Source organism: Pseudopipra pipra, chromosome 17 (assembly GCF_036250125.1).
Source record: "Pseudopipra pipra isolate bDixPip1 chromosome 17, bDixPip1.hap1, whole genome shotgun sequence".
Taxonomy (NCBI): Eukaryota; Metazoa; Chordata; class Aves; order Passeriformes; family Pipridae; genus Pseudopipra; species Pseudopipra pipra.
In genome coordinates this window covers 1,630,450-1,686,476 of record NC_087565.1, presented here as the reverse complement: position 1 = coordinate 1,686,476, position 56,027 = coordinate 1,630,450, and the positions used below count along the sequence as shown (strand labels likewise).

Here is a 56,027-nt window from a genome sequence, read left to right as displayed (position 1 = left end):
AAGCTATTTAGCCTCACCCTGGACAACACACAACCTCCTGGCAGAGGGAAATCCCCCTCTACCCAGCTGGGGCAGTGCCTGGTAAGGGCTCACCTGTATTTCTTTTTTCTCCCTCCCCTTTTGGTGGGAGTATGTCCAGCACCACAGCCTCCATTTGCAGCCAGGGGGAGCAGGGTGAAGGCTAAAACACATCCAGGCAGACCCAGTAGCCGCATCCCGGGGGCTGGAAGCAGCCAGCACCCACTGGGCATCTCCTCCAACCCCTGCTGTCCTTTGCAGGGCCGGGGCAATGCCAGCTGTGGTGCAGGACAGGGAGAGCCCGGCTCCTCTGCCGTGTCCCAGTGCAGCAGCCGTGCCGTGCTCGCCGCGAGCAAGCAGGTCCTGCGGGCCCCAGTGCCACGGAGCGGTGGCTCAGGGGCTGGGGTGGGCACCGGGGGTCAGACCACGGCGGTCGGGGCTGCCTCTGTCCAGGGAGGTCTCGCTCAGGGCCTCCGAGTCCTCTCGGTCGCGGCTGGAGATGCTCTCCACCTCCTCGTGGTCCTTCTTCCCGCTGTTCCTCACGGCCGCCTCCAGCGCCTTCTGCTTGCGGTAGAAGTGAGAGAACTTGTTGAAGATGATGGTGATGGGCAGTGCCACGACCAGGATGCCCCCCAGGATGCAGCCCGAGGCAGCCAGCTTCCCCGCCACCGTGACGGGCACCACGTCGCCGTAGCCCACGGTGGTCATGCTGACCGTGCCCCACCACCAGCACGCTGGGATGGTGTCGAAGCCAACGTCTTCCTCCTTCTCGGCAGTGTAGGCCACTCCAGAGAAGACAGAGACCCCCACGGCCAGGTAGAGCAGCAGGATCCCCACCTCCCGGTAGCTGTGCTGGAAGGCAAAGCAGAGCAGTGGTCGGTGGGAGCCACCACACCCATCACCAGCCAGGACACTGGGATGCCACAGTGCAAATACAGCCCTGCACACCTCTGCGTGGATCTCAGCGCCCCTGCCCACCTCTGCCATGGGATGTCCTGCTGTAGGAATGGGCTGGGACACGCTGGGAGGTGTGTGGGTGACCCACACCTGGAGCGGGTGGTGCAGCTGGGAATCACTCCTGGCACCCACAGCCAGCTCTCTGCACTCCACCAGCCTGCAAGTGCCAGGAGGGAAGGCTGTGCTCTCCAGCCAGGGATACCCAGCACAGGCTGCTCCCCTGCCTCCAGCACTCACTCCAACAATATTTATCACATTTCCTTTTATCTTGGCAGGTCCCCAGAAACCACCTAATAGGCAGCCACTAAGAGAAGCAATTTGTACCTTCCCGAGACGCTGGCAGTGCTCTCAGGGAAGATGTGGCCTCTGCTGAGGCTCAGCTCAGCTCTCCCTGGGGACCCCACAGCCAGAGCCCCAGGGTCCTGGTCCCTGCTATATCCCACCACCACTGGCAGTCTCAGCATCCATGGAACCCTTTGCTACACACGTGCGTGTATTACTGCAGAAACTGTTTTTTCTGAGATAATTACATTCCTTTCAGATTTTATTGCTCTTCTGTGGGAGACTCCAAGTAAACCTCAGAGCTGACATGGATCCAAGCGGCCCTGGTCATCTGGTCAGTGCAGGGATCCATCCAGTGTCAGCGTGGGCTGGTCTTAGCACCCATCCAACAGGGTGTTCCAGTCCCCAGCTTGATGAGCCCCAGCCTGAGGGGTCTGGAAGCCCTGGTGGGAACAGAGCCAAGCTCTCAGCTGGGTGTGCAGGACCTGGGGGGACAGACTGACAGCAGAGGTGTGCAGTGCTCCTTGAAGAAGCCATCATTCCTCTGGTTTCAAACTAAAACCTTTGTGCCACAGTCTTTCTTTAGATATTCTTAATATCTGAACAAAATATAAACCTGTGCCAGAAGCCCAGGGGGAAAAGGCAGTGGGCAGTTGCAGGATGAGGTAGCAAGTCATGCCGGGAAGGGAACTTCCAGGGGACAGACTGCCAGCACCATCCTCCCAGCATGGTTTGTCCAAGCACTTTTTGACTGTCACAAGTGAATTTCTTGGATGTTTCTGCCCACTGATCTGCCAGCTTGCTCTTCATCGTTTCGGGAAAAGAAAGCAGAGCTTTGATCGTGGGGATTTTTTCCCAGTCTCCTAACAGGCAGAGAATGCTTTATTGGAGACCACATAATGACTAAGGGAAACAATGTGAGCAAAGCGAACAGCACAGATGTGGGAAAAGGCTTCTGTGGTCAAGACAAGACCTAAGGGAGGCGGGTTCATGTCAGGGACTGAGGAGACTTTGTTTAGACTGCTGGCAAAAGCTGCTCAGTTAAAGCCAGTAATACCGTGGGGAAATAACCACCACCTCCTCCTCTTCCTCCTCTTCCCTCACCTGATACGGGGCAAATGCCCTAGAGCAGCTCCAAGGGAGCCTCTCGAGGACGAACAGCTCAGAGGCACTGAGTTTCAAGGATGTATCACTTGGCCATGAAAGACCTGCTCCTGGCTGCAGCTTAACAGCAGGTCTGCACGTCCCAGCTGGGCGGCAGCAGCACCAAATAACCTCATACATTTTTTAAAAGTATTGGTTCTGGCCCTAGGATGTGTTGGAGGGGAAAGGCAAAGGGGAAATCAGGCAGCTCAATAGCTCCTGCTGCTTCAATTTACAAGCAGGGTCAGGGCTTGCAGCAGAAAGGAGGCTCCAGGAATCTCCCAGCTGGCACTGGCTGCCGCCTATTTGCAGCCATTCATTTGCAAAACTTATGGTTTGCTCACTGATTGAGGGGGAAGGCAGCTGCAGCTGGGGTTCGGGTGGGATGCAAGTTCAGCAAGTAGCCAGCCCTGGCGAGGCGATGCTCAGTTATACAAGGCTCCAGCAAAAAGCTCCCCCAGTGGGAGTCTCTCCAGGGTCCTGCTGAATGCACGTCTTTCCTCCAGTACAGCACAAGACAATTGGAATGGAAGACCCCAGCCTGAGCCTGGGCAGAGATACCAGTGTGGAGACTGAGCAGAGATGGCCCATGGTAGCAGCAGCAGGGTGATGCATCTGCTGTCCAGGGTCATGCAGCTCCAGCTCTTCCAACCTGCTTGTGTATTTAGGCCCCTGAGGGGACAGACAGCAACTCCTGTAGATCCCTGCCGGTGCTGTAATTACCCAGGGCCCAACATCTATTGACGGCCAGTGGGAGACTCCAAACCCACGCCCACGGAGCTGCAATAGTTTTAATGGACGTCCTGCACTGCAGAGAGGGAGAACAGAGACACGTAGGAAGCCTCTCTTCAAATTAAAAAGACCCTGGATCAGGCCTCAAGCAATCTGAGGATGGTTCAGGGCTCATGATGCACAAATGGCAGAATTCCCTCTGCTAGCACTTTCGTGGCAGGGGAAGAATCGCTCGGCTTGCCAGAGCCATCGCTCCCACTTCCTGGCTGTTAACAGCCTTTACCGCTCCGCTCCCGATTCCTGCTCTTGCAATAGGAAGTAAATTATGATTAACAAGACGTTGTAATTTATGTGCCCAGTAAATCACAACGCCAAGCTGCTGCGTCAGATCTGTGTCTCCGCTCATCCCCATTTACAGCTGGCTCCGGAGTCCCCGGGAAGCGGCGCTTTCCAGCGCGTCACTGGGTGAATCAGCCGCCGGAGCCGGGACCCTGCCGACTCCCCGGATCTCATCTGCTGCTTAATAATATGCAGATGAGCCCCTGAGTCCCTGCTGTGCTGCAGCATGTTGGTCACGCTCGGATGGAGCACAGACATGTGCAGGTTTGTGCAGATTTCAGCGGTGCTTTGACACAGGTCTGTCACTTGTCAGCGCTCTTGCAAGGTGAGTGTTTGGGAGTTTGTACCCCACAGGTAGGACTTCAGGCACCTTCATTTCAAAGAACTCTCCCTGAACCCTGTTTTGAGGGTTTTGAGGATGCCAGGAATATTTTGATGATCTGTGGGCTCTGCAGGATTAGTGCTGGGCTGATCCTGCTTCACAGCAGAAGCTGGCAGAAGACCTTTCCTGCTGCCCATCCTCAACACCAGTCACACTCGAGGTTTGCTTTTCTCCATGACTCAGCCACAGGAATGGGACCAACCCCGGCAGCCGAGTCCTGCTGATGCCAGGACACTCCTCTGCCACTGCTGCAGCAGTGAAAGCAGGGTGTCCCCAGCCACTCATCCCTATGATGGCCCTGCAGAGGCAGCAGCACCAGGAGCTGCAGCTCTGTCCCATGCCAGGCAGTGGGAGGAGAGTGTCCCTTTGGTTGAATTTCAGGCTCTGTTTGGAGCAGAACCACATGGAGGCTGGTCTGTGCCACCCTGCTAAGCTGCAGCACCAGGATGGTGATGATCTCATGACAGATTTCAAGCTGCCTTTGGTCTTTCTAAAGAGGCTGGGATGCTGTGGAGGGGGTCTGGAGAAACACAGCCTTGGGGCATGTTATGGAGGATGTGCACCCTCTCACCAAACCTGCAGGGCTGCCACCTCCCAGCATGCCTGAGTCCTGGTCCTTCACTGTCTCACCATCTCCTCATCCAGCCCTTCCTTCCAAGGACAGTGTGGTCCTGGGACCAGCTTTCCCCAGCCCTACAGGCAGAGTTTTCCATCACACTGAGGGGCAGCTGCTGGTAGCTCAGGCTCTGCTGAGGGCTCTGTGCTGAGGGCACAGACTCTGCCTGGGGCTGGTTGTCCAGGGCCCTACAGCTCACCCCTTGCTTTCCTATTGCTGCTTTGTGCCACACATGGTTACACGAGCCAGTCCCAACCTCAATCTGGGAGCATCCAAGTGTCAGCTTACCTGGACCAGGATCTCTATGTCTCCCTAGATGGGCAGACACCAAAGGTCAGCTGGCAGCCTGGTCTTAGGAGGTTCCCCCTTCTCCCAGTCTAGGGATAGGAGCAGCTCTGACCCACAACAACTGGTGCTGGCAGATCCAGCAGCTGCTGCCTGGCCTGGTGCCTGCTCAGCAGGTCGTTTACAGCCCAACTAGGCACAGACTCGCTTCTTGTGGGACATCCCCATCCACCCACACGTGGCTGAGTCCATTCCAGCGCTGTGCAATGAGGCCTTCACGCCACGGTGGGATGGCTGAGTCCCTGGAAGCACATTTCTGCATGGAGCAAAACAGGGTGGATGGGTGTTCGTGCTGAGCATGTGTGAGGAGAGGACACGTGCAGTGCTCCTCACACTTGTTTGCTTTACCAGACACACCAACAGCCCAGCCCACCCCCCCAAGGAAGCTTGCCAGGCACCACCCAGGGGTCTCCTTACCCAGAGACTAAAGGAGTAGATAAGGAGATAGAGAGCCAGTTTACCTTCAAGGTGGCCCCCAGTGACCTCAGTCCAGTGGAGTGCCGAGCCAGCTTCAGCACTCGGAATATCCTCATGAGACGGAACACCTGCACGACCTTGCCCAGATTGCCCAGCTCTGAGTCACTGCCCATGGTCACATCCACCAGGAGGGTGAAGTAGAAGGGCAGCACCGAGACAATGTCAATCAGGTTCAGCGGGTGCTTGAAGAACTTCCTGGGGTTGGGGGAGAGCAGGAGGCGGGAAGACACTTCGAAGGTGAACCAGGAGATGCAGAAATACTCCAGCTTGTGCAGAATGGGCTCATCGAGCACATTGCCATTCTCGTCCACCTCCTGGTACTCGGGCATGCTGTGGATGCACATGGTGGCTATGGAAACCAGCACCACGCTGATGGACACGAAGCTGAAGAGTTTGCTGGGGATGGAGTAGCCGGGGTTCTCCATGGTGAGCCAGAGCCGCTTGCGCGCGTTGCCGCAGCGCAGGGTGCTGTACCGCAGCAGGTCGTGGTTGATGTCAGAGATCTCATCGGGGGACGTGTCCACGCTGCTGACCTCGCTCTCCTCATCCCAGTTGTGGTGCCGGCTCTCCAGCTTGCGCTCGTGGTAGCGGTAGCTGCAGCAGGAGTCCAGGAAGAACTCGTTGATGCCCCAGTACTCGATCTCCTGGCAGAAGGAGAAGACGCACAGCTCCTCCATGACGTGCAGCTTCCCCGTCTGGTAGAAGTGGAGGACGTAGAGGAAGAAGCCGGGGTTTCTGTCAAAGTAGAACTCCCTGGCGCTCACGTCGTAGTCATCGCAGAGCTGCAGGATGGACTCCTCCGAGTCGCAGGACAGCAGGCGCCCCAGGCGCGTGTTGGGGAACTTGGAGAGGGCGCTGGAGCTGAGCCGCCTTCTCAGACCCCCCACGTTGATGTTGATAACGTCCTCCTCAAAACTGGGACCCCAGTAATTTAAGGTCTTGTTGACCATGATCAGCAGAGCAGGAGCTGGTTCCACCTGTGGAGGAGACAGCGGGGCTGGAGGGGACGCAGGGCTCCCCCCGGTCTGGGTGCTCCTGGGTGAGGCGGGGCCAGAAGCACCCTGGGGAGTGAGGAGGGATGTCTGAATTTTGAAAAGTGAGGACCGAGGGGAAGAGAGGGGAGGGGAGAGAAACAGCTTTAAACAGTTGTTCTTCTGTGGTATGGAAGCTAAAAAAAAAAAAAAAAAAAAAAAGCCTGTGATTTTTCCAGGTGAAACTTTTCCTTGCTTTGTTTACCTCTGAAAGTTTCTCCCTTTGCAGGTCGTTGATGCCTAAAGAAGGCAGTTTACTGCACCTCCGGCACCTCCTCCATGGGGCTCTCCTTGTTCAAACAGGTAATTAGTCACTGAAGAGAGGATTTATCCCCCAAAGAGCATCCCTGAGGAAAAATTAGATCTCATCAAATCACCGCTGCTGTGATTCTGCCAAAGTGCTTTGTAGCCCCACTACCTACGCTGCTAATTAGACCCGGTCAAAAAGTCCTCAGATGGTGCAATTCTCCCAGCAGCACAGGCAGTTTTGCCAAAATCAAAGTATTGTCAGAGAAGGTGTCAGTTTTAGGGAGAATTTCAGAGGAAGAAGTGTCAAAACAATTTAACCACCTGTTTTGTTTCCTTCTGTGTGCTCTGTCATGTAAAATACTAATATTATTTTTATAATGTTGAAACATAACAAAAGCATTATTCAGAATCATCGATGACTGAATCTGTATGTCAGCGGGGAAATAAAAACCCAAAGTTTTGATTTCTGCTGTGTTTTAGGAATTTATAAGTTTCAGGGAGCTGGGCTTTTCCGTGCAGCAGAAATTCCATTTTCTAATGAGAAGCAGTTAAAGCATCTGAGAAAGAGAAGCATTCCCACACCTTCAGATGCATTCACCTGTCTTGACTAGGAGCAAAAAAAGGCAAATAAAAGGTTTGTGATCTTTCTGCATCACCTTGAAATCAGATTTTTTCACCTTTCTTATTCATCAGAACACCTGGGGATGCACAGAGCAGCCCTGTATTCGTGGGGTCCCCCTGCTCCTGGCATGGGGTGGTGGGTGTTGAGGGACACTGCTTTGCTCTCTTGATTGAGGAATTACATTTTTCCTGCCTTGTATCACCCACAGAATTTTTCAAACTTTTAGAGACAGGTAACGGAGTAGTGGTTAAACCCCAGAGGTTTGTTTTTAAGCAGAGCGGGGCTGGGGGTGCAGCAAATGCCAGATTTGTGTGAAATAGCCTGGCAGAGGTATCTGCTACCTCCACTGCACCTCCCAGCCAGGGCTCCTTAAAGACACAGCTTTGCACCACAACGCCAGTGCTTCCATTACACCACGTCTGGAGGAGGCAACCGGCTCGTGATAAACCTGAGAGCTTAATGGACTCATTGTCTTGAAAGGGGAGGGAAGAAGGAGAAGGATCAACTCTTTCAATGCTTAAGAAAAAAGCAAGGGAGAAAAAGGGATGTAAACACTCTTTTTCAGGGATAAACTGGAATTTCAGTGACAGATTAGCTTTTCCAAAGAAGACATCACACAGCCCATCTGTGGGGTGTGGATGACTAATCCAGCTTCCTTCCAGAAGGATGCTCATGCATTCAGGCTACAAACACACACAGACAGGGCCCTGGGGGTGCCTCTGTGGGATCCAGCTTGTCCCCAAACCAGCCTCAGACTCTCCCCACTCTCCCTATAGAGCAGCCACTCTGTGAGGTCAGGCCAAATGCCACCAAAATCAAAGGCAAGGTGTTTTTGAGGCGCAGGGCAGCCCAGGACAGCAGGACAAGCCCAGAGCGATGCTCCAGCTCAGCAGGACCATCCCCAGTGCACAGCTGTGGCTCTGGGTGAGCCCTGCCAAACCCTGGGGGCCAGGAGGGAGCTGGCTCCCACCTCTCTCCCAGCTCAAAGAAAAAGGTGGGTGTCAGGACCCTGCAAGCCTTTGTACTCCAGGGAAATCCCTCCATCGCTCCTGTGCCAGAAGCAGAGTGAGGAGAAGGGTCACGAACCACCACAGACGCTCCTTTCTGATGTTCACTTCTGAATAGAACAAATTATTTCTGCCCACATACAGCTTTCATCTAGGAACCTAAAGCAGCAATTAATAGTTTTATAACTCTGTTGCCTACCTGTTTCACGACCAGCTAAGCTCAGCTTTAGAACAAAACTAGGGTTTGAACTGAGACGGGGCGTGATGTCCCCCGTTGGATCACCAAAGTGTGCTCCCCACTCACATTTGCAGGGCTATCAGGTGGGAAACAGAAGCTCAGGTTGGGTGATTTTTTATTTTAAAGCACAGCGGAGAGAGAATACAAATGTGTCTGTCTGGAATAAAGTGAATTTGCAAAATTTTCCTTTAGTTAACCCAAAATTTCCACAAATGACTGGAAAAATGGAACAGATAAAGCCAGTCTCTCTCTGATAAATGTTGAAATGTATTGTAAGCTATTTTGAGACAACCATCAGAATTACACAAGCCCAGTGTGAGCTGGGTGTTGGGCATTCAATTGAATATCTGTGTTGTGGAGAAGAAAAATGTCTGATACATGCATTTCTGACAGTAAAAAAAAATACAAAAACAGATCAAGCATATCTATAAGAAATGCTGGAAGAGTTTCCCTTGACAACATATTTTTTTTCTCAAAGGCTTTCAAATGGAAGTTATGTATATGTATTCTACCTGTCAGAGGGGACCCAAGGGAGTGGGAAGGAAGGTGCTAATAGACATTCAAGCGAGGAGGCAGCAAGTGCAGGGAGTATTGCACACAGGGGCTTTCCAGCCAGGTACAATGGATTTAGATTAACAGTTCAAATAAAAAACCCTGTACTTACAGCTCAGTGAGGCTTCCCAGCAGGGAGTCGTGTGGCTCGTCTCAGAGGAATCATTAGAAATTCGTAGAGGAGGAGGAATCCTTTATGCTTTGCCCTGTAGCCCAGACCTAAATGCCTTGTCAGCCCGGGCTTGTGACTCTGCACGTCCCAGGTGTGCCAGGGTGGTGGCTGTAAACCACTGAGGAGATCCTGTGCGGGACGTCCATGGGGCCGGGGTGGGGCCGGGGGTCCCCTGCTGGGTACCTGAGGGGGCGCTGGGGCTGGGTGACCTCCCAGCTCCTGCAGGGTGGTGTCCCTATGCGCTGGGTCATCCAAAATTGCCCCTGCAGAGCCCCATCCCCGTCTCTGAGCGTCCCTGCACGCATCAGCCTGAATATGCTCAAGACCAAGCCTTGAGCGGTGGGGGGTTTGCCAGGCGGGCAGTGGGGAGGATGGAAAGGGGATTCCCACTGCTGGCTGCTCCCTGCAGGCAGAGCGTAAGCTGCTGCTGTACGATGAGAGGCCACCAAAATGCCCAGGGCTGGGGATGGAAATGACGGGGGGACTCCCCACTCTCCTCAGGGTGCAGGAGGGGGTGATTACCAACAGCTCGGCTGTCTGCTGCCAACGGGCAGCCCAGCGCCGGCTGCAGATGATCCCTGCCCTGTGCCAACCTCCGCTCCCAGGTCTCACGCAGCGGGTGCACAGCTCTCCGGAGGGAATCCCGCACCACGCTCCGTTCCGTGGGGAGGGAGAGATGCAGCTCCGGGGAGAGGGACTCCCCTACACCCGTCCGCAGAGGGACGTGGAGTGTCCCTGCGCCCTGGGTCCCAGCAGCATCCCGGGATGTGGGTGTTGGCACGGCGGCTCCCCGCTTACCCCGGGATGTCAGTGCCTCGCTTCCCCGCTCATCCCTGCGTGCCGCTGCTCCAGGTGCCCTCTCACCCCGGCATGCCGGTGCCCCGGGTCCCCGCCGCGCCCCAGGGTGCCGATCCCTGCAGTGCCCGGGGATGCTGGCACGCCGGTTCCCGGGATGCCGGTGCCCCGGTCCCCGTGTTACCGATCTCACGGTCCTCGCCGCGCCCCGGGATGCCAGCTCCGCGGGTCCCCCGCCCCGCCCTGGGGATGCCGCTGCCCTCGCCCCCGCCCGCCCCGGGTGCCGGTGCCGCGGTGCCCGCGCTGCCGGTGCCCGCAGCTCCCCGGTGGCGGAGCCCGGCCCGCGCCGCCGCTCACCTGCCTCGGCGCCGCCCCCGCCGCAGCGAGCGCGCCCGGCGCGGAGCCCGGAGCCCTGCGGGGCCGGCGGCGGCGGCAGAGGCTCCGCGGGGCCCGGGGGGGTCCCGCCCGCCGCCCCTCCCGGGTGCCGCCCCCCGCCCGCCCGCCGGCACCGCGGCGCGGGAGCAGCGGGGGCGATCCTGGTCCCCGACTCCCGGTTCCCAGCCCCCGGTCCCGGATCGCCGCTGCACGACGCCCGGCTGCCTCTGCCGCGGTCCCCCCCGCTCCTGCGGGGCGGCCCCGACATCTGCGCAGGGCAGAGGGCTGGGGATGCCCGGAGGAGCCCACCCGGACCACAGGACCGGGTACCTGATTTTGGCGAAACCGACCGGCATTTCGGCACAGCTCCGCTCCAGGCACCGCCGCGGCTCTCACGCGGAGCCGAGCCGGGAATCTGGACCAGGCGTGGGTACCCCTGCCTGTCCCGATGTCTTACCTGCTGGAAGTCCTTGGCAGCCGGGAGAGCTCACGGGATGGCTGTGGGGGCCGCGGTGGGGGTTCCGGCCTCACGCGGCCCTGGGCTACCCCGGTTCTTCGCGAAGCTGCCCGAGTGGCGAGCGCTGCCCTTGGGACCGAGCCCCCGGAGCTGGGGAGTCCCGGGCGGTCCCGTGCCGAGGGCGTTCAGGCCGAGCAGGGCCCCAGCAGCGGTGCCGCCCTGTGCCGGGCAGGCGATACCCCCCTGCCCTCGCAGTCTCCCTCCATGCGATCCAGCTCCATCTTGCTCCTTGGAATGGGCGGTGTGTAGGGCACCGGGGCAGCCCCCCGGGGAAGAGCCTCCCTGGCTTGTTGAGCTCCCCAGTGTCTCTGTAAAGGCTTATTGGGAGGTGAGTGAAAGCAGCGAGTCCCGGGCATGGCACACGCTGGGTTTCAGGTCAGCGAGCTGCCGCCGCTGCCCGGGGCCATCCCCAGACAGCCTGGGGAGCGCTGCAAACACACCAACTCCCCCAGAAGTCAGCTGCTGGAGCAGAGAAACGGGAAGGAGAGGATGGGAAAGAGACCTTCCCGGGGTGACGGCCGGGGCTGCGTGTCCCCGCAGCGATGGCTCATCGCTCCGGCAGCCGGCACAGAGCAGCTGTGTCAGGCAGGCGGCTCACACCGGGGCGAGACTTCACACCACCCTCTGCATCCGATCATCGGCTCGCTCATTCCAGTCCGAGGGGCTGGAGCCTGAGGGCTCTCAACCTTCTCCGGGCTTGCACGAGGCGGACTGAGAGCTCTTTTTAGTGGCGAGCATCCTCCCCCCTGCCCGCACGCCCTCCTCCCGCGTGTGCTGCCAGCCCTGTCCCTGTGCCAGGCAGCGCTGGCCGCTGCAGGGCCATCAGCGTGTCTCCATGTGTGTGATGTGTCAGACTGTGTGTGTCTGTGCTTGTTTACATGGGAAGGAGGCAGCGGAGGGAGGGGGAAGGGATGACTTTGAGGGAGGCCTCAGAAAAGAAACAAAAAAAAAAAAGAAAAGAAAAAAAGGGAAATTCCTCTGTTCTGTGATATGAAGCAAAAAGCATTTATATTTATGGCAATTAGGGATGGCTGAGCATCCCTGGAAGCTGCAAGATAAACATGCCCATCTTTGTCTGCTCCAGGCAGATGCAAGCCTGGCTGACAGTGGGTGCTGAGCCCCAGCGGGGTGCAGCCCACAGGGTGGGAGGAGGGCTGGCTCCCACGTGGGGTTTTCTCCGCCTGTCACTGACATACGGTGATCAGGGTGAATTTTCTTTTCCCTTCTGAAAATAGTCCTCATCCAGCCATTTTTCAGGGAAGGAGCTGTGCCTGGCGCTGCAAGGGCGCCCACTCCATCCGGCACTTTGTGTCTGTACCAGAGCCCCATTTATGCTCTGCCACAGAGTAACCTGAGCCCTGTCCCCCAAAATCAGCTCTCCCAGTACCAGGAGGTTTGCTGAGCTTCCCTGGGCTGTGTGGAGGAACTGTAGTTTGAGTGGGAAGCAAGGTAGGGAATTGTTGGGGCTATGCCCCTACTGCCCCCAGGATGGAGAGATTACCCTGGGAAGAAGGAGGGGAGATACCTCCATGTCTCCTGCTACAGGTCAAAGCTCTGGCTGGAAGCAGCTGCAGAAGATGGAAGTTCACCTCCCTGGCTGCAGAGGCCCTGTGCAGGTTCGTGCTTGGCATCACGGAATCCTTCAGAGGGGAGTTGGCTGCAGTATCAATGGCACCTGAGGTAAAGTTTCCGTTTTCTGCACAAACTCAGAGGCAAAAAGCCCGACTCTGCCATGAGCTGACCAGAGCTTGTTGGCCTGACTTTGCACTGACACTGGCAAGCTGTGGCAGGAAAGGAAGACTCACATTTTAAGGCCCTTTCCCAGCAAATTGAGGTGTAAGAGCCCTTCCTCGGCACAGCTGGGTTTGCCACTGCCCTGGGAGGGTGCAGTTCCCCGTGGCACTGGCCAGCCCCGTGCCCCCACCTCCACTCCTGAGCTAACTGGCAGTGATGTGGAGATGGGAACAAGCAGAAAATCAGGTCAGCTGGAAACGCCTCGACATCTCTTCCTTTCATGTCTCCCCCCATCTTCCTCTCTTGAGGAAGGCAGGTCTCCGCCCGCCGCAGCCCGGGGCGGATCGTGTCGATAACCACACGGCCAATCCTCCACGCGGGGATGGGGGCAAAACCTCTCACCGTGGTCCCTCCTGCAGTCTGGAAGAGAATCTCAGAGGCAGGGTGAGGCTGAAGCCAGCAGCCATTTCAGTGCTGCAGTGAGTCATCCTGAAAGGCGCTCAGCTTGTGGCAGCTCCCTTCCTTTCTTCTTTCTACCTTTTTATTTTTTTTTTTAAATAGCTGATATAGCAATAAATTAAAAAATAGCGGAAAATATATATGAATGTAGCGTGTCTGCAGAGCCCCTTTAATTAAAGGAAAAAAAAAAATCTTCAAGCAGTTTTCAGCCCCTTGGATATCTCTGGAGAAGGCCGGAGCCGCTGGGTACCTGCCACGTGGGAGGGTGGATAGAGCAGCTCACCTGCAAGGGGGATCCGTGGAGCCAGCGGCTGACGGGGGCTGATTAATGCTGGGGACATGAGCACAAAGCATTGCACAAATAGTCCTTTCCAGAGGGAAAGAGCTAAATTAGGGCAGATGCAAAAGCCTGGTCTTGTGTTTCTCAGTGGCAAAGACTTTAATACTAAATACATGGGCTTTCCCTAACAGTCTTTTTCCCCGGTGGTTTCTGTGCTCGCTGGTGTGTTTATCCCCCGAGCTCTGGGAGGGGGTTGCTCCAGCTGGAGGGGTTTGGGCTTCTCCTTCCCATGCCATTGGCTACTCCCACTCCTGTGCCATCAGCTGTCCCTGTTCCCATGGCTCTCTCTGGAGCCAGCCCATGGGGTGCTGGGGAGAGAAAGACGAGCTGTGATGGCAGCGTCCTCCAAGCAGGAGGAGAAGACTGGGGACACAAACTCTGGGGGATCCCATCCCTACAACCCCCATCTTCCTCCCAGAGCCACAGGGTGCCTGTAGGTGCTGCTGACAGGGGAATATCAGCCTGCTTCATGCTGGAAATTATTTAACCAGCCTCATTCATTCTCTGGAGCCCTTGGATCCACCTGCACATCGAGCCCCCTGCAGTAAGGTGACTCATTGCCATCCATAGGATAGGCTTGTGGAGCATGGCCTGCAACAGCCCATGCCTCTGACAGCCTGCAGCTCTCCTGGACTGGAGTTTCAGTGAGCCCACTGGGTGCCTGAGCCAGGAAAGATTAATGAACATTCCTGAAGTTGCTGGAGACCTTGGCTTGGAGTTGGACTCTGAAGCTGTAACTGGAAACATGAGGAAATCTGGAAAGTCGTACCGCAGTGGAGGCTATTTTTTATATAGATGGAGAGCCTCCAGAGAGGGAGCAGGGAGATGCTGCAGTGTAAGGTCAGCCACTTCAGAGCAGTGATTTACTACCTGGAGGGCTCCCACGTGCCTCGAGCATATGCATTGCCTCCACCTTACAGCAACTTGCAATCTCCATGTGCTGCCTCCCTTCCCTCCGCTCTCTCTCTGCCCGAGGTTGTTTCACTGTCCTCCAACACCCAGGACACAACCTCAAAATTGAATTCAACAAAACCAAGGGCCATTCCCAGACTCATCATTAATCTGCTGGAACGTCTCAGGCCAGGGCTTCCCATGGACCAGGCAGCCCTTTCCAGACCATTCCCAGCAGGGCTAGGAGCTGTCACAGGCAGGGGTGCTGGCAGAAGGGCAGTGTGGTGTCAGAGGAAAGGTTAATAGCAGGACTTGCTCTGTTCCCTGACACCCAGCTTTGGTGCCAGAGTCAGCCCAGGCACATTTCATTTACCAGTACAGAGAAAGCCACAAGAAACAATCATCATACCCACACTTGCACAGGCAGCACGGGCTCACTTCTTGCTTTCTCTGCCAGGAGAGAGACACATGAAGATGGAGCACAACTTTAATTGTAATTAAATCTTACAATATTGCAGGTTGAATCATGTGGGTAACCAAGAGTGCAGCGAGCTTTGACTCTCCACAGGCTCGTGCAGGGCAGATACTTGCCCTGCATTTTGCTTTTGATGGATGTGCCCAGCCACGGCCACGGAGGGAGCGGGTGGTGGCCTCTCATTCCTGCTGGCGTGTCCAGGCAGGATGGAGCAGTAATTAACAGGGGAGGGCAAGGATAAAGGGAGATGCCATTTCTCTGAGACTGATCTGATCCTGTGGATAATTTCATCCTACAGCAAATCCAGGTGAGGGCCTGGCACTGGTGGAAGCAGGGCAGCAAACCTGCCTTGAGGCTTTGCTTCTCTACCAGAGATATGGAGAAAGAGTGGCCAATGGATTTGAGGCCCTTCAGTCACTGCCCAGCTGGAAATTTCAAGGGAAAGCTGGTGAATTATCACCACTGTTATTTTGCAGATGGAAGTGCCTGGTGGTTTGAGGCTCTGGGTGAGCTCCCAGCTCCCATTCCAGCCCTGCCTCCAGCTGCCTCTGTGTTCATGGGGATGTGGTGCAGGAGCAATTACAGCTGGAGATGCATGTGTGCAGGGAAGGGGCTCACCTGTCTCACCTCATCCAGCAAGGATGCTGAATTTTGGGTTCTCTCCAGAACATTCAGGCAGTGCTGGGAGTGGTGAGAGGGCTCTGGTGCCAGAGGGTTTTCATGCCTCAAGGCTCTGAAGGATGCCAAGGGACTCTCTGGCTTCCTGCATCCCATCTCTGCCTCTCCCTCCTGCAGATATCATCCCTGTACGGGCAGGACACCTCAGACAAGGAGGAGGACATGGGGCTGATGGAGCTGCAGCATCAGTGACCACCCTGCAGTGCTCAGGAGTGGGGGGATGTGCCACGCAGGGCTGCAAGGTGGCTCTGGGGGCCCAGACTGGCATGGGACCCCCTCACTCCCCCAGGAGCCCTTGGCAGCAGCTCAGCCCTGCCGTGGTTCAGGGCTGGTGACTCACTGCCAGCCCTGGGAAGGCTGCAGAGCCACGGCAGGGGGGAGCAGGGGTGTCTGACGGCTCCTCGGCCTCCTGATAGATATTCCTCTGCTGCTGCATGCTGTGTCCATGTCAGAGCCCAGATTTGCAGTGCTGGCTGTGGATTTTTCCCTGAAGTACAGCCAGCCTGGCTGCTTGTTGCCATATTTTTGTAGTTTTTAGGCTTTTTTCTAGGAATCTTTGAGGAAGCAGCGGAGGAGAAACCAAAGATGTGGGATGCAGGTGGATAAGAGCTCACTGGCTGAGCCTGGATGGCAGGGAGGGGCCTGGGCACTTTTTCCTGCATAATGCACACAGGATACCACATTTCATCATCTCCTTCCACCACCTGCTGTGTTGAGGGCACTCTTTGTTCTTTCATGGATCCACAGAGTTCAGGGCTTGTCTTTTTAAGCAGATTTAAATAACAAGAGGAGACACAGCTACCTTCTTCCCAAAGTCTTGGAGCAGTGCAAGAAGCATTTGTGTCCCAGGAAGACACCTTTTGGTGGGCAGCCTGTGCTGGGATGCAGCATGGGATCCAGGCAGAAGCCCCGTTTGCCTGGGCCCTGGAAGGAACCTCCCCATGACATGTCGGGAAAACATTTTTCTATTTTTAGAGACCATGGTGCACAGTGCCAGGGAGTCAGTACATGAGTCCCAAGCACTGGCCCAGCCCTGTGCTGGGCACCAGGGCTCACGTGGAAAGCAGTCGTGCATCTCAGGGTGTTCGGAGCAGCAGCCGCCTGCCCTGGGCTCATTAACGTGATCGAGTCACAGGAGCTCCTGAAGCAGAAAGGTATTTGGGCAAAGGCCTGCTGCCTCTTTTGGCCCCTGCTGGGTCAGGCTTTGATCATGCTGGGGCCAGGGTCTTCCTCTGATTGCCACCATATCTCTGATTTGTGCCTTGAAGGCCCAAACCTTTCCGTTGGCCCGGCCGTGCAGGGACGCGACACGGCGGGTCTGTGGTGCTGTGCTGCCTTTGCCCAGCTCTCCCTGATTAATGTGAAACCCAGCCTCATGAATCATTCATGGAGCTTTATTTAGTATAATGATTTCTGACATCCAGTGCCTGGGAATAGCATTTTGGGACAGACCGTTTGCGACCAGCGAACTCCAGAAATAATGAGCTGACGTTTATCCCGTCGGAACAGGGAGTGTGCAGGAGGGGAGGGAGGGGGGTGAAGCAGCCGTGCCTCCTTCCCAGGGAATCACAGGTTGCTCTCTAATTAGCCAAACGTGTAAAAGCTAAATATTGACATCGTGTTGCGGTTCCCTGTGTCTTGCCATCACATTGCATGTTATTAACCTACATAGCGCCGGGGAAAGGAGCATCTGTGTGTGCCTTGGCACAGGCAGGGCTGAAGAGGCAGGAATTCCCCTGTGCAATGCTGCTGGTGGGACCTGAGGGAGCTGGGAATGGCTTCCTCTCTGCAGCTGGAGCTGGGGTGTGGCAGGAGCTCGTTGGGCTGTCCTACAGCATAAATAGCCCACCCTTCCCATCCACACTTTGCTTTAGGGAGGTGTTGGGTTCGGCTGGGAGGGGCTCTCTGCAGGTCAATGGCTCCATTTGGGAGGGAGTGGACAGGTACCCTTGTGCCTGTGCTGGTGGATTTGGGGGGTGTGGTGAGTTTATGGCCCTGAGCTGGGATTTGTGCTGTAGGTTTGTGTGTGAGCAGGGGCTGGTGCAGGGCCGGTGCCTATGGGAGATGCTTTGCTCTCTACAAACTGCCTCCTGTGAGTCTCCAAGTGCTTTGCCAGCCTTTGCCAGAGCTGTTATTTGTGGAACATCCCAGCTGCTTGGCTGAATGCAGTCATCAGCCTCTCTGAGGGACTGCAGAGGGAGTGCCCCCTTGAGAGATGGGGTAACAGAGGGGGCAGGGGTGATGGAGCAGGGCTGCCCTGCCTGTGCCACTGCCAGTCTCCTGCTGAGCCCTCACATGTGCCTCCATGCAGCACGGCTTACTGCAGAGAGAAGAGGTTTCTGTCTCCTTTTCTCTCTTTCTGCATGGGGACGAGGACTGCTGGCATGCAGGGATCTTCATCAGCTACAGGGTGCTTTTAGTGCCTCATTTTTTTTGCCTCCCTTTTGGCTCCCTGGCTCAGGGAAGTCCTGCCAGCATCTGACAGGCTTCCTGGGTGTGCAACCGTGTGTGGCTGCAGCAGAGAGCAGCCTGCTGAGGATTCCTGGTGGGATGAAGGGGGGATGGAGCCAAATGGCTCAGCACAGCTCTGCTGCCTCTTGGCTGTTGCAGGTCACGCAGAGCTGTCCTGTGCCAGACTGAAGGGCTTTGTCACAAGCAGCTTGTGAGGTTTGGCAGCACTTTAGGCAGGATAGCAATCACAGTGGACTGCTCTGACATCCCTCAGCCGTGGTCCCATCCCCTGTCAGACCCCCCTGCTCTGGGGCTCCCCACCTCACAGAGGGCTGGGTGCACTGTGTGTCTGGGGTGGTGTGCCAGAGCCAGGCAGAGGGAACAGCCTCCAGCCTGGCTCAAAGGCTTCCTGGTGGCAGACACAGCCTCCCTCCACTGTGCAATCCCAGGACGTGGCTCCCCCTCTGCCCTCCCAGCTTGGCAGGAGCTAGTGTTGTGTATTGCCCATCACTGAGGAGGGTGGGAGGACACTGGGAATGGTTAGTGGTGCATCCTGGCCAAATAAGCCAAGGAAAAAGGCATCCCTGTGTCTTCAGAAAGAAAATGCTGGAGGGCATCAGCTGGCATGAGACAGCTCTGGCCCTGACCACCCTCTCCCTGCCACGGGAGGGTGTCTTGGTCCAGGTGAGGAGCTGAGTTTACATGAGTCATCCCTCAGAAGAAAGCACAGAGTGAATTCATACATCTGTTGACCTTCAGCAGTGTGAGAATGGTTTATTTTTCTGCAGCAGTGTATATTTATTTATTTTATGGGAAGCAGAATGGTATTGACTCTTATTCCCACCTGGAATACTGCTGCTCCTCAGCAGGAATGATGAGAGCTGTGCATAGCTGACCACCAGAGAGCTCTGCCCTGACCATGGGCAGAGCCACTGCTGAGTGGATTCACTCAGCCCAGGGAATTTTCCCCTCTGGAACTGATGTGATTGCTGCATCCTGCTGGGACTTCAGCTTTCCACTCCTGGGCTAGGCTAGCTAAATAACCCTCCCTTTTCAAAGGTTGTCAAAGCTGTAGTAATTCTTATTAGGCTGGTTTAAATCATCTCTTGAAAAGGTCTCACATAACTCTTGTTCACCAAACTGTTCTGTATTCAGACCCCAACCACCCAGTCTCCTGAGCCAGAGCATAACATATGCAGGGAGAGGCTCCAAGAAAATATTAAAGATGTTCTGCTGTGCTCTGGGTAAGACCTGACTTCTCCCTCCTCTGCCCTGTCTACATTTCAGAGTGGAACAAAGGACACTGTGTGGAACGAGGCTGCCCCTGTGATCCCAGTGAGGATCATTAGCTGAGCCCTTACACAGCATCAGCTCCTCTCTGTTCTCTGCCGATGGATCCCTGGTGAGACACTCTGGATTCCACCCCCTGGGATGGTGGGGAGTGCTGGATGTTCCCTTTGGAAATTGTCCAAGAGTGACTGGCCCCAAACCCCCTGTTTTGGGGGAAGATGGAATAAGCCAGACCTGCCACATGCCAAAGGAGCTGCTGGCTCCCTGCCCTGTGGTGGTGCTGCTGCTGTGATGTGCCACCATGGATGTTTCTAACTCTAAGCTGGGGCCTTGAGCCCAGCCTTTGACCACATTCCCAGCACCAGACCTGGTGGGCTTGTCCCAGGAGGGGGTCTCGCAGCAGTGAGTCCTGAGCTGTGGTAAGCCCCCAGGTAGAGAAGGGGAACCTCTCCATCTCCAGGCTGCTCTAGCCTGGGGGTAGCAGGTAGTGTGGGAAGAACCTGGAAACACCTCTCTGGCACAGGACTCCCTGCTTTTCCTGCTGTCTTGCTGACACTACATAGGACACAGAGGGAAATTCCCTTCCTCCCCAGAAACCTGAATCCAGAGGGTTCAGCCAATGCACACTGCCAGGAGCTTAGCACAAGCAGTGATTCTGACCTGTGTGTTTTGGTGCAGTGCCCAGCTCCTCCCAGGCAGGTGCTGTTGCATGGGGACATACAGGTGAGTCTAATCCAGTGCTGGGTACAGCTGGAAATGCTGTGCACAGCAGGGGTAGGTGTGCCTGGGGAGAGCAGGGCAGAGGATTTGTTGATGCAGCTGCAAGTGGAGGTGCAGTTGGTGCATTGCCTCAGGGGTTTCTGACTTCTCCAAAACAGAAAGCAGCAGGACTGAGACAGACTAGATGTCCCCAGAGCATCCTCTGGACTCAAAGCCACCTACTCCTGCCTTCCTGGGCCACCAGCTGGGTGACAGGGGTGACATAGGCAAGGCTGACTCTGTCTCAGAGCAGGAAGAGGGACCCCTGCAGGCCATCACATGGAGATCTGGAGGCCCAGGTAGCAGTTTTTGGGAGGATGAGCCCCTCCTGCCTTGCCCTTGTCTCTGCAGAGGAGCTGCTGCCCCGGGCACAGCATCCCTCGGGCCAGCTGGGAGGCACCCCATGCCTGGAGCTCTGTGCTTAATCAAACCAATTAGCAATTTAATCTTGTTAACAAACCAAGATAATTGCAGCATTATCAAATTAGCCAGCTGCATGGAAATGCCTGCTTAATAGCTGATAATAGCTGGTCCTGATGGGGGAGGAGGGCTGTGATCTGTGACTAATGACCGCGGGAGGTGTAATCAGGCTGCTCCGCCGCGGCTGCCAGCCCCATCCTGCGTGTGGGGATGGCTGGGGGAGCGCTGGGGTTCTGCCCCTCTCGCCCCACGGCTTGTGTGGCACAGCACTCCCCACGCAGAGGGCTGGGCTGGTGTCAGGAGTAGTTTTCCCCTGGAAGGACACTGCACTGGAAAAAAGCAATGTCTGAATTTACACTGAATTTCATAGAATCAGCTGGGTTGGAAGGGACCTTCGAGATCATAAAGTCCAACCCTTGATCCACTACCGCTGTGGTTACTATTATTTGGCTGATGAGCTCCCAGCTCTTGTTCTGCCTGTCCCTGCTGGATCACTTGGTGTTTCTAGCCTTCCTAACACTGCAGGAGCTCTCCAGTTATCTCTGCCCTCCTGTGGCCAGGCTAAGCAGAGAGGTGGTTTTTCACCATAGGACTTTTTCCTTCTCAACCACTGAATAATTTCTGAGTCTTTGTCTCCCTCCCATTCCTCCATGGGGGGATCATAGAAGGACTCACTCCAGCAGATGCTCTTCCCAGTTTTGGCCAGGGAGCTTCCAGTATCTGCCTTGGGCCATGCTAGGGGTCAATCTCACAGCCAGAGGCTCCATCCTGCTGTGTTTGGGTAGTTTAAATATATGGCCAGTTGCTGCTGCTCTCCAGATTGGCTGGCTCGTGCCTGGCAGGCAGTGGGAATCATTATCCGAGCCCTTACACAGCACCAGCTCCTCTCTGTTCTCTGCAGTGTGTGCAGACAGACCAGGCTCATCTCCCAATCTGGGCTGGGTCTGCTTCTTGAGAATGGGACATGCAAGCCTGGCATCAGCCATGGGCTGGGGAGGGCTGGCAGGCACTGTCTGGGCACCAGCACAGGGTGGGTGATGCTCTGCCCCTGCAGCACATGGTGTAAGTGCCTGGCTCTGCTATTACACTGGGCAGAGGCCGGCGGGTCCCTCAGGCTGCACATGCTCGCTCTTGATGATATTTCTTGGCATTTCCTGAATTTTTGTCCCTGGCACTCAGCTGTACAAAAATTACAAGAACCCCTTGGAGCCGTGATTTTATTGTCCTGGCTTGAGGCTTTCCCAGGCAAGTTTCCTCAGCTGAGTTTTCCCCACCAGCCCAGGTCCAGTGAGGGGTTCAGCACCACTTGGGTCTGTGTGCCCCTGGATGGATTTTCTCCTTGAAGCCAGCCCCTTACCACACTGCAGGTGTGTAGCCAGAATGTTTTCATTCTCTTCCACAGGCAGAAATTCTGGGGTGAAACCAGCAGTGGGGCTGTGTGCCAGGACGGGCCCAGAGAGGGGCAGGAGGAGGTGGGGAAAGGAATCACACACCACAAGCACCCCTGAGACAAGGCTCTTTTATTTGCTAAAACGGCAGTGGAGAAGCAGAGGGAGAGGGCAAGCAGGTGGCACATGGCACTGCACAGGAGCTGTCATGGAGTGATCTTGGGGCCGAGGTGGTCTGAGCATGGGCTGGGGCCAGAGGTGGCATGGGGATGCTGAGATGGCCCTCGGTCTGTCCTGGGAGCCGAGCTCACACTGGTGAAAGGGAGGGAAAGAAGGTTGGGTCTGGTGTTCAGAGTAACCTCAGCCCACATGTTTGCCCACCAGCCACCCCCCATCCTGACAGTGGAGGGCTCTGGCAGGGGGACACAGCTCCCTGCCCACCGTCATCACACCCCCTTTGCTGCCCGGGAGGTTGGCACAGGCGGGGGGGCTCCCGAGCTCCTACCGTGGATGGGGCCTCTGCTGGGCTTCGGGATGCATCTCCTCCCGCAGTAGGTGGGGCAGCACTTCCTGAACCGGGGGCACTGCCGGTCGCTGTTGCACCGGTTCGGGGGGTTGTGCAGCGCGCAGACGATGCGGACGGGTGGGCAGGACCAGGCGCTGCCTGCAAGAGGAGGGACTTGTTTGCTCCAGGGCAGCTGCGGGACCCCGGGGAGATGCTGCCCAGCAAACACCCTTCTACTCTCCTCTCCTCTCCCTTCCCCTCTCCTCCCACAGGATCCTTGTAAACATAACTCATTCCCAACCCCTGAGCTTTTCCTCCCTGTACCTTACCCTGGGATGTCCCGTACCTGTTGGCAGTTCTGCCCAGAGGATGAGCATCCCCACCAGGACAAGGGCGGCCACCGACCTCATGCTGCCGTGTCCCTGGGAGGTGTGAGTGTGAGAGCTGTGGCACACAGACATTTAAACCCTTCGGGAGGATGGGGGTGGGGAACAGGATGTTTGTACCTTTTTTCCTCTGTCTATTGCGTTGTGTCTTCTGGAAGCCTTTTGCACAAGACACAGAGGGTATTGTTCAATTGCTCAAAAAAACGTTATTCCATTGCACAGCTGTCCCCTGCAACCACACCTGGGATGAGGGTCAAGCCAAGGGAAGATGGTCCAAGGTATCGTTCCCCTGGCAGGCTGGAGGCAGTAAAGCTCTTTCTTCTGGGCAAGTACCCTTCTGCAGGTATCCTTCAGGAGAAACCATTGTGGTGACTGTGCCATATTCCCCTCTGGGACTCTATTAAGTGGGTTTCCCCTCTCTACTTTGCTTGCATGCGGATCTGCAAACCAAACCTTAGAGCACAATCCAGATCAGCATGAGGCTGCCTGTGCCTTCCCAGGAATGATCCTTCAAGTTTTTCCCAGAGGTAACTTACCCGAGCCCCAAACCCTCCTGACTCCTGCCCCACTGCAGGTATAAGCTAATATGGGGAAAACAGCTTTGGCTTAGCCAAGAGTGAGTCTTTCTCAACCTCTTTGGGGGTCACCTGAACCCCAGTATCTTCTCTGGGTGCCTTGTAGGAATCAGGTTGATGCTGGAAGAAAGTGGCTGGCTTTGCTGGGGTAGGATAATCCACTCCTCACAGCCCTGTCATCAGCCATCATGGAACACAAGGACAGCTCAACTAAGCCCTAACTCTTGATGGCTGTAGGGAATGGGGACTGTATTCCTTGTCTGGATGGCAGAGGTCCCACCAGCATTCAGCACTCCATCTCTTCCTCCCTTCCAAGGAAATGCTACCCCCTGCTTCCCCGGCCTCCAGGCAAATCCGTTTTCTTTAACTGCCCTTGGGCAATGGGAAGTTGCTCCATTTCCCACCGGTGGGTCAACAGCCCCCTCACCTTGTCTAAGGGGTTCCTGGAGCCTTTCTGTGGGACTTCTCAGGCTGGCAGGAAACCAAGCTGTGCCGGAAGCAGGCTTTGGGAATGTCCCTGTGGAGCCAAACACTCCACATTCCCACAAAGAGCAGGCTGGGGCAGCCCCTGATTTTGTAACCAGGAAGGGTGAGGAGCAGCAAAAGCCCAATATCACCCCTAGATGGTCTGTGCAGCCCCTGAGCCCCCCACCATTGCACTGACCCAGCCTCTGGAGCCACCGCCTTCCAGCCAGGGCACAGTGGGCATCTTACTGCACTGCTTCCTTTTCAACCTTCCATCCTCAAGTCTTAATGGGCCACATTAACTTACTGGATATCTGTTAATTATTGTCCGATTTCCCTGTTAACTCTGTGGCTGCATTTAGCTCTTTGTAAAGTCATTTATTAAATAACCAGCAGAGGATATAGCCAACCCAAATAGACTTTCTGGGCTGTGCACCAACAATTTAGCACTTTTAATGAGAAATACAAGCATTGGATTAATTTTTAAGCAATCCTTTGGCACTCAGCTGCTGTTGGGGCTGGAGAGGACAATGCTGTGCTCCCATCTGGTGCCAGGACCCGGCTGAGGTGGGGCTTGGACCTATGCCTCCAAGGGAGGAGAAAAAACTAAGGAACAAGGCTTGGATTAAGCTGCAGAGAAGATGGAGGGGAAGAAATCCATCTGAAGCATATTCAATAGTGCTTTATTCATAGCAGGTGGAATAGTCTGAACTCCTTCTGTTGTAAACTCCCACAGAATAACCAGGACCCAGGCATTTCTGGGCACAGGATTGCCTGCAGGCCCCGTGCAGCACCCATGGCCCCAGGGTCCCTCAGAGCAGTCCCTGTTCCATATGACTCATGCTCTTCTACATGAAAACCACTCTCTGAGCCTCCTCCCGAGGCAGCAAGACCTGAGCTGTCAGATGCCGAGAATGCTGTGGCAGATGCTGCATTTTCCCAGCCAGAGCAAGGCTCTCCAGTTTGTATTCCCTGGGGATGGAAGGGATGAGACCAGTAGCCCTGGGTCCCCCAGCCTTAGAAAGGTGCACTAAGTGCCCAAGGAACAGCTTGTGCCCTGCAAAGCAGCCCTTGTCCCCCACCAGGGGATGAAGTGCTTTCAGCCTGATGATGACTTCCATCCATCAATCCCCCCCTCCATCCAACCATACATTCCCCAGCTCATGGGTGAGGATGCTCTGCTCCCGTCTGGGCCGCCTCCAGCACCTCAGGGTGCCCGGCAGAAGGGGGTGCCCACAGCCCAGAGCACCCTCGTGAGCGCTGGTGTCTGGTGCCACCTAGTGAAGAGACATTAATGAGGCAGGACCAGGTCCCAGATGGGATCCCACGGAACAGAGCCCGGCGGGATTTGCATCTCCTAATACCAAGAGTGTGCAAAGAAAATTAAAGCAGAGTGTGACCTCTGCCAGTGGGGCTCCATCTCTTCCTCCACATCCTCTTCCAGATCTATCTCCATCGTTTCCTCACTATCCAATACACTATCAATTTCCATCTCTTCTTCCATGTCTCGGCAGCCCATGTCAGGGGGCACAGTCTCAGAATGGGGTCCCTGTCCCACACCATTCCCACAGAGCTCCAGCCCACCTCCATGGGGGGTGCCCACCTCCATGGAACAGCACTGTACCTTCATCAGGACAAGAGGGAGCATCCTGCTGGGATGGATGGCAAGATCCACACAGCAGCTACTGTTCAGGACTGATGGGTATTGGAGGGAGCAGGTGAGGACAGTCTGCTGGGAGCAGGATGAAGGTTGGTCAGGGCAGAGGGTGCACTGGGAACTCCAGAAAGGTGCAATGGTAACAGGGCTGCTTTGTGCTCATCGCTGGGTGCTGGCCATTCCACATGGAACACGGACACAACTCCGGGAGCTGTCAAAGGAGTTGTGGGGCCGCTCCGCAGTGGGGGATGGGAATCATGGAATGATGGAATCCTTGAATGGTTTGTCTTGGAAGGGACCCTGAAGATCATCTCATTCTAACCTGAACAACCTTCCACCACACCAGGTTGCTCAGGGCTCCGTCCAACCGGCCCTTCAATGTTCCCAGGGATGGAGCCTCTCAGGCACTGCCTGTGCCAGTCCCCTCCACCCTCACTGGAAGAAAACATCTTCCTTAGGTCGAACCTAAATCGACCTCCTTCAGTGCAAAGCCACCCCCCCTTGGTGGCCCTGCTGAACACTCTGTCCCAGATTTCCTCTGGGTCCCTTCAGCTCCTGCCCGGCCGCACTGAGGCCTCCCTGGGACCTTCTCTTCTCCCAGCTCAGCAACCCCAACTCTCTCAGCCTTTCCTCAGGGTACAGGGGCTCCAGCCCTCAGAGCACCTTTGAGGCCTCCTCTGGACTCTCTCCAGCAGGTCCATGTCCTTCCTGTGCTGAGGACTCAGTGCTGGGGGCTGGGATGAGCCCTGGAGGGGCTGCAGCTTCATGGAGAACCATGGGGAATGTTGTGTTATCCCTCCAGAGGAAGGAAACACTTTTGTGCTTAGATAAAGGAATGAAGATGGTGCTGGTTCTTTGTAGAGTGTGCAGGGACGTGTCAGGAGCAGGTGCCGTCTGTCCCTTGTCCCAGCACACACCCCAGAATGGCTCCATGGGGCGCCTGGGCCAGGCCGTGGGTCCATCCCCCAGTTCACCTTGGAGATCCCTGTGTTCCAACAAGCACAGGCTCCAAAGCAAACCCCGGCAATGGGGACACAGCATCCATGTCATGCTGGCTCCGTCCAGCTGAGGCTGGGCCTGGGTTGTCCACAGAGCAAAGATTTCCCCAAAGGACTTGTGGAGCCCGAGCACAGGGGAACTTCCAAAAGCCAGAGGCCCCTGTCCTGATGCAGAGATACCTCTGGGACTCTGAAGCCCTGCTGAAAGGAGAGGCACGTGACATACAAATCTTCAGGGGGTTTATTGTCAGGATAGAAATTCCTTTATAGAAAAGATGAGTTTCAAAATAGCACTACTCTGCTCTCAAAATTAAATATACATAGATATATACACACACATACATATTGATAGAATAATTACCATTTTGCTATGTGATTATAAAACAAGATAATACCAATTCCCAAATAATTCTGCCAAACTAGGGCCAAGGGATCTGACAATTCCTGCCACCCGCTTTCCCATGGGAGCCCACCTTGGCACCATGGCAGGAGCTGGACAGGCATTCCTGGCCCTGCCTATGCCACCCAGCTCTTCTTGCCCCACAACTTGGCAGCAGATGCTGAGACAAGAGAAACTCTCAGGGTGACACCACTGTAGGATTTTTCTCTTGCAAAGTAGCTTGCCAGGCTCCAGAGGGGCTGTGCAGGGCTGGGTCATCCTAGTTGCTCTGTGGAAAGGCCAGGTGTCACATCTGTCCAAAGACCTGTCTGGCCACATGGTCATCTCCCCTCATCCCACACCTTCCAGCTGGGAGAAACGAGGCAACAGCGATGGGTGAAACCCCTTGGCTTCACAGCAGAGGTTTTGATCAAGTTCCTTTTTGGTGTTCTTAGGATTTTTTTTTAAATACAATCCACATCCCCCCAGGGATTTTGAGATATAAGAACGAACACTGATGCTTTACCATAACCTAGCAATAATAATGTCATGTAGCTACTGTACATCCCTGTGCCCCATCTGAGTGCTGCAGCCCTCTGCCAGGATCACTTCTTGTTGGCAATCTGCTTTTCCAAGTCTTCAAGTCTGGCTGTCATCTGAGCAAGTGAGCGTGCTAAGGAAACAGCGTGAGCTGGACGGTGTGGGGGGCAAAGAGCTTTTTCCCTTTGAAGAAGCCTAAAATTCTTCTCACCCCCCTTAACTTTCCCTCCCTTCCCCGTGTGAGCTCTGTTTCCAGCTGCCCTACACCCAAGCAAGCCCAGGTTTCACCATAAAGGATATTTTTCTCCGTCAGGCTCTGCAGGATGGCCACGGTGTTTGTCTGGAACTGCACCAGCGCCTCGCACTCACACGGGCTGCGGATCTCTGTCTCCCCTTTGCCTTCCTCTGGGATGTGGGGGTTTGGCTGCAGTCAGAGCCACAGCCCCACACTGCCCCCACGGCCCTCCCTTGTTTCTGTACAACTCCCTTGTCCCTACAGCCACCCACCAGGACTGGATCTGAACCTCATGGCTCTTTCCACTGTTTTGCCCTTTTTTTTCAGCCTCTCTCTTTTTGCCAGGCTGCATCCCTGCTAGCCCAGCAAGTCCTTTTCCAGGCATCCCATCTGGCATCTTGCAGAGCTGTCACACACGTGGTCACAGTGTGCCAGGGACAGCCAGCACTGAGCTTTACTTTGCCTTCAGGCTGGGGTGGCAGGTGGCATCTTGACTCCACATCTGCAGCCCCAGCCTTTCCCACGGCAGGAGGACCTTCACAGAAACCCACTGTGGTCCTTGTGCACCCAGCAGCAGAAGCACAGGTCTGGACAAGGCCACCTTTGGAGCTGGGGCAGGGTGCCATCCCAACTTCTGCCCATGCAACAGCATGGGGGTGGCTGCTCACATTAACACTTTTGTATTAACCCCCCCATTTTTTAATTAATCCCCCCAGCTTCATCTTTTCTTCTCCCAAAACCCTCCCTGAGACCCACCTCTATACTCACAAGAGCCTGGTGAGATCCAGAGACAACCTAGGCTCACACCAGCCTTGGGGTATTTGACATGGAGTGACAGACACACAAACCACCCCAACTGGCTCTCTGGGCACAAGAGGGCCCCCCCTGGCTTGGGGCCGAGTCTCCTGGTGTGTCCAGGAGCACCCACCTGGGCAGATGTTCAGTGAGAAGTTCTCCACAAGGTGGGTCATGGTGGTGAAGTCCGCTGAGTAGGAGAAGTGCTGCTCCACCGGCTCGGAGGCGATTGCTCTCAGCTCCTCTTCCACGGCCTTTCCGACGCCCACAGCAAACATGACGATCCCTGCGTGGCAAGGATGGATCCTGAGCACTGCGCTGGCCACACCACAGCAAGCAGCCCCGAGCCCAGAGGGGGCAAAGCCAAGGATGCAGGATTTTCTCTGGGCTTCCCAAACACACAGCAGGAATTCAGGAAGGATGGGCAGGAGCAAGGCAGCACTGTGGTGGTGCAGGCTGCTGCATGAAGGACGCTGCTCAGAGCACCCTGCAACCACAGCAGAGCACGTCTGCCCCTGCCAACCCAGGGGATGCAGCCCCCCAAGGCTGGATGCTGCAGCCTCTCCCCCAGACAGCCACCCTGAGGAACAATCCCAGGATGCCCAAAGCACGGTGACCTGGGGTTCCCCAGACCCCCACACCTGACTCCTTTGCTCTCCTGGCCCATTCGGAGATGTCGTCCTGGGAGCGTCCATCTGTGAAGACGAGCCCAATTCTGGGGATGTTGTGGGAGAGAGGCCTGGCACCTTCCAGCTCAGAGAAGCTGTGCTCCACCATGTGCTTGAGGGCAAGGCCTGTCATGGTGCCTTTCTCCATGTACTCCACATCCATCACCGCCTTCTTGATCTCATCCGCGCTGTGGTACTTGTTGAGGGGGAACTCGGTGCGGACGCGGCTGGAGTACTGCACCAGTCCCACCCGTGTGCCGTGGGGGGACACGTCCAGCAGGTCCACGATGCGGTTCACAAACTGCTTCACCAGCTCAAAGTTTTGGGGACGGACACTCTTGGAGCCATCGATCACCATCACCAGGTCGACATGCCCAGCTCCACACTCTGCAAGCACGGGGGGAGATGAGAGGGGACCAGCCTGGCCATGGGCACTGACAGAGTGAAGGTGCCCAGGGCTGGGGCAGAGCTTCTGGGCTTCAGGACACTGTGGGGAGCCCCTGGAACTGCAGCTGGGAAGTGAGGCAAAGCATGCACAGAGGATTCAGCCCCAAAACCTCCACTGACACCCCAACACCCTGTGAAAGTCTTTCCTAAGTCTCTCTTTTCCTGAACCTTTCCTCAAAGTTGTGCATCTTCTGGGCCATGTCTCTGAGGAGACAAGCATCCATCCCTGCAGCACCAGGGTGCTCCCCCAGGCACAGCTAGCTCTCCATCCTCTTCCAAACTAGCTCAAAGTCCCACTTAGAGTCTCCCAGCCCAGTTTCAGCTGAGCCCTCCCCAGGAGAGCCCAGACAAGGAGAATGCCAAGAGCCATGTCCCAGTACTCACTGCTGCATGTCTTCCCATCAGCCTGGAGCTGCTGGCCCTCAGGGCACATGCAGTGGTAGGAGCCCTCTGTGCTCACACACTTGAACTCGCAGCCGTGATCCACCCCATTGCAGAGGTCAGTGGCTGGAAGACAAGCCAAGGGCAGGGGGTTATCCCCATTCAGGTGGAGGGGTCTAGGAACAGCCCTTCCCCTGAGGACAGGGCAGGACATAAAGGCATCTGCCATATGCACAGCCTGTGCTGTGTGCCACGCTGGGACCTACCCCTGCAGGACCTGCCGTCGGGCTGCAGCGTGTACCCGCTGCGGCAGCGGCAGTAGTGCCCGCTGGGAATGCTCACACACTCGTGCTGGCAGCTGTGGTTCCCGAAGCTGCAGTAATCGATCACTGGTGAGAGAAGGAGAAGTGAGGGCAGAAAGGGAAAGACAAGAGGAGAGGGAGAACGAGGAGCAAAGGAAGAAGGGACAGGGAGGGAGACCATCACTTACTAATGCAGCTCCTCTTGTTCTGGCCGAGGTAGTAACCTGGCCGGCAGCGGCACGAGTACGACCCCCGAGTGCTGACACAGTGGTGCTGACAGCCATGTCTCCCATCTGCACAGGCATCAATGGCTGCAGGGGAACAGGACACCCATCACCTTCCTGTCCCAGCCTCCCTGGGACCACTCCAGGACTTCAAAGCAGCTCCCAGCACCGTGAGACAAGAAGGAAAAGTCCTGGTGTGGTGACCAGGCCGACTAACATGGCTTTGAAGTAAAATACAGGGAAAAAACACTGTGCTCTTCAGTGCTGGGATGTGCATCCTCTGATACACACTGCCCAGACCCCCTCAGATGACAGGCCATATGAGCCCCAAGTGTTCCATCCCAGAGGTGTGGCCAGGATTTGGCAACACTGAATGTCTGCAGTCATTACAGACCCAGGAAGCAGAGGGCCCAGTGAAGAGAGCACCCAGGCTGCTGCTGGCCTTGCTGGGTCCTCTGCTGTGTCCCAGCTTCCCTCCATGGGACCCATAACTACAGGCTCCCTATGAGAGTTTGGATAATAAAAAGAGTTTTTACGGGAACATGTCTTTCCATCCACGTTGAGCCTGTAGCCGGGGTTGCACTCGCAGTAGAAGGAGCCAGGGGTGCTGACACAGCTGTGCTGGCAGCCGTGCTCCTGCTCCACACACATATCCACTCCTGCAAGACAGAACGGGCATCAGAGTGGCCCATGGGCACACTGGACACCCAGCTTTGGAATATGCCTTGTCCGTGCAGCAGAAGCCACTGGGACGACCCACACAGCCCCAGCCCTGCCAGCCCCAGTGCTCAGCCACTGATTTCCAGTGTACAGACATGGACACTGAGCAATGCCCTGTCCCAGTATCTCACTGCGGAGGTTGCTTCCCCATCCACACCGCTCCCACCATGGGCAGCCACCCCAAACATCCCTCTGAAGGACATCTTCTATCCCTGGTGAGGAGCAGACACCAGGGCCACCCTTGCAACTCCACAGCAGCATCTCTCGCTCACCGCAAAGTTTGTCCTGGAACTGCTTCCCAAACTGCTGGATGAGCTCAAAGGACTCCACCAGGAAGACGTGCTCCTCCAGGGGCGGCGAGGCCATGGCCCGCAGCGAGTTCATGTCTGCCCGCTGGATGCCCACGGCGTAGATCTCAATGCCAGCATTCCGGGCCTGGGTGGCCACCTCGGTGACACGGTCCTGGGGCCGCCCGTCCGTCACGATGATGGCGATGCGGGGGATCCTCTTGTGCGGAGGGCGCGCGCCCTCCTGCGCGGTGAAGGCCACGTTCATGACGTACTGGATGGCCAGCCCCGTCATGGTGCCCTGGGCCAGCGGGATGATGCTGTTGATGGCCCTCTCCATCTCCGCCCGCGTGAAGAAGGTCTTGAGGGAGAAGATGTTCTGCACCTGGCTGGAGTACTGGATCACCCCCACCCGCGTGGCGTTGGGGCCCACGTCCAGGTTGCCGATGATGTCGATCATGAAGCGCCGCATGGTCTCGAACTCGAAGGGGCGCACGCTGCGGGAGCTGTCGATCACAAACACGATGTCCAGGGGACCCGTCCTGCACTTCAGGGCTGGAGGGGGGCAAAGAGACGGTTCAGCCTCGTGGCTGTCTGCGGGGAGCAGGTCTGGGAGCAGAGCCATCCTTGCTGGGTGGCTGGAGGGGTGCTCAGTCGGGGACGGAGAGAGTGGGTCTGGGTAGCCCTCACAAACCAGCACATTCCCACCGCCCAGTAAAGTCATGGAAGATGCTGGTAGTGTGGGAGCAGGGCCAACAGGCTGGGGAGACATGCCCAGGAGAGCATTGTTGTGGTTGTGTTTTTTTTTCAGGGCAGAAAATGAGACAGAGTAGAGCAAAGCTAAGGGCATGCACAGTGTGGAGATCAAGCCAAAGAGCCTCTCTTGGACACAAGGATGATACTTCCAGGGAAAATTGGGAGATTGTTCAGCAAGTGAAATGCCAATGAATATATTTTGCTTGGCTTGTGTGCACCCAAGCCTGGGAGAATTTGGCCCTAATGGTAAGCAAACAGCTTGAGTCCCCTTGGGATGATGCCCAGACCTAGGCTGTTATCTCAACTGCTCCGAAGGTCTCTGAGACATACCCACTCCTTCCTCTATTTGGATCCTTCACTGGTTTTAAACTGAGATTGATTTAGATCCCTTTGCCCTGAAAGGAGAGAGACTGCTAGCCCTGGGTTTGCTTTGTCCCCCCCCACCCTGGAAACTCATGCAAGGAGGGGGTTTCCCCTCATGCCTGCATGTCCTGCCAAGGTCACAGCCCATGGGGAGGAGGGTCACAAGCCCTGAGCTGGGCTGTGTCAAAGCTGGGGATATGCCCAGAGCAAGTGGCACCAGACCCACCATTCTGGGGCCAGGCTGAGGCTCCCACCCCCCATGGCAGCACTGGCAAGTTTGGGCCTCACATCTGGGGGGATCTCCATCCTCCTGGGGATGCCTCCAAACAAGAGGCATCATGTCCCCCCACCTCACACAGCAAGCTGTCATCCAAGGGCTCCACTGCCCTGATGCTCTCAGTTCTTTCTCCTCCCCACCATCTGGGGCTCACCTGCAGGTTTTGGTCTGGCTTCCAGTGTCGTCAGGAGAAGCAGGAGGAGAGGGGCAACAGGCAGGAGCTTCATCATGGCTCTGCAAGTCCACACAGTTCCAGGGCTGGAAGGATGTGCTGCAGGGAGAAGACAATGTGGAATCAGTGCAGAGGGTGGGCTGGGCCACAGGGTGACATCCACCTTCAGTGGGTGTCCCCAGGTGGTGCCAAAAACCCTAAGCAGCAGTTTTGACAGATCCATCCCCAAACTTCTCTGAAACCACGTGAGATCTTTCCCATTCAAGGACTGGCAGTCTCAGCACAGCTCAGTTTCATTACAGCAGCACTGCTCTGCCAAAGGGTCTGATTTTCTGCTCTGGGTGGAGCTGGCCATTGGACAAGCCTTATTTTCACTTGCAAACCAGGCAGATGGAATGTTCATCCAAATGCTTTTTCCCCGACTGTGTGGCTGCTCTCCACAGCCATTGGAGAGTGGGAAAGCTGCACCCAGGGATGCAAAGCACCAACCCTCCTGACACTCCCACATGGGAATAGAAGCCCCCAGATGAAACACCAGCACAGATAAAACCTGCCCAGAAGTCTCTCAAAGTCACTGGCAAACATCATTTTTCCACGAAGTTCCATAAATTTATTCTCTGCCTGTTTCCAAACTCCCTTTGGAGAGCAGAAGCCTCTGCAGGCAGAGGGTGTAAGGGTGCCTGTGCAGGTGGGCTTGCACCCGTTCCTGAGGGAAGGTGCTGGGTGAAGCACTGCTGCTCTCCCTCACATCACCTCAGGGTGCCCACCACTCTGTCACCAGTGCTCTGCAGCTCTCCCTGTCCTGATGGCTTTTCAAGGGATACTCTGCATCATGACAGTTTTTTTCATGCCTTTAAGGTGGGATCATTGGAGGAAAAGATATTTAAACTGGTTACCCGAAACCTCAGCTTGTCACTTCTCTCCCTCCCTGCTCCACCTCTGTGTTGCCTTGCCTTGCCTTTCCCTCCCTCACCTGGCACCTGCAGGGACATGGATTTATTTTGTTTATTTTTATTCCAGCTCCAGTTGGAAACCCAAGGTGCTGAGGATGGAAATGCCACAGATAATGCAACTTTCCCCAGGAGACATGCAGTGCCAGGACTGGGCACAGATACTGGAAGGCTGCTTTTAAAAAAAAAAAAAAAAAAAAAAAAAAAGCACACAGAAATTCATTTTATCAGTAGTTATCAGCCGATATTTATTTAGCCCCAGGAGGTCTCAGTTGTAATTCATCACCAGGGCTGCTGTTTAATTGCTCAGTGGTTACGTGCAGCCCTGAACAGCATGTCTTTGACAGCAGGGACACTGATAATAGGTTTCACAGCTGCATCTTAAAACTGTCTCCAGACTCAGTGTTCACACCTGGAAAACTGTATTGAAGAATGAGAAGGACAGAAAAGGGCTACAAGAAGAGACTGGATCCAGAATATCAGTCTCAAAGGGCCTTTCCCTGGAGGTGAGCAGACCACCAGCCCAGGATACAGTGACCCTGCAGTGGTATCAGGAGCTCCTGCAGAACCACGCAGGAAGGGCCAGTGGGACCGCTCTGGGATGAGGGGATGGGTGGGGGTGGCAGCCTGGCAGGTGTTTTCTAGGAAGCCATGGGGCTGAGGTGAGCACTGCTTTGTGGCCTGCAGTGCTCAGGTGCCTTTGTCCCCTCACGAGAGCACCACGAGCAAGCAGAGAGGCAAACAGTCCCTGCTATCCCAGCTTCATTTCCCTATTTATTTAGCAGATTCTTTTTCCAAGTCTTCTTTCCTGGGAGAAAGCACTCACTAACCACAAAATATATTTGGGACAGCCACGCCACCTCTAGCATTTTTCAGCTCTCTGCTGTCCACACCTCCCTGCAGTGGCAGGCTGCTGTGGAGCCTGTGTCTCACAGCACCCACACAGCTTCAGAGCCAGCCCAGAGAGAGGAATGAGCTGTTGGGCCAGGAACCAAGAAGGAGAAAACCAGTTCACGACTGATCTATTTTTAACAACATCTCAGCTTTGGATGAAGTCTTGGCACTCCCCACGGGTGGAAGGGCTGATGCTGCCTGGACAGGGCAGGGCATGGCAGCTCAGCCATACATCCAGCGCCGTCCTGGCAGCAGAGATGAGGCTGGGACAGTGTCCTGGGTTGATTCAATATAACACCCAGCCCTGTCTCGGCAGCAGCAAGGCTGATGAGGACCAGGAAGCAAAGGTGATGGGACAGATGCCCCCCAGTATCTCTCCCACCATCCCACACTGGGCAACATCCCTGCTCACTCCCCTGGGGCTGGCAGCACTGAGGCTGACTTGCATCCCCATGGAGGGGCTCCCCACACCCTGAGGGCACCCACATCACCCCCTCCAAGCCCCCTGCTACCATGCAGGAGCGGGAGGGAGATGGGTGGGAAGCGACCGGCTGGCAGGCAGGTGCTGTGAGGGAAGGCAAACACGGGGCCGGCTGCAACAGCAGAGACCTTGAGATAACGCTGAGCTATAAAGGAAAAAACGTCCAGGCAGGGACAGTGCTGCTGGCTGGGCTGGCTCAGCCAAACTCGGTAGCAGCTGAGCCGAGAGGGACACCTGGACCATCTCCTGACCTTTCTGACGCATGGGGAAAGCCAGTCATTGCTTTTCGCTGCTGCAGGAGATGCTCAGGACATGGTGCAAAGAGAGTGACCAAGGGAAGAGCCACATGTAAGGAAAGAAGGTTAACAATGACCCCAGTCTCCTCTTGACCCTCCTCACGATCTCGACCAAGGAGGACATGGAGATGGATCCCCAGAGACAAACAGGTAAGCCAGCACACCTTCTCTGGGCACCTCCCCTGGGCACCTCCCCTGGCAGTGCTGCTCCCCAGGGCACTTGCATCCCTCCCTGCTCCACCACTTGTCCGTCTGCTCTCCCTGCCAAGTGCTGAGTCTCGGGAAAAACAGCCGCTTCGGGTTTCAGCGTGGCCTCCTTGGCAGCTCTCTCCTGGCTACAGGTTAAGAGAAATGCTCTGAATATTCCCCTTCTGGTTCATCCAGATGGTCACAGGTTGGACCTGGGTGCACCCTCCCTTTGGGCAAGCCCAAAGGACAGGGCACAGCAGGGAGCAGGGTAAGGAATGCTGCTGGCTCCCTACCCTGCTTCCTGTTATAGGGGAGGGGATGAAGCAGATGGAGAAAGGAGGGGTGAAAGGCTCAGGAGGTGGCAGTGCTCTCACAGGAAAGCCCTGACCATACTGTCATGAGGAGGAAAGCAGGTTGTGGACCATGGCTATGGAGTCATGAGCCAGCTCTCAGGTACAACCACATGCAAGGTTTCAAACATCTGACATCTGGGCACATCAACCTCCTGCTGAGATTTATGTTTATGGCAAAAAACACAGGACTCCAGACACCTGCCTGGGCTTGGCAGTCCTTTGGCACATTGTGGGAGCAGCAGCATCTCTGCCCTGGCTCCAGACCCTGAAAGAAGCCAGGACAAGGGATCCCCATGTGTTGCAAGGAGTGGGGAACAGCCTGGAGGCTCCCATCCAGCACACTTTACCCAGCACAAGCCAAGCTGGAAGGCTGTTTGATAGCACATATTTCTGTGCTGGAAGCCTTGGCCAGTGGTAGAGCAGCCCTAGACGTGACGTTGCCAAGACTCACCCTCCTCACCTGCCTCTCCACACACCCTGCTTAGTTCTGCAGGGCTTTTCTTTGCAAAGATCCAACCAGGCAGTTTTGGGAAGTTGTAATTCAACTCCCACATCAGTGTTATTTGATGAAAGTATTAAAAAAAAACCCAAACCAAAAATGCTCAGGATCCCTACACCTGAGTCCTTGTGCTTAGGACACCAGTCCTGCCAGGACAACAGCAGAAAGACAGAGAGAGCATCCTCAGTCTGGAGGATGAGGAGATAAATTGTCACATCCTCAGCAGGACAGCAATTCATCATCTTCAGGTCCACTCCTGAGAGAAAGGCTGCCCCCAAAGTACACATGGGACCAAAAGAGGAAGACTGAAGCATGTCTTGCCCCAGGCACAGGGGATAATGAAGCAAACAGAGCTACTTGGAGAGGTGTAGACAACTTACATCAGCCTGGAGGCACCTGCTGTTTAAACCTTGATGGACTGCTGGCACATAGTCCATGTATTTGCAAGACCTTCAAGCAGTGTGAAAGGATGAGGCCTGAGACAGCCCAGGAACTGGATCCACCCTTTGCTGGAGGGTTGCCCAAAGGTTGGTTTCTCCCAATCTGCAGATGCCCAGCTCTCAGTGGTGGCTCTGCTGCCCATGAGCATTGAATCCACCCTCAGGACCATTTTACAGGCAGCATCAGCCTTACACTTCATCAGAGCTCCAGAATCTCAGTGCTCATCCCCCACAGCAGCTGGGTGATGAGTGGCAAATCCCACCAGGAAGGACAGAAGTGCAGTTTTCAGAGCAAGGAAGATTCAGGGAGCACAAGCAGTTGAGATCAGAAAATAGCATGAATTTCCAGCCCAAAAGGGGTTTTTTTTCCCCTTTTTGAGGACTGATGTGTCCTTGGTTCTTCCCAAACACACATGTGGGAGAACCAGAGCAGACTCTTTCCAGGACATTGCAGTATTCTCCAGTTACAACACTGTGGCAGCTTTACTGGGCCAAGTGCCACCTGGAAGGACATATTATTTGAAAAACAAGGCTGTATTTCTTGAACAGCACATCAAGGCTGCAAACCCAACAGGAGCAATCAGCAGGAGTGCTGTAACAGGAAAACCTTGCAGGATGCAGACGGGAATTCTCTTTAACTCCCCTTGCTCCCCACAAAAGCCACTCCCCATTTTATGGGGCCCACTCCTGAATATTCACAGAGAGGGCAGGAGGAAGACGAGTTTCTTGTCCAGATCCATTTGCTGGCTGAGTAACAGACATCTTTGACTCACAGCTCACAGACTCATACAGGTCCTGACAAGTTTATACTGTGAGATGACATTTGAAGTCCCCTTGGGAGGGAAGTGCTGGGTGTAGCATGGACAGAGCATCCCCTTCTCTTCTAGATGTTCTCCACAAGAGCACATAGGGTCCTCCTCTGCCATCAATCTGTTGCTAAAAGACCTCCCAGTGCTCTGCAACTCAGCTGGCAGGAAAGCCTCTTGCCCAGACAGCTCTGCACTGAGACAGGCTGTACCTGTACCTTCAGCAACAGCTGCCATGAATAAGCACCACATTCACTCGCAAATTAAAATGTTAAAGATCTAGCCAAGAGGAAAAGGTGGTTAGCCAAATCCCCTTGTTCAACTAATCATGTCAGAGATGGCTTCTGTTTTGGGACTGCTGGTGATGTTTCTCTGTTCCTTCCTGTCCCACTTGAGACCTTTAGGCTGCACTGGACCCCTGAGCTGCACAACAGGCAAATTCAGCCCTGCTCCTAACTGGTATTTTATGCAAAACTGAAGAGATCTTGGAATACTTTGATTTTGATGAAGAGTGATCAACGGGGGACATACGCACCTCACTGACTCTCTTTACAAAGAAAATGCTCTTCTGCAAACAGGCCCTTGGAGGACAGCTGTGCTAGGCCAAGAGACTTCAAACTTTGGAGGGAAGGATGTCTGTGCCATCCAGAAGCTGAGGCAGCAATCCACTGCCCAAGTTCTTGTTCTGTGAGGAAGGTGTTAGAAAGCATTTTTTTTCCCCAGAAATATGCATGTTCAACCGCAAAGGAAAGAGAAATGGCCCAAACCAGCTCTGGGCTGGTGCAGTTTGTCAGCTGAGCTCCTGATGCAGCAGAGCTGGTATCTCTAAGCAAGGAGATTCACTGTTACTAGCAGGACATATGTCTCCCAAATCTGCTGTGACCACTATCCCCAGCTGACCTCCAGCAAGTTTACATGGCACAGACAACCACAGACACTGCCTGCTACTGCAGCCCCGCAATCAGAGAGTCATTGCCTGACCTCCTTCTCTAAATCTTTATATCATATTTCTCACTCTGGAGAGGTGACTCAATGTGTTGGCATAAGAAAACACGCCAGGAGAATATTCTTGTGCCTCTCCCCTTTATCCTACCCATCCTGCTATGTGTTTAATTGAAATAGCAGAAAGCAAGGAGCGTTTGGTGGCTGTGGAAAGGCACGTGGAGACTTCTTGTCCCTGGCTGAATTTTTTGTGCAGATACTCTTCACAGGGAGACCTCAAAGGTAGCATAGGAAACGTCTCTCACCTAACCTCATGGCTTCCATGTTCCTCTGACAGCAGGAGGACTGCTGTCCCAGGACTGGGATGCTGTCACCCCACAGGTGTGACCAGAGAACAGCTCCCACCAGCATCACAGCAGGCTGTGGCCTCACTTCTGCCCATGCTGAAGAGTAGGTAACACTTTGGGGAAGCCATCCGAGTCCAGCTGCAAGTGTAGGAGCTTTGAATACCCACAGGCAGGGTTTCTCCATTTCTCAGTTTCTGGACCCCGCCTAATTTTCCAGCCCAGACACAGACTCTTTTACAGTGGGTTACCTCTGCTGTCAACAGATCTGCTCCCACTGGTTCCTGACATAGACCATGGACTCCTATGGGTCCACAGACTACAGTCAAAGACTCCTGAATTGGCAATCAACCAGCACAACACAGCCCAGAAAAAGGAAAGCTGAAATCTGGAGAGAAGACAAGTTACTGCCTCCTCTCTGCAAGGGACAGCAGCTGAGCCCTATGCATTTCCCTGATGGGCACCAGAAGGACCAGGCTAGGGGTGGATTCATGTGCACAACCAAGTGTTTGGAAAGCAAGAGGATCTGAAGCTTGCAGATAAAGAGGCAGAGGCAATGGCAGAAAGTGGCTAGGGAAGATGGATCCAGCCTCCAGTAAAAACCACCAGGAAGGACAAGCTGTGTGAGAACCAGAAAAGCTTCAGGCACAGGATCAGGCACGGCAGTCCGGAGCATCCCACATGGAAACATTGTCATCGCTGTGCACCAGCCTCTGGAATCTCCCAAGCACACACCTCTACCCTCTCCTTTAACAGAGCTGGTTTGAAACCCTTTATTTTTATTCAAGATGGAAGGGGACTGAAGCCTTCTAAGAGCTAGAACTGTTACTTGACACCTAAAGGTACATCTGTGCCCGAGTACCCCCAGATGGGCGACGCCTGGCACAGCAGGTAACAGAGAGCACCGAGTCGGGGTCCCTGTGCCCGGCTGATCAATGGAGCCCTTATGGCAGCTGTGTGAGCTCCCAGCAGAGCCCGAGTGCTCAATTTGCTACTGTCTGGGCCCAAAGTGGAGAAAACACGATTACTGACAAGTGGCAGGAGCCCCTCAGCCTCCTGGCACGGCTGGAGGAGACACGTGTGACATCTGGCACGAGAGGGACCGACTGGTGCTGGGGGAGCAGCTGACTTTTATAAGTTTCTTTATGAGCACCACTCCATCTTATTTTTTTGACATATTTTTCCTAGGTTCCATTCATTCACTCACTGTAGGGCTACTCTGTAATTCCCATGTGTGTGTAGATACAAACTCTACTTATCTCCCCTCCGTGTTTCAGCCCTATTCATCAGGCATTTGTAAATGGCATTTTATGAGTGCTGAGTTTTTAACAAGGCAGGCACGCTGCTCCAGAGCGAACAAAGGGGCCCCTATTGGAAACTTTAAAGATGTTTAAACAAAGAGTTCTCTTGAAAACCTTTAACCCCTAATGCCAACCTCAAGGGAAATGCTATGTTATGAGCAATCAGAGCACAAACATCTTCTGTGACCACAGATTGCTTACAACAGGCTGCCTTGTTGGCCACAGCTTCTCATTTTTCTACCATCGCCAACCAGAGCAGCTCCCGAGCCCATCTTGTGCTGAGCACATACAGCTTCTTAAATTCTTCAACAACAAATGAAAGTTACAACTTCCACAGAAATCAACAACAGCTTTTTCCAGTCGGACGCAGCAGTACCCTCCCTGCTTTGATGGAAAGTGTTGTTTTACTGCAAACACCAAGACCTCTCACACTCTTTCCAGACGGCAATTTGCATTTCGGATGAGGCCAAATTTATCTATATCCTGGTGGCAAATATCAGGGCTGAGATCTCAGAGTAGCTTTCCCCCACACACACCTTTTTTGCAGATATCAAATGCCAATCTAATGAATTCCTGCGGAATTCACAAGAATCTGCTTGTGAAATGCAGTTTCTACTTGTTACTGAGAACCTGCACGCTCACTTCCTGGGATTAATTGCTCCTGTTCTTGGAAAAGAAAAAAAAAATCAACTATCAAGAACCGCTACAGAGGGTCCCACAGGGAGGGTCCTACAGGGAGGGACCCAGAGGGAGGGGTCCCACTGGGAGAACTTCAAAGTAACTTTTTTAATAATACGAGTTTAAGTGGAGCAAAAATCCTGTGGGTTCAAGCAGAAGAGGTGAAGTCCTCTCAGAGTTGGGGCTTGGCCCCTCTCTTAGACCTCTCTTCCCCCCAGTCCCATTGCACACATGAAGTGGCTTCCATCGATGGGGGACAGTCCCATTTCCCTGCCAGCCTCCTCAACCACACAGGTTCCCACTCTTCAGCCTGACTCCTGGATGGATTCAGCAGCTTTGAACACCATAGCAAAGGCTGTCCCTGCAGAATGAGGGGCAAAACCCCAGCAGAGCACCTCGTGTATCTGCTCAGCTCCGCTTATCTCAGACGGCTGCGTGTTCGCACAAACACGATGAGTGCGGATTAATCTGATTTTCCAAACAAGTTTTCCCATGTAATTGCTTGGAACAAAAGTGCCCAAAGCTAATTTTATCCTGTGAAACTGTTGGAATGATAAGCCGAAGGTGGGTGATTGCTTGTGCAAACACATTTCCGAGTATGCACAGACTCAATTTTCCAGTCGTGCAGAAACGGTGCTTAACAGACTTAGGGCACGCTTTTGAGCTTATCTTTCTGCAGGATCTCTATCTCCTATTGCTCAGTACGCCTTGCCCAGGTGTACCTGACCTTATTATTCTCTGCTAAAAGAGATCCTCGGTTGTGTAAGCAGGAACCTGCCCGACAGCTAGGCAAAAGGTGAGCAGGGCAGGCAGGCTGAGCCATCCCGGCGGCGGGGAAGAGTTCACATCCCAGCACAGCACCGACGGACCGAGCGGGTACCATGCCCTGACTGCCCCACGGACATACCCCAGCCCAGGGCACCGCTGCGGGGGCCAAGCCCGTACAGTCGAGTGTCGGGAGGGCTCCAACTCACAGAATGTGGAGAAAAACCCTCTGGGGCAAAAGCTCTGCTCTTCTCCTCCCGGCTTTGCTTTCTGCTCCTGACGCCGGGGATTGCCGCCCCCCTTCCTGTCCAAGGGAAAAGCCCCACTCCAAGGAAAAGCTCCCCGGAGGCTGCCAACCTTCGCGGCAGCGCTCGGCGCCGCTCACAGCCCCACCGAGCCGGGATGGGGATCGGGATAGGGATCGGGACCTGGACCGGGATAGGGATCGGGACCTGGACCGGGATAGGGATAGGGACCTGGACTGGGACCGGGATGGGGGTCGGGACGGGGCTCACCCGCACCCTCCTCACCCTCCTCCTCTCCTCTCCCTCCCGCAGGGGCGGCGGTGCCCGCGGAGCCCCCGACTCACCCGTGCCGGCCGCGGAGCCGCTCCCCGCCGCGCTGCTGGCTCAGGTAGGGCGGTGCGGGCGGTGCGGGGCGCGGAGCTGCGCGGTGCGGGGCGCGGCGGCGCCGGGCATTTAACGGGGCGGGGGAGCGGGGGGGGCGATGGGGCGGGCACGGCCCGGCCCCGGGGCAGCGCCGGGAGCGGGGGGGGTGGTGGGTTCCATCCGCCTGCCCCGGTCTGGGGGGGCCCGGGGGTCCCACCTGCCCCCGCCCCGCGCGTTGTGCCCGTGCGGGTCCCGCGGGAGCTGCGCGCAGGTGGAACCGGCACCGCGGGGTGCGCGGCCCGGGACGGCCCGGAGCTCACCGGCGGGGAGGGGCCTGACGCTTTTAGTCTTTTTTTTTTCTTCTTTTTTTTTTTTTTTCCCTTTTTCTCCCTTTATTTTTCTTTTATTTTTCTCCTTTATTTCTCTTTATATAATTTTTTCCTTTCTGCCCCTTTTTTCCGGTTTTCTTTTTTTTCCCCTGCTTTTTTCCTTTATTTTATTATCTTTTTCTTTGTCTTTTGCTTTTTTCCTCTCTATTTATTCTATTTCCCTTTTCTTCCTTTTACTTTTTTCTTTATATTTTTTCCTTTTCCCTTTAGTTTATATTTTCTTTTTCTCTTTATTTTATTTTTTCCTCTTTCCTTTATTTTATATTTTCCTTTTTTTTTTCTTTCTTTTTCTTAATTTCATTGTTTCTTTTTTATTCTCGTTCTTTTTCTTTTTTCTTTTTTTTTTTTTTTTTTAATTTCCTCTTCCCCTGCTGCTGGAGTACACCTGGGAGCCCCCTAAACTCAAAAGCTTCTGGAAACAGGAAAGTCCAAGCTTAATATCCATTTGACCTACAGTATCCTGGAAGTTTAGGAACCTCTGCAGGTGGTGGCTGCAGTGTGGGGAGGTGGGTTTGAACCAGTGAGCTGCAGGCCAGGTGTTGCAGGGCTGTAGACCCTCAGGCTGAGCTTTCATCAAGAAGGTCAATGTGCGATGGAGATCATCAGCAGAGGCTTCTTAGAAACCCTGGAATAGCCCTGCCCAGCCCTCCACCTCTTCCCAGCACTCAGATCAGTCTAGTGGTGGCAGGAACCACCTTTAGTGCTTTATGGGACTCTTTCAGTGCTTTAACAGCACTTCCCTTGCTCTTTGCACCAACAGGAGGAACAGAGGAAGGAGACTACAGTAGATCACCCCTGCTATCTGAATTTTCTAGCAGATGAGCCAATACAGCATTGCCAAACTTGGGCATTTTGGGGGTGTTGGTGCTGCTGGGGTGACCACCCCGGCTGGCCCCCGCTCCCCGCAGAGTTCACTGCCACAGGATTTCTGTGCTTCCTGTTCTGGCTGCTGTTTGCCCTTGGTGTGGTCGACAAATCCCCCAGGCCCAGAAAAGGCTGAATTTCACTTGTGTGTGCAGTGAGGAAAATATAGGATTTATAAATACCCATGCATATACAGGGGCTGTGGGTTGGGTTGGTCTGGATTAAAGGAGGTATTGAAAAATGAGGGAAGCCAGAAACTGCAGGCTTCTCATTTCTGTGATTTCTAATGGCTTTTCCTTTTGCATAAACACTGCATTGACTCCATACCCGAGAGCACTGCAGGCATTTTCTCCCCTGCTCTGTACAAAATATAACCCGGACCTCTAAAATGGATATTTTTTATTAGGACATTTGGTTTCCCCAAGCTCAGGGAAGAACAATTGCCCTCTGTGGCAGCAAGTCCCCAGCAAGCTGCAGGGCAGCCGTGTCCTGAGCGAGGCAAATGGCAGCTCCTTTTCTGGGAGGAAAAGCAGCAAATTAAATCTCTGCACTTCAATTCAGTGCTACCTGCACTTTAGGACACTGTTACTGCAAGTTACAGTTCTTGTATAAAGAGTTGATTTGAAGACCCAGTTTCTAAACAATGGCTGCTGGGATTGTATTTTGGTCTCCTGAGTCGGGTACTTTTATTCCCAGGGGACCAAAAATATCAGATCCCTTCCTCTGCACACTGAGCTGGTGAAGCTCAGTGAACTGGAAAGCAGCAGGGCAGAGGGCAGTTTGCTTCTCCCAGTGCTCCTAAACTGCTTTTTCTGCCCCTGTGGTCGCCCAGGGGTGCACACAGAGGAGGTGATGTGAGGACCAGGATGTGTCCCACACAGGGAGCTGCGTTTCTCAGCTGGAGGCAGGACAAAGCCCTGAGTGATGTCTCCACACTTCCTGCTGGGAAGGCGAGGGCTAATTTTTAGCTGTGGTGTTAAACATCAGCTCTCCTAAAATCAGTGATGTGACTGCAGGCTCCAGCCCTACCAAAGCCTCTCGGCGCCTGCCTGGGCTCCCCACGTGCCCACATGAAACAGCCCTTTGCAAGGTGGTCCAGCTGTGTGTCTCCCATAAAAAGCACACAGGGCACTCCTGCTTTTCTGCTGTGTTTCCCATGAGAGAGGGCACAGCAACACGGCCAGGGCTTGCAAATCCCCCCAGGTGCCCTGGGTCTTTCCCACCTCAAGCACCAGGGCAGAGCCACCCTAGAGATGCACCGCAAAGGCGCTCACACCCTCTCCTGGGGCACGTCCTGGCCTAAAGGAAAGGAAAAGCCTTGGTAAGTGATGCCAGGCTGAGCAGGGAGGGGGAAAGGCTTACAAAAATCGGTGTAGCAGAAAGGTGGTGGCTCCCCTCTTTCTCCCCCCCTTCCTTCCACATAATGCCCGACTGTGTGGAGAGCAGCTGAGCCCCAGCCAAGACCTCAGGCTCTGAAAAGGCAGCTTTTAGCCCAAGCTGTAAGAGCCCGACCCGTGCAGAGCTGCAAACATGACACTGAACTAACACTGCACTACAACCAAAGCATTTTAATAATTTAATATAATAAATGTCAGAAGGAGTGAATAATTCCCTGTAATCCTGAGGAGGCTGTAGGTGCCAGGGGGAGCCAAGTGGGTATATTGAGCTGCTTTAGCAATAGCCCTTTTACTCTCTGAAGGTAAATTTAAACCAGATGATGGATGCTGGGTGGTCGCCTCTGTGGGCAGAATGGTGAGCACTGTTCAGAAGTGCATCACTGAAACAATTTAGCCCCCAAATTTGAAAGGCAATGGCTGCAGAGAAGGTACAAAGAAAAGAAAACCAAGTTTCCAGGTAGCTGTTCCCATAGCTAGACATTAAGTCTGAAGAACTACAATCTGTTTACCTGCCATTGGCATGCACTTTCCCACTTCAGCATGTGGGTAATTGTTCCAGAAGGCTCTTTAGTAGGCTGGGGGCAGTAACCCACGTGCCTCTGGAATTACGTACGGATGGCAGGGAGCAGTGATACCTGCACAAGCCTGGCCCTGCCCTAAGCCAGTGCTGTGGGAGGCTCTGCAGAGCAGGCATTGCTGCTGGCCACTCTGTCAGCACATGTCTTAATCCACAGGGTTTGGCAATTTGCTCCTGAACACTCCCTGCTGCAGCCTGGCCTCGGTACCAGGCTGTTCCATACTCTGTGAATGGGTTAATGGCAGAAGCTCCCTCAGAACCCCCACAGGGAGACCCCAAGCTATATGGATGGGCACTGGTGAGCGTTTTGGTGCTGGTGGGTAACACTAACAGGGATGAAGCACGTGTCTCTGCAGCTGATACACAAGGACTCAAAGCTATACTCCTAATTTTACACAGAATGGATGATGAGACTCACCAGGAAAAAATTCACACACCCAGCCTGGTTCTTCCCTACTCTGTTGTCTCTGACAAACTGAGGGTGAAATGCTACTGAATGAAGCCAGAAAGGTTCAGTACTCATTTAACACTGTGTTGCATCAGTGTAAAAGAGTATCCAGGGTCAGGCCAATTTCCTTGATCCATTTCTACATTTATCCCAATCAGAATCAGTAGTTCTGTAAAAAAACAAACAAGCAAACAAACCCAAAACAAATCAAAACTTTTGCAGAGAGATTCCAAAAGGCTGCTTTTATATGAAGGGAAAAATAGCAAAGGCAGATGAAAGCTGAAATCACACCATTGCTTGGCAGCAGAGGAGTGAGACAGCTGCAGATTGCCATTATGGAAAAAGATGGAATAACTTTCTTACAGGATCTCTTTGGCTGTGCAGAGATATAAACTGTTCATTGGATGGAAAAGCTGGAGTGAAGCTTTTCAGCAAGACTAAATAAGCCACCCTGGAGCAGGCACCGGGGGGATACTGGTTGATAGAGCTGAGCTTCAATGTGCCGGAGCAGGAGTCTACCAGAATGGAGGGTTGGAGGGGACAGATACAGCCTTGGGAAAGGAGCCCCTCCTGCCCTGCCACGAGTGCTGTGGGGCGAGCTGGGGCTGAGCTCAGAGCCCTGTGCTGGCAGCAGCACCGGGGCTGCCACACGAGCAGAGCTGTGTGTGGAGTCTGTTCTGCAGTCAGGAATGGCCATAAAACATTCATTTTCCAGGCACAGAGCAGCAGCTAATGCTGTGAGTGACACTGGCAGTGGCTGTAAATCTGATTTTGGCAGAGCTCTGTTGATTTATGTTTGCTGGTGATCCAGCTCACACGTCTGGGATAAAGAACTGACAACAAGGAGGGCAGGAGATTATCTTGCCTGTCTAGTCACCTAACAGAGCACATCTGTGGAGTGCAAAGCATCAGGTCCCCATGGGACTATCCAGAGAAGACACTGGGTAAATATTTGCTTGTATGGTAGATGTGTTTGTCTGCCACATACAACAGTAGCTATGGGCTCCATGCAAAGGTGGGAAAGCTGGAGCTGAAGTGATATGTGTTTAAAGTGAGTTGTACCATGGGTGCTAAAAGCTGTGAGGGGCACAGCCTTTTTAAAATACATATGTTGCACTAGGAAGGACAGAATTGGCAGGTGAACTCTTCTAAAAGGCTGCTTGGGTTGACTGCTTGCTGCTTCTCTCCCTGGGAGCTTGCTCTGACCTCTGAGCCCAGGACAGCTCACCACAGCCTGCCTTGGAGTGATGGCAGGACCAGACTTACCCATCTTCACACATCTGATCATTTATGTCCTCAACTGTTCTCCATTTCTAGCCCATTTAAGAGGAAGAGAGACTGTGTTTAATGGGAATGTTCCACTGCATACCTCTTGCAAGGTTTTCCCTGGATGTCTGTGGCTGACGCCCCCATCCTCACCACTTCTCCTCCAAGGCATCCCCCAGCACTGCCCATGGTCCCCAGATGCTCTCTCCCTGTGACTCCAGAATGTGTTTTCTGCTGTGCCTGGGGCTTCACAGCCTTCTCTGGCCACTGCTTTATCTCTGTCTCCAATATAAGGTTCAAGAACTTCTCATAACCAGCCAGGCTGGGTCCCCTTGGTTGGAGCAGTGTGCCCAGTGGCCACATCCCAAACATTGGCAAATGTGCCAAGGAGAGGCTCCTACCCAGGCAGCTCCCCTTCTCTCTCCTCTGATTTCCTCTTATCCAGCCAAATATTTTATCCCAGATTCAGAGATTGCTCTTATCCCAAACTGAGGGGGTTTAGGGGCTTTCAGTAGGGCAGGAGCTGGTGTTGTTCAGATGAGTGGTCTCACCTCTCTGAAGGCAAGTCAGCACCACAGAAGGTCTCCCCAGCTGACACCCCAGAGCTCTCCCCCCCTCCTTGCACCACCCAGTCCTTGCACACGTGTCCCAGCTGCCAGAGCAGGGCACCTTGTGCTTGGCCTCACCTCATCTCTCTCCAGCCGGTCAACACCCAACCTACTAAGTTAGCAGAGTTAAATGCTGGGTGCATGGGAACGCCTTCTGGTTAATAGAGCAGAAACAATCAGCAAAACCACCGACTTCTTAGGTATCAGAGAAAAATGCAGCTCTTTTCACCCAACAGCCCTTGCAGAAGGCAACGAGCAGCTCACGTGGCAGCTCCTGGGCTGCACTCACAGCTCAGCAGCATCACTTCCCAACTCACCAAACAGCCATACAGCAACAAGCACTTTAGGTGGGAAAACAAATTAATACTCAATTAGAGCACTGCCACCATTGCACAGGGCTGGAAGCCTTAGAAATGCATGTTTCAGAGCTGTTAACATAACACAACACACATGCCCTGTGTGTGTTCGATGGCAGGTGAAGCAGTTATTCCATCATCCAGACTTTATATTTTTCAATGCCAGCCCCAGTCTTAGAGCAGCTGAACTCCAAAGCTTTCCGATGGGAAAGCCTTTCCCTCATCAGGCTGGACAGAGAGGGATCTCCGGGCTCCCTGCTTGGCACAGGGCTGGGCGAGGGGCCAGCTCTGGTGTCACAGTGCTGGGGCACTGCTGTCTTGTAGGTCCAACCCTTACCAAGCCAACCTGCTGCGGGACGGCGTGCGGAGGTACCTGCAGCTGCCAGCAGACCAGACCGTGCTCATCCTGCACGCCAAGGTCGCACAGAAATCGTATGGCAACGAAAAAAGGTGGGAGATTGTTCCAGCTCCTCCTCCGACCACTTCCAAACCCAGCTGCCTAAAGCTCAACCCCAGCCTGGCTGAATTTCCCTGGTCCAAGCTGGAGAAGCAAATGATTGGACATATCCCCTCTCCATTCACTCATGACCTCAGGATCCAAAGCCATCATTTAGCCTTCATGAACTGAATAAACTGAATAACACAAGGGAGATATTAGCCCCCACCTGCATCCATCCCAGTTAGACATTCCCAGTGGTTAGGTTCCTTCCATGAAGTGGTAAGGAAAGACAAAGTAAACTAAGCAAAGATACTATTCAAGTCTTAAGCCCCCAAGAATGAGAAGTTAATGTTTCAAGTGCCCTGTTAACTCTCATCTTAAAATCAGCAGGGACTGGGGCATTTCCATCAATGCCCATGGTCTCCAAAAACGCTGCTATTTTTGAAAATCCTTCCCACACTGCAAAAACACCTTGAGGTTCTGGCTTGAATCTCCAAAATTGCTACTCCTGGGCAGTGACATCAGACTGCAGCACTGCAATATAATTAATCCTCCATTAATCCTTGTGATATAAATACTCCTCCGTTATTATCGTGTGGAATAGCTATGAGGCGACAAGCTCAGCCTCTGAGGCATAACCACCCAGACCCCAGCCACCCCAGGAGACAGCTCTAGGATGGGCTGGCTATGCCTACAAAGTCCTCACCACATCCAGTCTTCTGCCAGGGGCTGCTGCTCCACAGGTAAAGATGTTATTTTGGGACTGAGTCTTCCAGCCAGGAGGGAGCCCTCTCATCACTGAGCCTTTGGGACAGCCTCTTTCCTCTGCTCCAGATCCTGTGCAAGGGATGAGCGTGACAATCAGATGCCAGGTCTGGAAAGGGAGAGAAAACCTGCATAGAGGTCCCAGGTTAAAGTTGAAAGGTGCTGGTGCTGTTTTCCTTCACAGTGAGAGTCAGGGGCCCGTGCTGTGGATGATTTGTTTAAATAAACATGTACCCAGGACTTTAGGGCTCCAAAATATCCAGCCCCCTGCACCAGGGTTCTCTCGGCTGGTGCTTTATCCAGCATCAATAGAGGATGAATTTGCACCATTCACCCAAGTGCAAAGACAGTGGAAACCCAAATAAAACACAGGAAAATAGGTTTCCAAACCCCTGGCTATAGATTATTTGCACTGGGCTCCAAAACTGGTTGTGAATACAAACTCTGTTCCCAACCCGCCAAAACTCCCACATGGCAGTCGAGCAGAGGCAGGGTCTGATCCCTCCTTGACTCTGGGGGGTGCAGGGGTCCCTGTCCTCCCGTCCTGGGGCCATCCTGTGGCTGCTGGGCTCATGGCCACCAATGGCACCACCAGATGTGGCAGCTGCCCCGGGCTGGAGCCAGGCACTGGAGGCAGTGGGTGCAGGGCAGAGGCTGTGCCAGCTGCTGCAGCAGAGCCTGAAGCCTCCAACCAGCCCTGCCCACACCCCCAGCTGGGGGTCCCCAGCCCCTTGCTGAGCACCACGTACCTCTGGGGGCAGGGGGAGGTACATGCTCCCAGTGCCAGTGGGCCCCAGTGAAGGTCTCCACTCTCAGCACAGCCATCCCAACACCCCTGAGCACCTTTTCTGGGGGCTGAAGGGCAGTGAGAAAATGCCCTCTTGTCTCTGCAGGTTTTTCTGCCCCCCACCTTGTGTTTACCTGAGCGGGCCAGGATGGAAGTTAAAACAGGAGCAGATAAAAGGTAAGTGCCAGGCAGGAGCCCTGGACTCTCCTCTCGCCCTTCCCATGCCATGGAGAGCTGCCCTCTGCCTCTGCAAAGGGAAGAGTGTCCCACTTTATGTTATCTTTGCCCCCCCCCAAACTCCCTGTTCCCCCTCAAGGCTGAGCCTCCTGCAATCCAGACCCAGGGAGGGCTGAGCCTGGATCACCTTCCATGCCAGGAAGAGCTGAGCCTGTGTGGGGTCTGGAGAGTCCTTCTCCTTGTCTCTTCCAGCCAGGGACCTGGGAGAGGCTGGATTTCGGGTGTGTGGGTACATGGGGCTGGACAGCATGGGCAGCAGCCTGATGGAGACCCAGAAGCTCAGCTTTGAGGAGCAGCCAGATGCAAAGGTAAAGCCTGTGGCTCTCTGGGGCTGGGGGGACCCTGTTCATGCAGGGGCTGGGCTGTCACCACCATCACCCCATGCCTTGGGATGTCACACCATCCCCATCCTCAGGGTGTTGCAGTCCTTCCTTCCAGACCACAGCTCCTCCCTCCTGCTCTGCCACTCTGTTGTGACATGTGCAGCAGTCCAGGCAGCTGGGCAGGCTCCCCACCTTCCAAATATCCCTATCTTTCTCTGGCACCATCTTTTCAGGCTGAAAGTCCTGTGGCAGTTGAGCTGCCAAAATCTGCCCAGCTCTCTCTGCCCTGCTCCCCTCTCCTGATGAGCAGTACTGCTGCTTGTTACAAAATGAAAGGCTGGTCCTTCATTTGTGGATAAACAGCTAAAAAAAACCAGTCGATCCCAAAGTTCAAAAGCTTCAGCAGAGCTCTGGCATCTTTTGATTGGAGGGGGAAAAAAGGAAAAAAAGCATTATTTGGGATCCCTGAAGAGCACAGGGTCTGAGCTAGGCCAGGAACTTCACAGAAAGAGCCTTTGTCCACAGTGCTTGCCTTGCTGCTAAGGCACAGCATATCGGCCAGGACGGGAGAAACCATAAACCCAGGGCGATTTCTCATGTTATGTGGGATAAATCACACGTGAACATTCATTTCCATAAGGAATTCTCTGACCCCAGTGTAAATAAAGCCTCCGCCGATCCCCAGCTCTTCATTCCACCTGTAATAACATCTCTGGTCGTTTCTCCCTTTGAATGAACCCGGGGCTCGTTGAAAGGGCACTATTATGTCCTTGTGGGGTGGTGAGGAGGGTGAGGAAGGCTGGTGGGGCGGGGCTGGGCTGGAGCTGCTGGCAGCCCCTCTCTGGCCCTGGCAGGGGTTCAGCTGTGCCAAGGCACTGTACATCTCGGACACGGACAAGCGCAAACACTTCCGCCTGGTCCTGAGGCTCTTCTTCAGCAACGGGCAGGAGATTGGCACCTTCCACAGCAAGCTCATCAAGGTCATCTCCAAACCCTCGCAGAAGAAGCAGTCACTGAAGAACACGGACCGTGCGTACAAGGCTGGCTCTGTGGGGAGGAAGGGGGGTGCCATCCCAGGGTGGGATGCTCTCTGAGTGCTCACAGCTTGGCTCTGGAGTGCTCCAGGCTGAACCCAAAGCCCATGGGAACCCTCAGTAGAGGATGTATCTGGACACACTAATACCTCCTTTCCTAACAGTTCAGCCACCACAATGTGTAATGCCCTGATGCCAATGTGCTCCCCACATCGTGGCCTCGCCTGCCCTCACACACAGAAAAAGAGCAGCGGGGAGGGTGCTGGGTACCCCAGGAGCCAGGGCTTGTCCTCCCTTGGCTTGGCAGAAGCATCAGACCTGACAAGTACTCACTCAGCCACCTCTCCCCACAGTCTGCATCTCCTCGGGCTCCAAAGTCTCTCTCTTCAACCGCCTGCGCTCCCAGACCGTCAGCACCCGGTACCTGTCTGTGGAGGGGGGAGCCTTCATCGCCAGCGCCAGGCAGTGGGCAGCCTTCACCCTCCACCTGGGTGAGGACTCCGGGGGCCACTGATGCCAACCACGCCCAGGGCTGCCTGTCTCCAGCCCTGACTCTCCCCTTCTGCAAAGCCTGGGGGCAAAAGGGGTGGGAATTAGCTCGGGGATGTGGGAACCTGGCTCAGTCTCACCTCTGCCCGGTGCTCCTGCTGTCTCTGGAACCGATTCTATTCCCCGCTGGCACTGAGGGCAGCAAGAGCTGTACTGGTCTGGCAGTTCATAACTCCAAGCCAGTAACTTGCCTGGAAGAGGCCAGACCCCAGCAGCATCCCTGCCCGCACTGCCTCCAGCGGTGTCTCTGCGAGGTACCGCATCCCAGTGCCGCTCTCCCGGGGAGCACTGGTCTCTCCAAGCAGTGAGCACCTGCAGAGCAGAGAAAGCAGTAAGAAAGCACTGGGAGCACCGCCGGGCCTGTGCACAGCACGGCAGCCCGGGTTAACCTGCTCCCCGGCTGACCGGGGCACTGACTCTGCCTCTTTCCCCGCCAGCCGATGAGTGCTGCCCCCGGAGCGAGTTCCCCCTGCGGGAAGGGTATATCCGCTACGGCTCCGTGGTCCAGCTGGTCTGCACGGCCACCGGCGTCACACTGCCACCCCTGGTAAGCCTCCATCCCTGCGGCTGCCGGGCACACGGACCTGGCCGCTCCGTGGCTCCGAGGGACGGGTGCCACCGCTGGGATGCTGCCGCCCGCAGATCATCCGGAAGGTGATGAAGCAGTATGCCATGCTGGACGTGGACGAGCCCATCTCCCAGCTCCACAAGTGTGCCTTCCAGTTCCAAGGCAGTGACCGCATGTACCTGTGTCTCTCCACAGAGAAAGTTATCCAGTTCCAGGTATGGCACTGCAGGAGGGGTGAGGACCCCCGGGGTGCTTTCCAAGCTTCTCTGTGTTGCTTCTGGCTGGGGAACTTGTCACTGGGAGGGTCTTGCATCCAAATTAGGGTCAGAATTACTGCAAAGCCATCAGCCTGCTTTGGTGGGGACATCATCACTGAGGTCTTTGCAAAGGCATCACCATCCCCATTTCCCAGTGAGCGAAGCAGTCGCTTGCTGGAACCAAGACACCGGGGGCAGAAACCAGGCCTCCCAGTCCCCTGCTGTCCACACTGCAGTGTCTTTGGAGCTGTGACTCTCCGCAGGCATCTCCCTGCCCGAAGGAATCCAACCGGGAGCTGCTGAACGACGGCTCGTGCTGGACCATCATCAGCACGGAGACGGTGGAATACACCTTCAGCGAGAGCCTGGCCTGCGTCCGCGAGCCCGTCAGCCCCGTGCCCCTCATCGCTGCCCTGCAGGTGGGCACAGCCACACACGGCCCCCTCCTCTCTGTCACCTGCCTGTGTAGTGGCTCCTGCTCCTGAGCCCTTGCACCCGTGCTTGGCATCTCCTGGTTTTGGGATGCTGTTGGACTACCCGGGAATGCCGCAGTGGGGTTGGGATGCGCAGGCAGAGCATCCTGTGGAAGAAGGAGTCTGGCTCATTCCACCACATAACATGCTGACACACACTCTGCCCACCACAGCTCACGGGCGGCGGGGACGTGGCCATGCTGGAGGTGCAGGGGGAGTATTTCCACACACACCTCAAGGTCTGGTTCGGAGATGTGGAAGCAGAGACGATGTACAGGTAACACGGCTGAGGGGGCCAGGGAGCAGGCAGGGAACAGCAGCCAGGTTTGGACTGCACTGGGCAGCTCTGGGAGGGACATGTCTGCAGACCTTGGCAATGGAACACTTGCACTGTCCATCCTGCAGGACCAAGCATGAACATTGCTAGGAGAGGAGGGGACAAGTCTGGTGCCTGCTCTCTGCCCTGGCTGCAATCTGGGGACAGCAGTGGGTGGGGGATGACAGGGACCTCAGGGAGCTGCAAACAACCAAACAACCCTGATAGAGAGGAAGGAAAGCCTGGGGAGGAGAGAGGAAACTGGCTGGAGGCTTCACACTGAGGTCCAGGGTGGAGGAGAAGTGCTGGCTCGCTGCCTGCTGCTCCTGCATGGGACCCTCCTTGATTAATGCACCTTTTCCTCTCCTGCACTGTTCCTAGGAGCCCCAAGTCCCTTGTGTGTGTCGTCCCTGATGTCTCTGCCTTTGGCAGTGACTGGAGGTGGCTGCGGTATCCCCTCACTGTCCCACTCCTGCTGATCAGGGATGATGGCCTCATCTACTCCAGCTCCTTCACATTCACCTACACCCCGGAGCAGAGCTGCATCCCAGGGCAGCAGGTCCTCTCAGATGTCCCCCAGGACTCAGACAAATTACTTGACAGCATCCATCAGGAGTTCACCAGGACTAACTTCCACCTCTTCATGCAGAGCTAGCAAGCTGGGTGGGCAGAGGCTTTGGGAACAGCCCCTCTTGGGGCACCCCATCCAGGGGGTTGGGGAGAGGCCCTGAGCCTTGCCAGGGTGCCCCATCCTGGGCTTGGGGTGGCCCTGCCAAAGGGTCCTCCCCACTCATCAAACATCCACCATGTTCCTGTGATTTACTGACTTGTCTCTTTGCCACGGCAGCGTCTCACCCTGCTGAGATCTCACATGAGAGCATCAATAAATCAGGCTTGAAGGACTCTTTACTGATGCAATTGCTTCTTTACTAACCTGCATGATTTACCTCCATGCTGGCACAGAGCACCACAGCTCCCTCAGTGTCCTCAGTCCATATATTCAAAGGCCAGGAGGGACAGGGATACCGCATGAACACGACCTTAAGTGTTACTGATCCATACCAGGAATCCCTGCATCGCTGCTGTGCTTCTCATAATGAGGAGCTGCTTCCCAGCAGCCAAATACCCAGTACCAGATGTTTTGGTTTTTTTATTGGAGGCCCAAATGGGGTTATTTAAGAAGGAAAAGGGAAAAAGAGAAAAAAAAACCTGTGAAACCCAGCTCCTCCCTAGCTGGCGTGGCTCTACCGAGCTCTGTTGTTTTACACAGTTAGACAGACACAGAAATGCAGTGCTGGCATCAGCAGGAAACTGCTGATCTAGATGCCATAAAAAGCAGCCAGATTTCTTGGAGCCAGACCCAAATGTTATGCAGAGTGGGTCTTACAGCTTTATTTAGCCTTTAGATCTCTGTGGCATCCAGAGGCCCATGGTGTACCTGGAAACCCGCTGGTCTGGCAGTCCTGAGCTGGGGCTTGAAACAGCCCAACTGCCAGACCCACAGTGGTGCTCAACCCACTGACCTCAGGGCAGGGGAGTGAGGAAAGCACAGCACCCCATGACCCACAGCACCCCAAGAGGCTCCCATGGGCATCCCTGGATGATCACCCTGCTTACCTGCATGTTTTGTGCGATCCAGCGCGTTTCAGATGCAGCAGTGCCACGAATGCAGTCCATCCTCAGGCTCCCCGTGTGCGCCCCCTGCCACACTGTGTCTCCAGATGCTGAATTTGGGACTGCAGGGGATGGGTGGCCTCACACCACCCAGCAGGGAGGTGTTCAGTGATGCCTGGAGTCTTGGCCTCCTCCCTCTGCAGCTTGCGCGTGGTCCTGGCTCCCATGGGAATACAAGAGCTTGGGTCTCCAGGGTCCTAAGCCAGGGCTTCCCAAGGGACAGTACCTCCCTAAACTCCACCAGGACACAGGGTTTCTTCCCCAAAATAGGAACCTCACAAAGGGCGG

At 54.7% G+C, this 56,027-nt stretch overlaps 4 protein-coding genes across 6 annotated transcripts in view; 1 reads left to right on the top strand and 3 right to left on the bottom strand.

Moving 5' to 3' along the window:
- The window catches only part of KCNS1 (potassium voltage-gated channel modifier subfamily S member 1), a 12,458-nt gene extending 1,591 nt beyond the window's left edge, over positions 1 to 10,867 (bottom strand). Inside the window, exons 1-3 of one of the 2 annotated variants that reach the window (XM_064673644.1) lie at positions 10,790 to 10,867; positions 5,276 to 6,268; positions 1 to 870 (exon numbers count right to left, since the gene is read on the bottom strand). The exon at positions 1 to 870 is cut by the window's left edge and continues 1,591 nt beyond it. In XM_064673644.1, coding sequence (XP_064529714.1) covers positions 412 to 870; positions 5,276 to 6,241 — 1,425 coding nt within the window. In that variant the 5' untranslated portion in view covers positions 6,242 to 6,268; positions 10,790 to 10,867 and the 3' untranslated portion in view covers positions 1 to 411. Of the gene's footprint in view, positions 871 to 5,275; positions 6,269 to 6,527; positions 6,640 to 10,789 lie in introns of those variants that run through there. The other variant, XM_064673643.1, reaches the window with a different exon arrangement.
- A 10,982-nt stretch (positions 10,868 to 21,849) lies between these two features.
- LOC135423827 (antileukoproteinase-like) lies at positions 21,850 to 25,405 on the bottom strand. The gene is made up of 5 exons (XM_064674471.1): positions 25,290 to 25,405; positions 22,746 to 22,784; positions 22,586 to 22,661; positions 22,240 to 22,398; positions 21,850 to 22,046 (listed from the first exon to the last, which is right to left on the bottom strand). Exons 1-5 carry the CDS (start codon positions 25,311 to 25,313, stop codon positions 22,042 to 22,044), a joined length of 303 nt encoding a protein of 100 aa, XP_064530541.1. The 5' UTR covers positions 25,314 to 25,405; the 3' UTR covers positions 21,850 to 22,041.
- Positions 25,406 to 26,543: 1,138 nt separating this feature from the next.
- Positions 26,544 to 52,865, bottom strand: MATN4 (matrilin 4). Of its 2 annotated transcripts, XM_064673635.1 has the most exons (12): positions 52,532 to 52,865; positions 49,463 to 49,630; positions 32,849 to 32,965; positions 31,284 to 31,853; positions 30,828 to 30,950; positions 30,256 to 30,378; positions 30,032 to 30,154; positions 29,769 to 29,891; positions 28,911 to 29,324; positions 28,403 to 28,555; positions 27,540 to 27,644; positions 26,544 to 27,363 (listed from the first exon to the last, which is right to left on the bottom strand). In XM_064673635.1, exons 3-12 carry the CDS (start codon positions 32,922 to 32,924, stop codon positions 27,305 to 27,307), a joined length of 1,869 nt encoding a protein of 622 aa, XP_064529705.1. In that variant the 5' UTR covers positions 32,925 to 32,965; positions 49,463 to 49,630; positions 52,532 to 52,865; the 3' UTR covers positions 26,544 to 27,304. The 2 variants fall into 2 exon arrangements, with proteins under 2 accessions (XP_064529705.1, XP_064529706.1); XM_064673636.1 differs by lacking the exons at positions 49,463 to 49,630; positions 52,532 to 52,865 and adding an exon at positions 42,394 to 42,489.
- On the top strand, positions 42,106 to 54,972 carry RBPJL (recombination signal binding protein for immunoglobulin kappa J region like). Its single transcript, XM_064673637.1, is given in 12 exon segments — positions 42,106 to 42,350; positions 42,352 to 42,437; positions 48,642 to 48,767; positions 50,415 to 50,485; positions 50,738 to 50,853; positions 51,723 to 51,897; positions 52,256 to 52,393; positions 52,889 to 52,998; positions 53,094 to 53,234; positions 53,540 to 53,695; positions 53,923 to 54,026; positions 54,447 to 54,972. Coding segments are annotated over 12 exon segments (1,641 nt in total). The 5' UTR covers positions 42,106 to 42,206; the 3' UTR covers positions 54,721 to 54,972.
- Positions 54,973 to 56,027: the final 1,055 nt, after the last annotated feature.

Bases quoted from the DNA above. Each gene is read 5' to 3' on its own strand.
- LOC135423827 (XM_064674471.1), bottom strand. From the start codon at position 25,313: ATGCTCCCTCTTGTCCTGATGAAG. The intron at 22,785-25,289 runs GTACAGTGCTGT...CTTGTGCAAAAG, and splicing joins TCCCTCTTGTCCTGATGAAG to GCTTCCAGAAGACACAACGC. The intron at 22,399-22,585 runs GTACGGGACATC...CTCCTCTTGCAG, and splicing joins CTGGGCAGAACTGCCAACAG to GCAGCGCCTGGTCCTGCCCA.
- MATN4 (XM_064673635.1), bottom strand. From the start codon at position 32,924: ATGATGAAGCTCCTGCCTGTTGCCCCTCTCCTCCTGCTTCTCCTGACG. The intron at 30,379-30,827 runs GTAAAAACTCTT...GTTCCCCTGCAG, and splicing joins GGATGGAAAGACATGTTCCC to CCATTGATGCCTGTGCAGAT. The intron at 29,892-30,031 runs GTAGGTCCCAGC...CTTGTCTTCCAG, and splicing joins CGACGGCAGGTCCTGCAGGG to CCACTGACCTCTGCAATGGG.